The sequence below is a fragment of the Spodoptera frugiperda genome, chromosome 16 (assembly GCF_023101765.2).
Source record: "Spodoptera frugiperda isolate SF20-4 chromosome 16, AGI-APGP_CSIRO_Sfru_2.0, whole genome shotgun sequence".
In the NCBI taxonomy this organism is placed as follows: Eukaryota; Metazoa; Arthropoda; class Insecta; order Lepidoptera; family Noctuidae; genus Spodoptera; species Spodoptera frugiperda.
Window position 1 is genome coordinate 7541159 of NC_064227.1, and position 60948 is coordinate 7602106.

Consider the following 60948-nt stretch of genomic DNA (forward strand, 5'->3'; position numbering starts at 1 on the left):
CCTTCCTATGCATGTATGTATGTGGCAGTTCAAGGATAGCTCGGGATTTCTAGGAACTTACTATAAATGGATTATAATTATAATAAAATCAGTACACATCAACGTATCCAGTTTATCATGGTCTAGCTTTTTATTGTCTTTCTGCACGTTCAAAGGCCAGGTTATACCGGTTATACCGTTGATTTCCTTTGGGGTATGGGAATTATGTTTGTTTATTAATTAAATGGCGGTGTAATGTTTCTTAAGAGTGCCTAGTGATAGAGTTTTTGGATGATGGATGAATAATGATTTGTAGTGGAGACAATAGATTTCATTTGACAACTATACCCATGAATTACTAACTTATTTATACTAAATTAACTATACCAATTACCAATAAAAGGGAATTTCCTTTTTTCTTTCAACCTCTTGGAAATTTCGGAAAAACTTTTTATGTACTTTTTGACGTTCCTTAATGAATATACGTCCTAATTTTCACCCTTCTAAAATTATTATTATTAGAAAATCTAAAATTATATAATTAGAAATTTCGGCAGTGTTCTGTCTGACAGTCACTTAAATACTCAGTAAATTACTATTTTCCTAGCAGACGTTTTTTCAAATAACTTATTTTCCCACTTTGCTTGCAACGTTCACGGTAAACTATTAGACAATGAGCGTTGAGTTAATAGTTTCTCTTTAACCGTACGTAGAGCCTTTTGTAAAACTACTATACTTATGTCTGAGGATAATTTTGCATAATAATTTTAACGCTTCGAGTTCCGTAATCGAGTATTGACTGGTGAGAATCCGGTCTCTGGATCATAGAAATTGAGATAATATTATTGTGTTTGAGAATTTGGGAATAGGGATGGTGACGGTGTATGAAAATTAAAAATCTATTTAGTCCATCAGTTAGAAAATGAAGACATATTAGACTCATATTTTTTTAATTTTGTCATATAAGAGAAAAATACTTAGATAAAACGAATCGAAATTTAGAAGTGGGAGCAAATACGTCATATCTACGTAAAAAACGTAGGTACGTAGAAGAGACGTCATGCGATATATCAAATCATTAATGTATGTAAGTAAACCGTGATTATTTAGTGAATGTATGTCTAACGATAGTAATTATAAAAGTAATATTCTTAGTAGGTAACTGTTTGCTGTTGCAATTAAATCACTGATTTAATTATTGTGATAAATTTTTACAAAGCCTTTAAAAAATGTAGTAAATAGTATAAATTTTTAAGGTAGGTTAAACTTACCTGCATAGTTAAAGTGTACGGTACCTGTATGTAGTTCTAAATTAACCGCTGCCCTCATGAAAGTTAATGAGGCATTAGTTATGGTTAGTTCCCTAGTTATCTGATACTGAACCTATTGTAATAAAAGTTATTTATGTTTACCGTCGCTTGCAGTTCAGTGGATGCAATCGCGACAATAGTGATGATGACGGGGTATGACAATTAAAAATCTATTTAGTCCGTCAGTTGGGTAATGAAAAAATATTAGACACGTATTTTTTATTTTGCAATATAAGATAACAATACTTAAATAAACAAAAGAAACAAAGTTTAAGAGTGGGATCAAATACGTCATTTCTACGTATAAAACACACTTAGAAGTGATATCACGCGATATTCCGAAAATATTTAATTTTATTTCCGTAAGGAAATCACCACCTTTTATTATGTCTACCGACTTTAAATAAAAATTAATCATCCACCCTATTATTTGTAATTCCCTCATATCTTTTAATTTTAATATTCACGCTAGAACGTAAAAGTTGTAAAGGATTCTAGATTGAAAACTACCGCGAGTAGTGCAGGTCGCTTACTCATAAGATGGACAAATATCTTGGATAAGGTCGCAGAGAGCCACTGGATGCGGGATTAGGGATCCGACTCGAAAAGCAAGAGTATGAACGGGGTAGTTTTTAGTCAGTAAGATACAAGTTGGATGATTTTTCTCCTTCAAAAAAGAGAGCCGCTGGATGACTATCGCTTCCAGGGTGGATGTTATTGGGAGATGCTTACGTTCTGCAGGGAACGGGGATGACATGACGGTCATAACAATTATCTTTGCAGTCACACGACACCCATGGGAAGAGTAAAATAGTAGTAAACAAATACCTATATAATCTCTAATTGAATAATAGGCGTGAATGTCCATTCTGACTTTCTTAACCTACAACATGCGACTAGCAACATTGTAATGTCCTGCCGTCGTGTCCCACCCATTAACCTCACACACCTCAACTGCTGACATTTTGATAAAATAGTTCCAAGTGTAACTGTCACCCACGGACTGCAAATGTCATGTGAGTAAAATGTTACTAAACCATCCATCACAATCAATCTGAACTGAACTTCCCATCTCATTAAAAATGTCGGTAATTTAAAAACCAAATAACATTATTTTTTTTCAAATATTACCCCACACTAGTATTTTCCCCTGAATGGTGGATGCATTTACAAACATACAATATCCCATACACATGACACCCAGACCCGAAACACACAACTTTTGATCACACAAAGAAGTTCTGCGTGAATCCGCACCACCCGCCACCCACCACCATATCTGGTAATTGAACTCGAGACCTTAAACTACCACATGTACTTATATACGAAACATTTGATCAACGAGGTATTGATAACATTTTCTTAATAACTATTTTACATAATATTTTTAATAATGTTTTTATTTTCTTTTAACCTGATAAAATGACACGACTACTAACCTATTTTTAATATTGTTTTTATTTTCTTTTAACCTAATAAAATGACACAGTCATCGTTACCTATAGTTTATACCTACATGGGTCTCCCCTATTGAATCAGATCGCTTTGATCCAGTTACCAAGAAAGAATTGTTTGAATCATAAATACTACGAGGAAAATGTATCATTTCTCGACGTGGGGTTTTGCCTGACCTAAGCACCTTCAAAATCAAATAAATTATTTAAAAAATAAAGCGTGTCTAATCTCCAAAGAATTTAGAGGAATAATATTCATTTTCACACCGTGTTCTATATGGTACCTTTTTTTATATTTGATGGGTCGACGTTTGGCCACTACCTCACCTGATGGTAAGTGATGATGCGGCCTACGATGGAGCACGTCTGCCCATAAGCAACCTATTCACTAGGGCCTTGAAGACACCCATCAGGAAACACTGAAACGGTTCTAGAGAAACTTAACACTTTCATTCACTTCACATTCATGTGAAGTGAATAATTAAATAAACGCACTTTTTTACACCTTCTTTTTTTAAAGAGAAGCCTCTATCCAAATGCCCATCAGTTTCATCATTATCATCATTCGCCTATAAATGGCCACTGCTGACCAAAAGCATCACAGGGAGAAGGTTTGAATATTAATCACACCGCTTGCTCAATGTGGGTTGCCGATTTCAAACTTCTAATCAAAAATTATAAGCCCAGGTTTCCTCCCCATGTTTTCCTGCACCGTTAGTCAATGGTATCTAAATTATCTAAGAAATTGCATATATAACTCGGAAAAAGTCATATTGGTGCTTTGCCGTTGGTAGGTTTATATCCCATATGGGACGGCTCGGCTAAATACCAGCTGGATGCGCTCGAACACATTGAAAGGCGTGCCAAGAAGCTCATCAATGAAGATGCGCTTGTGGAGGCCCGGCTTCAAAGCCTTGAACACAGGCGCAAGGTCGCAAGCCATTCCGTTTTTTACCGGATACATTTCGAAGAGTGTGTGAGAAAATTGCACAACTTGATTCCTCCTAGTCCTTTCCATCATCGAACCACAAGACAATCGGCGAGGCGTCACCGTTTCATGGTGGATATCCCACCCACACGCACGAAGCGCTTCGCTTCAAGCTTCCTTGTGCGAACGGCTAGGGAGTGGAACTCCTTGCCGGAGTCTGTGTTTCCTGATGGGTATAACCTGGGTGTCTTTAAAGCCCGAGTGAATAGGTTGCTTATGGGCAGACGTGCTCCATCGTAGGCCGCATCATCACTTACCATCAGGCGAGATAGCGGCCAAACGTCGGCCCATTTAACATAAAAAAAAAATACGTTCATTCATGAGAAGCCTTAAGCCTCCGGGCCATCACGATATTTGACCATGAGGTTCAAAAGCAGCATTTATTTTTCAATACTATTATAAGTAATATTCATAAAACCTATATATTCACTATACTAAGTCCGGGAAAATACTTTTAATACCTACAGAATTCGAGCCCAAAATCGGCATTATCAACAATCATAACCACTGAAGAATACCTAATAAGACAATATCTAGATAAATGATTATGACTATGGAATTTTGTCACTAGCAGCGGACACCAAATAAAGTCATAGGAATATTAGCCAAATGACCATGAACCTATAGCCTATACATATAGGCACCGTGTGCATTGACATTCATACGAAAATGTGAGGCTATAATATATATTTATAAACTTACACACACCTACAATTATATGACCGTATCGCCCAATTTGGTCGTCCACGACATATATGACGTATTTGCTTCGAATATCTGGTTATAAAACATGATATGACATCATAATTTTTGTTCTAAAGGGGTAGACTGAGGTACTGCATGTCAACCACTGCCCATTAATTCTCTCTGCATACCATTTCTGGGATAAAAGGCGTGACGAAACGACGTGTAATGTTTGTGACACCAAGTGACATTTGTCTCCAGTCACCATCTCTACTTTTCCCCACTATTCCAGGTGTCGCAAAAGGAGATTAGGGCTCTTTGCGAGCGTTTCAATGAGGCATCTGACCACCCAGTAGAGCTGATGTCCGATCTACGGTCTGCCTAGCGGAACTACGGACTACCCAGCGGGTTACCCCTAGCAAGAGCCCAGTCAGTAAGAGTCTGACACTCCCTCTCGCCTCACTCAAGGTGGCAGAAGTCATTGGATGGTTTTTCCAAAAAAAGTATGTAAAAACTATGCCTGCACAATAATCTCTATAGTAAAGTTATAAAATTAAAAATACTTTGTACCTACCGTCTATTCTCAAGCACGAGTATCAGGCAAACTGATAAAAACATTGATTGGACTTTATACTTGCAGAAATTGAGGAAGTGATAAGCGTTACTGGCCAAAATTCAAGGTCGATCGATTCATAAAAATTCTATATTTTTTTAATCAAACTTCTTTGGCCTTGACCGCGTAATTTATACGCTGGCTTTACTATCGGATTATGGCTGCTTCTTTGGACGAGTAGTCCAAAAGGTGTTGACACATTGAATTACAAAAATAAATCTAAGAAACGATTATTTTTACAGAATTCTGGGAACATCTTAAAGATGATATTGGTTTCGATTATTTATAATTATCATTATCATCATGGGCCATTTTCATCCTCTAAGCACGCTATTGAACTGGAGATTACTAAAGCCGGTAATAAACTAGTAAGTTCTCCTCTACTTTTGAGGGTATTCATGAGAGGCGCTGCTGACTTACCATCAAGTGATTTGTCCGACCGGCTCATTTACCACCCCATCCTATAAAATACTTATTTATTAAAGGTAACTGCCATTCTCCTTCTCTAATAATATCTTCTAATTTATTTCGTTGCCGGATCCATGGCGGTCATTTATGTCTCTGGAAGTCTCTCAGTGTTCTGGTTTTTCATGATTGTATCTACTGTATATACTGGCTTACAGAAGTTGCAGTGGTTTTGGCAGGTTATAGCGGACTAGACCCATTAAAAAAAAAGGTGATTGCTACTCCGACCAGTACAAAATCTTTTTTTACCATCTACATACGTTACTCATTCAGATCACCGTTTTTTGTGCAATTAGTATATCTTTATTCAACGGCTTTACAATTCTAGTGTAAAAATTGAACTTTGTACGGTTATAAAAAGTAATATCAAAGTCCAACCAACATAAGAAGTGATTATGTTGGACTATGATAAACCGGAGATTGAGGAAGTAAAATTATAATATTTAAGTATTTTAGCAAAACTTTTTTTGATCAATGCTCGTGATATGACTCATCACCTTTGATAGAGAGGTATTATTAAAGACAGCTGAACCACACGGTTGAGTCAGTGGATGGATTAAAGGCTGCTAACCAATTCAGCACTGGTTTTATCCTTGTCTTAGCTTAAGGAGTATCGCCTAAAAGAGATCAAACTACCACAGATGGGGACAAGTAGAGCTGATGCCTGATCCGAAGCTACGGACTACCTAGCGGGTTTACACAGTACTTACCGAAGCTCCTGCACGAAAAGCATGTGTTTTTAGTCAGTAAGAGTCTGACACTCCTTCTCGCCTCGCCCAACGGGGGAGAAGTCAGCGCAGAAGAATAGTTTCCCCCCCCCCAAAATATATTTGGATTATTTTCCCCTTTCAAAAAAAAAAAGCTCAAGGAGTATGAAGGAGAATGAAGTTACGTATACTCGTTAAAAGTTCGTGATGAATACTGTTGTACTATGAACAAACAAAAGAGCATTTCTGCATCCTTCCATGAGATACTTAATTATAAAACTATTTACTTAGGTTCATTTTTAATCCAACCCGGATACTAAAATAACGAATTCTATAAATAATATCTAAATATTGCCAATAAATCGATGTAATTTTTTTTCCCTAACCCAACCTTGTATAGGAAGACGGATCTCTTCATTTTACGATACTTAAAACTAGATCAACGAGGCACTCGTAAACAGTCAATAAATCTAGAAGTCATGTTTTATAAAAACCATGTCAAAGAGAACAAATCCGGATTTCTTAAAACAAATTAACCGGATCTGCGTCTATTGACTAGATCACGAATATGTAAATACTATGCGTATCTACAACGCGCAAAAAATGTCCACCAAGTGCCGGTAAAATACATTAAAACAAACATATTGAGTTACAGAATAATAATGATTTTGTGACGGATTATGGTCATAGACGCCAATTGCAAGAGACTAGCCATTTACACAACTAAGTTCTTTTTTTATTGACATAAGCCGGTAAACGAGCAGGCGGATCACCTGATGGTAAGCAATCGCTGCCGCCCATAGACACCCGAAACACCAGCAGCGTTACAAGTGCGTTGCCGGCCTTAACCTTAAAGGTTCTTGAGGAATCGGGGATTAAGAAGATTAGGAAAGGGGGGTAATTGGGCCTCCGGTAACGTATCCTATCTTCGTGCTTTCGGTTCCCTCGAGCCGCGGAAAGCCTAGCGGGTTACCGGGGTTCCGGCACAAAGAGCAGGTGTAGGAACAGGGTGGTTTTAGTCAGTAAAACTCTGACACTCCCTCTTACTCAAGGCGGGAGAAGTCATGGAATGGTTTTCCCCCCTCAAAAAAAGAGGTGCAAACCACCGACTAAATGAAACCTAATGTTGAGAACAACTTAAGATGTAAATCACTTAAACCTATATTTAAACACAACTTGACAAAAAATATCTAAAAAAACCACATTGTCACCATAAATAAAAAGGTTGATAATATTTAAATGATCTCTCGGTACAGTCAGCCTAAATAACGAGTAGGGGGGAGGGGGGATACCTACATAAAAACAGCTGTTTGACAAACGAACGTTGAACTCAGTTTAAAGTCATCTGATCGCCCGTTTAGGGTCGTGCGGGCTCATTGTTTTGGACGTCACGATATTTTTATTTATATTTTTTAGTTAGATTTTGCGATGACAAATTATTTTACTTACTTTTTATTTTTCATTTCTCTTCATGACTTTCTTAGTGACTGCTCTAGTGTTGCGGGTGTCCATGGATGGCGCTGATTGCTTACCATCAGGTGACCCGTTTGCTCGTTTGCCCCTATGCCATAAAAATATAGATTAGACAGATTCTCAAAAGAATAAAATCCTATAATGATATTTCTTTGTGATAATTTCGTATCTTTATGATCATTATCGTGATTTTTACGTATAAAATGTACTAGAAGTGACGTTACGCGCTATTTCAAATCTATGTATATGTTACGGTAAGAGTGAATAATTGAAAATTATTAATAATTATCTACTATTATTAATAATTACCGAAACTCGAGGTAAAAGTGATAAATTAATCACATTTGTCGCTTATTATTAATAATTTTACCCTAGTAGTGATAAATGTAATAAGTGGCCAAGATGTTATTTTTATTTCAATTTAAAAGGCAATATATTGTACTTACACAACAAATATTTGTTGAATTCTATGATAATACTTTTAAATTTTTAATTTGATGCATTTATAGGTGCTACAGAAGATTTACAGGCAAACCAAATGTGATTATTGGTGATTGCTTTTAGGATTCGTGTTGATTTTGTTAATGAAACAATAATTGTTTAATTTTATTTTTGTTACAATTTTATGTACCACGATAGACTTTTTTGCATAAGTTTCATGGTAATTTGATTTTAAAAGAATTTTATTGTTAATTTTGTGATAAATGTGCCCTTTTTGGCGAGGTGAGAGGGATCTCCTGATTTTCGAGCCGGAGCTTCGGTAAACCCGGACAGTCCGCTTCTCCGGATCAGGCATCAGCCCTACTAGGCCCCATCTGTGGTGATCTGATGGCTCTTTGAGGCGCGCGCGGAACGCGACGCGCTGCATGCACGGTTCTAGTTCTGGTCAGGTGGCGAGCTACCCCTACTTGCCGTCCGCAGACCCGCACTTACGTGCAGAATATGTGAATTTGTTGTCCTTTCGGTTTAAAGCAAGTACAAGTAACCTTGTTTGTGTGATCTCTAATTAATATAATCGTAAGACGGTGATTAATATTATAAATAAATACAAGCTGGTCAAAAAACATAGGGTTTATATTTATTTTATTACTTTCACCAATATGTGTCGTGAATTATTAATAATCACTACTAAAAGTGATAAATTTCGATCGATTATTCACATTTACCAAAACGTGTGGTAATTATTAATAATTTAGCAAAATTATTAATAATTTTCAATTAATCAGATTTACCGTAACATATATACCTTCGAAAATATTGGTTTCAGTGAGAAAATAAAAAATATTTGTCTAATTGTAATATTTTAATATTCAAGATGCCTAAACAAAAATTTGTCATCTACCCTATTAGTTATAGCAATGTCAAATTATATGGTGACTTGAATCTACATTAAATCAAACGAAAAAAATAATAATGCATTCTTTGAATTACTAGCCAACACATAGACAAGACAATACCTTGAATAAAAAACAAAAAATAAATCACCGATTTGTATTAATTAACTAACCAAACTAGAACTAATTACCGTGAGACAATGGAACCAGTAGCTATCCGAGTCAAGTCACGCACGGCAAGTCACCTTGATCGAGTGAACGCGGCATATCCGCAATGGTGCCACGAAATAGAGCGGGACTACTCAATCTGCCCGTCTGCTTTGTTAAAATGGCGTAATTAATAATTTAAATGTCACGACTTTGGATGAAAAATGCTTAGGCAGTCGAACTTTTTCAAAAACAGACTTATTTATGTATTTTATAAAATTTTAGCTATGGTAGTCCCACTGCAGTGTATAGGCCTCCCTACCCTCCTTCCACTTGGGTGAGGCAAGAGAGAGTATCAGATTCTTACTGACAGAAAACCATCCTGTTCCTACTGGTTTTAAGCCGGAGCTCGGAGCCCCGGTAACCCGCTGGGCAGTCCGTAGCTCCGGGTCGGCAGTAGGACTTCGATACCTACCTATCTATGTAAGTGCTGATTATCATAAAAGTCCAGGGTTTTCAAGAATTTTTGGAATTCTTTATATTGGATCCTCGGAGTTAACACAGTTTTTGGCTTTACATCTTCTTTTAAGGGTCTGATAAGTTTTACTTATCAATTCAAAAGTTCGACAGCAGATACAGATACGTATCATTTATCTTTTTTTATTTTGTTTTTGTTTAACATTTCGAATAATAAGCCTGTTTAAATTTTTTCCTACCACTTACCTTTTTTTTTTTGCGGGGAAAAAATCAGCCAATGACTTCTCCCGCCATAGACGAGTCAACAAGGAATGTCAGACTCTTACTGACTAAAAACCACCGCGTTCCCACTCCTGATTAAGCCGGAGCCTCGGTAAACCCGCTAAGCAGTCCGCAGTTCCAGTAACCACATACCTACCACTAAAGCCTAATCTAATCGGACAAAAACCACAATCCATTTCCAACCGTGCCCCAATAAAAACAGGCTTCAAATTTTATTGTACCTACGACAAAAACGCGAAACAAATCCACACAAATCGGACCACTCACCAAATGTCAGATAAATGACTTTTTAAAAACGTACATTGACAATCATCATACATGTTTCATTGTTGAAATAAAACCCGTTCTTGAAACATTAATCTTTATTTTTAAGCGTATAGGGTTGGTTTTCAATTGTGGAAATTTTCCAAAATGGCCGCTGTCCACAATAACAGCTGTTGGCATTCACAGGACAGTCGTCCATATTTTATCGTTATGCCTGTACAAATTCTCACAATTACTTTCTTTTATCGAACTGTTTGTGTTGAAGTTTTGGATGTAAATTGTTTAGTAATAACATATTATACTGTTACGTGTTTTATAACTCCATACAAGAATGGATGTACAACAGAATTTACGCGCAAAAAGCTAATTAATTAATTAAGCTCAGAGAGGGTACCTAAAACTAACGTCACGCAATATTTCAAATTAATATATCGTCGAAAGTACTTGTTTACGTAAGAAAATAAAAAAATACGTGTGTAATGTTTTAAAATAACTTACAAGACGGAAATTCAAAAAAAAATTAGTCATGTACACTATTAATTCCTTCAACAAATACCATTTCAAAACACAAAAACTCAGAACATATGTAGCATAACCTTTTCAGAAACTTATTCAAAAACAACAACGCCCTTGGTTACAAATCCGCCACCTACCACACGAAAATGACAAACAAGACATTCTCAGTGTCACCTATCTAAGCCTAACATAATCTTAATATCAAAAACAGATCATTAGTACATTGATAAGCGATCTACAGTCAGCACTGAATGACATTACGACATTATAATGCTTTGCACGGCAGACACAGTGACAGTCAGTGAACGCATGTTTTACCTTGAAAATTGTACACTCAAATGCTTTAAGTTATTGTCTGTAAATGTAAGGATTACCTTAATCTTTTTTTTACATTTAATGGGTCGACGTTTGAACGCCATCTCGTCTGATGGTAAGTGATGATGCGGCCTACGATGGAGCACGTCTGCTCATAAGCAACCTATTCACTCGGGCCTTGAAGACACCCAGGTTAAACCCATCAGGAAACACAGACTCCGGCAAGGTGTGCCACCTCCCTAGCAGTTCGCACAAGGAAGCTTGAAGCGAAGCGCTTCGTGCGAGTTAGTTCGTGTTTTTTTTTGCAACACTTTGTGGAAACAACAATTTATTTATACGACAAAGGGTTGCTCCATTCAGGAATCGGACCCGCTACACATTGACAGGCAGCCGGATGTCCAGCCACCGCACCAAGTGTGCAGTCAAGTTACTGGTTCATAGGTCGAAAGTAGTGACTATTAAGAAGTGTGAGAGAAGTGTTTTGGGTCTTATCAACTCTATTTGTCATGTATCTATATCCAGCCACTTAGTGGATAGTGGATAGCACCAATCCACCTAGATGAAGTGCTCCCTACGCTATAGAGTGTCCTACGCTAAGTTTATTTAGGTCTCTACTCCTGTACCCCTAGTAAAAGTTTGTTTTAAGTAACGAAACCAGAGCGCGTTCGGCGCTCTGATTGGCCGGTGCGAATGAACCAACCAATCAGAACACCGAACGCGCTCTCGTTTCGTACTCTTGTAATTGTTTGATGAAGAAATCGACTAGTTTCACGCCATGCTATAGGCTCAAATTCATGAGCAACATTCTGCGACACACGATGCGGCGATTGTCGCGCTATTCCTGCGAGCAAACAATTGATTTTTATATATAGAAGATAGATAGATAGAAAATAGATTCCTCGTCCAATAGTAACGTGAATAAGCCGAAAAACATAATAATTAATTTAGTATGTCTCACGAAAGTTATAATATAAACAATGTAAATCTTAATTATACAGTTGAAATATCTAATTTATCAACAGTAGTAGCTAAAATAAACAACTAAAATGTCAAACTGCAGTGCGATGACAGTGCTAGTACTAATCCGACAGGCGTTGCCTTAGATTGCTTTTAATTTGACAGCCGATACTTTTAAAGCCTCTCTTGAGAATGCAACGAGGGAATATTTTGCAACTTAATTACTTGTTTTAGGATTAAATAATGAGACAGTTGAAGTCTTCGAATTTAACTTATAGAATCCTTATTGATGTTATCGAAGTGTGTTGTTTATTTATTATTTGTTTGTAACTCATATCAATCGGATTCTACAACTATTTGTGAAATAAAAAGTAGCCTATCACCCAAGTCAGTTTAAACGCTGTCGCTGTCTGTATACTAAATTTCATCAAAATCCGTTGACAGTAGTTTCAGCGTGATTGACGGCAAACTAAAGCAGTTACGCTTTAGAGTAAGAGTAGTAGAGTATTCATTAGAACAGAAAGTATGTATTGTAAATACTTTTGCAAGTTTGATATATGTTTTACTTATTGCTAGTTCGTAGCATTAAATCGTCTGACTGTACACAAATCCGTATTCCGTATAATGAATCAGGATATGAACGAATCAAACACTGTCTTATATCTTTTATTCATTTTTAAATACATTGTGTGGTGCAATCCATACTAATGCGATAATACCGTTATATTCTATGTTAGTCACAGGTGCAATGTCGATTCCCGGATTTAGACAAAGTTGTAATGAGTTTTTTTTTTATTCTAATGGCATATACTATTCTATAAATACACAATACCTATCTTTATCTAGAATGTAATCAATTTTTGAGTTCTTTTTATCAAAAAGGAAATAGATCGATCCAGACATTCTGAATTCCCGGAGCTGCGGACTGTCTAGCGGGTTACTGAGGCTTCGGATTGAAAAGCAAGAGTAGGTACGGGGTGATTTTTAGCCAGTAAAAGTCTGACACTCAATCTCGCCTCGCCAAAGGCGAGAGAAGTCATAGGATGATAATTTTTTCCCCATCAAAAAAAAAACAGAGATTTTGGATTAAGATTAGTTATTGAAATCTGCTATTCAAGGATTAATATTACGTGGCAGGACCTATCTGCTTTATTCACCCCAACTGGAATGAGCCAGCTCTACTGGGTAAGCACCATTCTCTCAAGAAATACCAACGTAAGATGGTGACGTAATATATCATCTGATAAGCTGTTTGATTACGTCATCATTTTTGGGGAGCCTTCCGAGAACTATGGCGCCGTTAAACGGTTTACTATATGGTTTGCAATAGCTATTGTGTTGCAGGTGAATTTAGATCTAATGGTCTTGAAGCAAACCTGTGTTGGTTATCTTGCAAAAAAAAGAACACACACACACAACACGCCTTTTATCCCCGAAAGGGTAGGAAGTAGTGCACATTACAAAAAAAAGTAATTAACTAAAAATAATGGTTTACTCACTTTAATGAAACCCTACTGGTTTTTTTTTATGGAATAAACCGGTAAACGAGCAGAAGGATCACCTGATGGTAAGCAATCGCCGCCGCCCATGGACACTTGAAACACCAGAGGCGTTACAAGTGCTTTGCCTTTTGGGGGTTAGAAATTTAAGGGTTGTTTAGGAATCGGGGATTGGGAAGATAGTTTTGAGTCACAGAGGAACTCTTCCTAATGACCACTGCGGACATGGTGACGTGGTGTAGCCTATTTAAACTGTAATTTTTTAGTTAATTTAGTATGTCTCACTATTGTCAATATAAAAATCCCAATCTTCCCAATCTCCGATTCCCGAACAACAACCCTTAAATACCTAACCCTGGTGGTAACGCCTGGTGTTTCAAGTGTCCATGGGCGGCGGTGATTGCTTACCATCAGGTGACACGTCTGCTCGTTTACCGGCGTGTTTCATAAAAAAAAAGCCAAAATCTTTTTACCCGCTGTATCTACCTATTCATTAGACCGTAAAAGCAAATTAACAAATTAAGTATTTACGTGTACCGTAAACGTGATTTACGTTATTACGGTGTTTAGGGGATGGCCCCCTAACAGGGGAGGTGTAGCTTTTCTTTTAACTTACGTATGTTGTAGTGGGAATGTTAAATTGGAGAAAAATCGGTCTGTCTTTTCAAGAGGATTTTGTCAACATGTTTTAAAATTAATTGCACAATCGCGAAGTGGATTATCTCACAGATATGTAAGCCAATAGTCATAAATCAAACACAAAATTATAATCTATCCTACAGAAAGAATTTTCGATCAAATAAAAACGTCATTAATACTTAACCCAATCCCAGAATCAAACCTGAAGTTCCTTGCTTGAAAGCACCACTTTTTTGTAGGGAGAATAGCATCCAATGACTTCTCTCGGCTTGGCCGAGGCGAGAGGGAATTTCAGACTCTTACCGACTAAAAACCACCCCGTTCTACTTCTACTTTTCAAACCGGAGCCTCAGTAATCCCGTTACGCCAGCTACTCTAAGGCAACGCCTATCAAGTAGTCCGCAGCTCCGGATCAGGCATCAGCCCTACTGGGCCCCATCTGTGGTGGTCTTTTTTTTTTTGAGGGTGGAAAATCATCCAATGACTTCTCCCGCCCCGGGCGAGGCGAGAGGGAGTGTCAGACTCTTACTGACTAAAACCACTCCGTTCCTACTCCTGCCTTTCGAGCCGGAGCCCCGATAAACCCGCTAGGTAACCCGCAGCTCCGGAACTGGCATCAGCCCTCCTGGATCTTATCTGTGGTGGTCTGATGGCTCCACCTAAGAGTCAGTCAAAGAACCACAATATTAATTTAAAAAAGTTATGGCCTACATGGCCATAACTTAACAACACAATAAAAAGTAGAACTTCAAACAATAACAATCAAAATTAACCGAAACAATAAAATAGAGTAACCAAAATATTGTAAAGGTCTTCATAATAAAACCACACCTAACAAAACACATTAGTGATAACCTGGGGCTCTGCTCACCCCCTATTACAAACGCTTAGTCATCTTCAACAGGAAAGAATTACACGGCTTTATAGCTTTTTGATTTGGTTCGACATTTGATGCCCGAATGAGGTAAAAGGTTTATAATACTTTTGTTTTTCTGTTTATTATTTGTGTAATATTTTTGTGGTGGAAAATCAAAGATATTTTGTTTTTCGTTATTGTTGAAAATATAAAACTCTTGACACTCACAGACTAGCAGAGCTAACATTGGTCGAGCTGCATCCTAAGTACGAGTTTGAGACTCTGATTGGCCGGCTCAAATGAATCAACCAATCTGAGCGCCGAACGCGCTCTCGTTTGTTAAATGTAAAACGTAAACTCAAACTAAGCCCCCAGATTGCTTACCATCAGGTGATCTGTCTACTCGTTTGCCTCCTATTCCAGAGAAAGTATAAGTTTTGTAATGTTACTGAAAATTTTCGCAATCAAATAGCTAGAAATTATTAAAGTCACTACTGAGAATTACTTAGAAATCATAATTGATTTTCTCAAATCAACAAATAATGTTTTCAAAAAAAAAGTAATTCGGTGAATCCTTATAAAATTTTAATCATTACATAGGAAATACAAATTAGTGAAGAACTTGATATTAAATTTCAGGTATTAACCAAATTCTTCGAAATAGGCATAAAAAACCTCCCTCAATCATAAGAGATTTAAGTGTGGGAGAGCCATGCTTCAGCACGAATGGACCGGCTCGACCGGAGTGATACCACGACCTCATAGAAAACCGACGTGAAACAACGCTTGCGTTGTGTTTCGTTGTGTGAGTGACCAATTCCTTCCTTCCCAATCTTCCCAATCCCCGATTCCCCAACAACCCTTAAATTCCTAAACCCTAAAAGGCCGGCAACGCACTTGTAACGCCTCTGGTGTTTCAAGTGTCCATGGGCGTCGGGGATTGCTTACCATCAGGTCTGCTCGTTTACCAGCGTGTTCCATAAAAAAATAAGAATATCAGATACCAAGACCACCATAGAATCACATAAATATATCAAAAATAAATTAAAAACACAAATCCATTCACACTTTCAAATAATTCCTGTCGATAGTAAATCTTGCAGCAGGCATCAATTCGCAACATCGCTTGGAAATCGAACCCGCACCGGAACTCGGCATGCTAAAGTCTAATCGTGGAAAAGCAGGTACATATCGTGGTTAAAATAGACACGCTTCCGTTGTGGCCTGGCGTGAGTCATACGCGGAAGCGATTTTAAAACTGTTGTTTAGTTTTAAGACAGTCAAATTAAGGTTACTAAAATATTGGCTGATTTGACATGCATTTTATATCGTTTATTAGATACTTATTGTAGATATCATTACGATTCAATTGTCAGTTTTATTTTATCAACAAAAATTATAGTTAATGTTTTTGTAAATTGAAAGTATGAGTGCTACAATTATTTTTTTTAATTTATTATTTAACAATTTTTTGGCGACTTTTGGAAACCTTTAAAAGGCGCATCTAGCATTTTGGGGAAAAAGATTAAGGAGTGTGGGATTTTTACCACCCGGTGAAGGTCACCTTCAGCACCGATAAAGGGTGTGAAAGTGAGAAATTGCTACCTATACCACATTCAAATCAATTGTCCGCTCAAAGTTTTCTTCATTACATTACTTTCAGAAATTGACTAACTACTAAATAACAATTAACCTTCCTATATCACGCCTATTTATTAAGCAGAAATATTCAAGCAAAATGTAATTTCTAAACACATCTTTATTTTCTTACAACCAATCCCAATCCATATTTTAAAACAACACAACCACAAAATTCTTAAAAGCACATCATTTCAAAAAGCCAGCCAATATAACTTTAAACGAAACAAAAACTAATAAAATAACTTCAACAGCAATAAATAAAAGCTACCTAGCTACATAGTAGCTCGTGCGTCAATACTCCCACCCTGTATACCATCATGGCAGGGCTGCACCCACGAGACTAGGTGTGGCGCTGTAACGTAATTGATTAGCTCTAGGGCTCCCATTGTTAGGTTTACCTAGTATTATCGTTGGGGACAATGGTTTTGTACAAAGGAGAATTTATTTAGTTTAATTGTTGTATTTTAATGTTTAAATCGGTGTATCATTTGAATTAGAATAGAAGAATGTGTATTTATGAGATTGTTATCTAATAATTTTGAATATAAAGAAAGGTAGTGTTTGTGAATATATGCTTTGGATTAAATTGTGAAAATTAACTCGCTTGTGGATATTATTATCTGACTAATAAGACACAGATGTGTTCTAAAATTATGACCAGTTAATGAAAAAAGAACAGCAGCGTTCTTTCAAAATTTCAGCAGTCAGTATAGATACATAATTATTATATCAATAATGATAAAGATGATGGAAAAGTTTTAAAAATAAATAAGGACGATTTAATTATACTGCTAGTTCTGTTACATTTTATAACTCAATTTAAACTCACATTGAAACTAAATATGACTTTATTATAACTACGAATTTTTAAGGGAACTGTGAGTAAAGTTCCCTCCGAAAAGGAGGATCCTCAAACCAGGCGAGGTGATCATGTCTGGCGAGTTTTCTGCCCAACTGTTGTTCGTTGGGATTTGCTATTCATGTTTATTCGCATCAAAACTTCATAAGTGTGATGTAGGATTTATAATATCATCCCTTGATTTGCTCATCGATCGGCTATGTACGACTTCTGTCATCTATCACTTGTAATGTGTCGCTACAAATTAAATAATTGAAACCTTTTTATTTTCAAAAATACATACATACATACATAACCTCACGCCTGTCTCCCATGGGGGTAGTAATTGCTATGATTCTTACACACCTCTTTTTCCAAAAAATACCCAATTAAAAACATTTTAACCTCACTAGAACCCACTCACCATCAATTTCCCCTCACCACGTACCAACCACACATCTTCACCTTCAAACCCGCTACCGCTCATCACAAACACCGCGCCCGACTCCACCCAACAGCCGTAGTAAGGTGCGGCGTGCATACAACGTTACTAATGGATTGCCTTTGTGCTGTTTATCATTGTTAGTGGGACCTGATCGTGACTTGTGACGTCATTCAATAGTAAATCATATCATACTGAAAGTTTTCAGGTGATGTATGAAATATATAAATACTATGTATAATATGATATGGCTGCCGTGCAAGGTGTAGCGGGTTCGTTACAAATAGGTATTTAATAACTTATCTATAAGATCCACAAATTGTTTTTTTCGTGTCTGGGTGTCATGTGTATGTGAGCTTGTATGTTTGTAAACGCACCCACGATACAGGAGAAAATCTTAGCTTGGGACAACGTTTTTTAAAAACGAAGGGGGATTTTGTAGAAATTTTCTGGGTTTGAATTTGTTGGTAGCGGTTATAATGTTTAAGTAGATGTGTGCAGGCAGATATTTAATTGTATTACTGAAATATTATAGAAAAATGTTTGTCAAATAACTTAGGAATCCTCAACAGTTTCAAGCATCGGAAATAGTATTAATATTAAACACTACTTTGTTGTATAAGGGATGTGCAATTGTTGCCGTTTGTTGAGAGGGGAAAATCATCCAAAGACTTCTCCCGCCTTGAGCAAGACGAGAGGAAGTGTGTCAGACTCTCACTGGCTAAAAACCACCCGATTCCTACTCCTGATTTTCGAGCCGGAGCCATGGTAAGTACTATGTACATAATATATTATAATGTTAGAATGGTGGGCAAAATCTAAAAGTTATGTATTAGTTGTATAGCGAATAGTCTGGTATTGATCAAAAAGGTAGTTTTGAGTTGTTATTTGTTTAAATAAGTTGCACTTAAGCTTTGACTTTTAGTTAGTAAGAGTCTGACACTCCCTCTCACCTCGCCCAAGGCGGAAGAAGTTACTGGATGATTTTTCCACCTTGAAAACAAAAGCTACGACAAAATTACCTAAATTGTAACTAAAAGAAGAACGAAACAACAAACAAAGGAATACCGCAGTTGCAAATAAATAAAAAGCATATCAATCACCACAATAAATATTACATTAGCAGAAAAATATAGCGCCTATACCCCATAAACTGGTACACAAGCCAACTTCAATCTACCTACTTAAATCTAAACCATATTTTCACACTTTCAATCAGAATCGATGACGTCATAACATTTTATAGTCGACAATCGCATGCGACGGTTGCCTAGCAACGGGATAACAAGTCTTCATTATCCATGATACAAAGCAGTTCACCAAAATATTTCCATGTAAGAACACGCGTTTTGAAAATACAAAAATCGGATTAGAACAAAAAATCATTCCGATTAATCGGTTTTAGTATCGATTCGTTTTTAAATCGGTTCGTTAATCGATTTGGGAATCGGTTTGAAAGTGAGAGCGGTGTTGTTCATGACCTTCTGATGTATCGATTGAATTTTCTTTGAAAGGTAAGAGTTAGGCTTTGTATTAGTAATTAATTTTGTTATGTAACCTAGATTTAGTGTTTAGAACGTCCTATGGAATATTTGGCTTGTGTTGTATAATATCAAAATAGCATTTCGCCTGTTCACAAAATTTAATGCGTAGACAAAGGTGAGGTTTCAAATTAGGATGCAACTTTTCACCAATGAGGTATATTGTGTTCAAAAATGTCATGGTGGCCATAGGGTGCGGGTTTGATACCGGCCAACGGCAAGTACCAAAGTGACTTTTTCCGAGTTATAATTATGTACTTTCTAAGATTATTTAGACACCACTGACAAACGGTGAAGAAGAACATCTTGAGGAAACCTGGGCTTATAATTTAGAATTATAAGTTTGGAATTGCCAACCCGCGTTGAGCAAGTGTGGTGATAAATAAATGCTCAAACCTAGACATATTGCTGAACATTAGACAAGATTTCAGACATTGGGTTAGATTTCAAACTGTACTTTGAGGACTGTTTCCGATTATTTTGTACAATATTTATTATCAAGTCATTCTTCTTTAGTAGAAATTTTCAATTTCTCTTATTCATTACCACTGTCTCCTGCGGAAATTGGAAGGGAACCTAAATTTAATTTCGAAAACCTTCGAATTCATTCCGATTTGACTTTAGCAATGTATTCCATTAATCTATTACATTTTAATATTTCCAAAAACTAACAAAATGTAACATGTCCCACACAGAATACATAGTAGAATTTTATTCCAGACACCGTCCTACAACGAGAATTAAAAAATAAAAATGACAATTGCATAACCCTTTGCCTGACTCAAGTAACAAACCTATGACCATTGCACTTGTAGTCACTTTACCAATGAGAGCAGTTAACAGGCAAAGTCAAAAACTGACACTTTGGAACGAACACCTAGCTTCACTGACAGACAGACTGATGGACAATTCAATTTGACGTTTCAAAAGTGCTTTTTTTGAAGGGGGAAAATTATCCAATGACTTCCATCGCCTTGAGTGAGGCAGGCCTCTACTGGGCCCCATCTTTGGTGGTCTGCCTCTTTCGCGACGCGCCGTAAAAGTGCGTAATTTTAGGATTAATTGAAGACTTAGGACTTTGTGAAATATTGTATACAGTATTCTCCAGAAAACAAAATAGGTACAAAGTTCGACTATTCGCAGAAAATACTTCGCCAAAAAATAGGTAACCTTTAAAAATATGCTTAGTAACTGTTCAAAATTAGCAGTGTAGAGTAAATCTCTGTACATAACCCAGTATGATAAGACAAAGTACAAATTGATGATACCTTCCCCGAGACACATTAATTAACACGCGATAACGTGTGTAATGAAACTTTGATCACTTGCGCATGAGTCACTGGTGACAGTCGGATTATGTGGGACTGATAAGTTTGTGATAAATATTCGCATAATATTGGACGATGGGTGCATTGAACGATTTTGAAATTAATTTTCATGTATTTTCCTTAAAGGAAAATCACACTCAAATAAAGACTAATGAATTTCGGTGAGTGTGCGGAGGAATTACATAACTTGATTCCCCCTAGTCCTTTCCATCATCGAACCATAAGACAATCGGCGAAGCGCCATCGCTTCTTGGTAGAATCCCAACTACTTGCACGAAGTGCTTCGCTTCAGGCATCCTTGTGGAAACTGCTAGGAAATGGAACTCTTTGCCGGAGTCTGTGATTCCTAAAAAATACGACTTGGAACAGGTTGCTTATAGTAGATGTGCTCCATCGTCGGCCACGTCATCGCTTACCACCAGGCGAGATAACCAAACCCATCCTATCAACTATAAAAAAAAAAACTAAAACAAGCCTACTAAGATTTTCCAAAAATTAAAAAAACTGATTCCTTCAAACCTTAAAAAACAGCGAACTCCTTTTTTAAAGGCCGGCAACGCACTTGTGACTCCTCTGGTGTTACGGGTGTCCATGGGCGGCGCTGATCGCTTACCATCAGGTGACAAGTCTGCTCGTTTGCGCCTTACCCACCACAAAAATCAAAATCTCCTTACACAGTAGTCGCACTTACTTAAAATACAACCGCGACATGTGTTCGGAAATCCAATAAATATGAAATGCGCACGAGTGGCCCAGCAGGAAACGTACACCGCAAACTAGTAATGTTATTACGTGTAACTCATAAAACAAAGATGGCTGCCCGAACATATTCGTTTACGATGCGCATGCGTCTAAACCTGTAAGGTTTATTCGCTTTAATTTATAAATATTTTTAGTTGATGTCTTTCGTCTTGTACATTAAAATGGTGACATTGCTTTAGGGTCAATCATTGCCTGGGTAAAAATTCATTAGCTTATTGGATATTTGAAAATCTTCAATCCAGTAGTGTCATAGGCTGATCAGTACTTACCCCTTATTATCTACATATTTTTATGGGATAGTACCCCCTAAGGGTAAGCCATCAGCGCCCATGGACACCTAAAATACCAAAGGACTTATATAAGTGCGTTGCCGGTCTTTTGGGAGTTAGGAATTGAAGAATTGGGAAGGAGTATCTGGTAACTTCACTCATACGCCAAAACAGAGCGAAAATTTCAAAAACCTTTGAAGGGAGGGAATTGTATTACCTCCACGAGAATCAAAGCCTAGTCACCCATTTACTTAATATTTGTAATTTCGACTGTTTCTGCTTGATTTGACCTTTCTCTGATCTGTTTTGAACGTACCAAACTTCCATACGCAAACCAACAAAATATCACAACTACTATACAAACAGGATATAAACAAACAAATGAACATATATATTACAGTATAATATTTTGTTTTATTTACCTCTATATATGACGGGAAGATCTTCACGCTCGATCGGGTTTACGAGGCAGACAGAAATACAAACGGACACTGATCTGTTTTACATGGGTCGTCTTGTCATCAATGTTGCTAGTATGTGTTGAGAAACTGTACAAATTATGTTTCTCATACTTCGTCTATGGTGTCTAGACGGATATCTGTAGATAGATATCTCAGAAAATAAAATACAGGAAAATTCTGTGGTTATGTATTTTTGAAAACACATTATAAAGTAAGATATAACTGCCCCATCTCAGTAAAATATCAGAAAAATCTTAGAAATATTCTATTCCTTATTCAATAATTAATTGCTGTACCACAGCCCCTAACAGTTCACCACTGGACTATATAATTGGTCACCTCTTCATACCAGGGGTTTGTGATAATCTCCATGCTTGGCGTATGGGTTGGAGACAGCAATTTAAAAGATCAGATTTATCAAACAGCTTTGCTGCCCCGGAGACTACGGAGCAGGTCTACTAGGAGGACCCGGTGCCCCTTATAGGTGTTGAGGGCTACCGGGGTGGTTGTAGTGAGGTAAAAATCCCACACTCCCTGGTCTTTTATCCCCAAAAAACTATGCGTCTTTTGAAGGTCAAATGTGGTTAACCATAATCAACTATAATACCAGAAGGAGAGAAGAGAAGAATACTAATAACAGAAGAGGTAATGACAACTGCACTGTAACTGCAAATATTTACGCCAATCTATTTCCAATCTTGATGAGCAGCTCCTCATTAGAACCGTTCTGATGCCGTCATGTCGAGGGTATCGTCAGGTCAATAATTGCAGCACATCAATAGTGACCGCTATCGGTGGGAGATAAGATATCGCTAAATGAATTAAACTGACCGCGTGGGTGGACCGGTCTTGTTTAACCTTACATTATGATAGTTCACATTTATAGTTGTAAAAGTTTTCAGAAGACTTTATTTCAGGTTTGAAACTGACATTGTCACTAACACTATCATTAGAATTTGAGACAGGATATTTTCCCATAGGAAACTCATAGACAAAATAAACATGGTAAATATCCCGGAGAAAAGATTTCATTCTTATAATAAAAGGGTGAACAAAAACACGGGGCTTACATCTAACTTCACAAAAACTGGCGTTGGTACCATTTTTGTAGAGTGGAACACATCCATTGATGAATAAATATATCTCCTTCTTCTTCTTCCACGCTGAATGATTTCTTGCCACCTAAATATATCTAATGGTTTGATTGATATCATCAGTATAACTAGTGAGCGGCTTTTACCCTTAGTACGAGTTTGTTTTACGTTTAACGAAATCAAAACGAGACCGTGTTCGGCGCTCTGATTGGTTCTCTTTCTTGTTTCGTTTTCGTTTAACGTAAAGTAAACTCGTACTAAGGGTCATGTATAACTGTTTTAGGACCGTGGTCACCAATCGAACACTTTACTTAGTATATCTACCGTCTATCCTTCAAACGATGTAACCTATCTTTTACCATTTGCACTGACACTGCATCAAGAAAATCGAACCAACAAACTTCTATACTTGTCAGAAAACGTCGGCAAATCTTATTCGTGTGTCCCTAGAATAGAATTTACATGGGAATGAGCCATTACTCCTCCATTAGAACTATGCAAATGGTCCCCTTTGAGTGACGTCACGGTTTATACAAATATGGATATAAATGATAGCGAGTTCCCTGAAGGGGGGAATGCACGGAGCGTAAATATGGGTTACGGGCTAGATGCATGAAATTATGGAGTTATTATTACTATGCCGTTTTAAATAGTTTAATAGTTACCTACCTATTATGATTGAAACCTTAATGACTGAAGGAGTAAGGGTTCGGAGTTACCTTTGAAAATTTGGCTACTTTTGAAGTTACATTATAGTCAGACAATTTATCACATTTCTTTTATAATTATTTTTTTATCTTTATCAAGAAAATAATCGAATTTATCAAGTTTGACTATGGAAAACGAAATCTTGCAGATCGAGGAAAGAGTTATTAGGCTTTTGATTTCTAGGTACTACAAACAAATGTAAAGTCTAGAAGTTATTGGGAAAGCCCTATGTTCAACAGTGGACGTTTGTGGGCTGATATTGTGATGATGATGAAGTACCTACGAGGAGTATAACTAAAATAACTTAAGCAAATATGAATATAACATGAATTTAAGAAAATATGTAAATTTTATTTTTTAGTTGTTTTTTTTTTCTTTTTTTTCCCCTTTTGAATTATTGTGCACGCACTACCCATTCCCAGATCATATGATAAATTCCATCCAAAGGTTGTCTGGAAGAAATCGCCGTGTGTGATAAGACCGCCCATTGTACTTTAATTACTATTAATTACAATGTAAATGTGTTTTATGAATGTGTGCAATGAAGTATAAATAAATAAATAACTTTTGACTGCACGGTTGGAGCGGTGGCTAGGCAACAGCTGTCGTACAACGTGTAGCGGGTTCGATTCCCGCACGGAGCAACTCCTTGTGTGATCCACAAATTGTTGTTTCGGGTCAAATGGATGTCTCGTGCATGTGAAATTGTATGTTTGTAAACGCACCCATGACACGGAAGAAAAACCTGGAGTAGGGCAACGTTTTATTAAGAAAGAAACAAAATATACTCTATCTACCCCCTACTCGTAAATAACAAGCGTGATACAATATCATTATTATCCAACAATTCATAATCATAAATTCTATATCCATTTTATAAACGTGCTTTAATCAAATTAATACAATATGGATCCAATTATTTTCAAAAGCAATCACAAATTGACCTGCGCGACACGATCAATGGAGGCTCCTTATTTATTATAATAATATTTTTAACTACAGTCGGATAAAAAGAAATTGATTGTTTGTTTGTTTGTTTGCATTGAGCTAGCTTCAAAAATGAAGGATTTGATTTGAAAAGTTTACAATCTTATGATTTGAATTACGGTTCAATATGGTAGTTTTCATCTTTACCACTTATAGGTTGATGATGATGCTACCATCATAAGTAAGTGGCCACTGCCGACCAAAACCTCTCCTCACACGGAGAAGATTTGAGTATTAATCACCATACTTGCTCATTGCGGGTTGACGATTTCAAACTTATAACTAGAAACTGTAAACCTTGGTTTCTTCATGATGTTATCCGTCATCGTTTGTCAGTGGTTTGTCACATCACATGTAACTCGGAAAAAGTCACATTGGTACTTGCCGTTGGTAGGTTCCGAACTCGCACTCTCATGCATGAGAAGCGGGGCTTTTAGACCTTCGGGCCACTACGACATGGTATTATTCATCTCTATATTACTATAGAATTCAGTCTCCGAGCTATTACTGAAAAACTCTAATAATACTTTGATCAACCGGGGAATTAAGACCCGTCACAGTTGCGACTACTCGATAGTCAGTCTTCTTCACTCCACGCGGGTAAAGCCGTAGGTGGAAAGCTAGTAAATAATAATATTATTTGTTTACTGAAATACTCCTGAATTACAGTAGGGTGTAGTTATGTGCTGAAGTCACGGAATGCTGAATATAAACGCAAGCACTCTGGTAATGTGACATGAAACCTCACCTCTACTAAATATAGGTTTATGGATGATCATTTCTAAGTAATAAAACTAAGTTTGTTTGTTTGTTTGTAATGAATTTAGTGTGTGTACTCGTAAACTGGTGTATCGATTTTGATGTAATAATAACAAGAAAATAGATAGATTGTGATTTGTCAAAACTTTAATTTTAATCTTATCTGTATATTTAATAACTTGAATGACTATACAGAAAACCATAGCCAAAAAGATTAAGTCTACCTAAACATGGTTCCGGGTTCGAGGGCCGGATATGTAAAATTTTACTTCAGTTTTGTTCTCAAAACACTCAGCAGTAATCTGCTGAGTGTTTTGAGAACAAATATCATATTAATGAAGCACGTCCTTTGTAGAACTGCTTAGTCCTATTACAAAAAATTATTGGATGAAAAACTACAAGAAGTATAGAAAGACTGGTGCTAATATGGATTTTTGCCACCCAGACCCTGAACATCATACACCATGGATGACCGCACGGTGGACCTGATCTTCAGCGGCTCTCTGAAGTCGCTGCCACCTGTCAGCTCCAAGATCGTGAGGATATTCACCAGTTCCACCTTCACAGGTAAGTGAATCTCTTTTTTTACTTTTGTGGTGATACATCGACTGGGCAACCGGCTTTTTTATGGGAGAAACATCATTCAATGACTTCTCCCGCCTTGGGCGAGGCGAGAGGGAATGTCAGACTCTTAATGACTAAAAACCACCCTGTTCCTATCCCTGCCCTTTGAGCCGGAGCCTCAGTAAACCTACTAGGTAGTCCGCAGCTCCGAACCAAGCATCAGCCCTACCGGGCCTTATCTGTGGTAGTCTGATGGCTCTTTGTAACGTGCGCAGAACATAACCGACTGCGGGTTCAATTTCTAGTTCAACTTTTTGTGCAATCCACAATTAATTGTTTCGAGTCTGGGTGTTATTTATGAACTGGTATGTTTGTAAACGCGTCCACTATACAGGAGAAATATCTAGTATGGGGCAACGTTTATAAAAAATTACAGATTATTAGCTCAATTTAAATAGAGGGCAAATCAATTGACTCACTCGATAGTGGGCATAATGCCAAACTCTGTGGTGTTACTCAAAATTAAGAACTTACTACTTTTTTGGACCTGGAAATGAGGAGTTTTGGTCAGGGAGTGATTCTTGCAATTATCTGAAATTTTAAGTAATTTTTAAACGAGCAGCATCTCCTGATGGTAAGCAATCGCCGCCGCCCATAGACATCCGAAACACACCAGTGCGTTGCCGGCCTTTTGGGGATAAGGAATCAAAGAGTTGTTAGGGAATTAGGGATCGGGAAGTTTGGGAAGGGGGTAAGTTTTTGGAAATAAACATTTATTATTATTATATTATTATAATTGGGCCTCTGGTAACCTCACTGGAACAACGAAACACAACGCAAACGTTGCTTCACGCCGGTTTTCAAAACATGGCTCTCCGACTTAAAATTATGCTTTCTCATGCAAGAGAAGCATGTCTCAAGACTAAAACCCCTAGCCACCACGACATAGACCACAATTTTAAAAATACTCTTCCTGTACAATAAAATTGTGAATGTACACAGTATTACGGTTGCACCAGTCCTAACTTGAGCTGGTTCTTATAAATAGCTGTTCTCAGTAACAAGTTTACTGTAAGGAGTTATTGCCCCGGTCGTCTGAATTATTTCAGGCATATTTACAGCGGCTAGCATTACAGGATGCTTTTCAAACTGTTTCAGTACTTTTGTAATATGGTTTTGGAGTGGTTGGGCAACCGGCTGCCACGAAACGTGTAGCGATTTCGATTCTCGCACGGACTAATTCTATGTGTGATCCACAAATTGTTGTCTCGACTTTGGGTGTCTTGTGTATGTGAACTTGTATGTCTATAAAGGCACCAACGAATTAAGAGAAAATCTTAGGGTGGGACAACGTTTTTTATATCGGATTTTTTACCAGTTTTTGATTTGGATAAAGTGCGTTTGTTAACCTCAAAACAAATATTATAATATTAAAAAAAATGTCTGTGGGTCGGTCAGTTCTCTAGTGAAGCTATTCGCTTGTTCCAAAGTGTAGATTACTATGCAGAAGAACGAGACGGTTCCCTTGTTTTATTCATAATTGAAATAACAACTGACTTAAGCTGGACTTCCATTCTGCACACGTATGTGTTCCTCTCCATCCATCTATCATCAAAATTACGACCCACGCTTGTATATTTCAAGGCTTTAAAGCACTAGGAAAGCTAAAAATAGGCTAGATTTGATAAACTTCAGTGCTTCGTGAGTGAATGCAATTTTAAACATGCTCTTTCATGTGGAGGGGGTCGTGTTGGCGCAGTAAGCTTTCATACCCCCCTTCCTTTTAGGGTGCTTTTCCACTAGAGATGTGCTATGCTACGTTGCTGTGGATGCATTTGATTTCCACCAATCATATTTGTTGGTACACATAGCTTAGCACTAGTGGACACGGACTCAGCTAAGCTATGTTTTTTATATGGAAAGATGCGTGCCATGGATGCGTGCTATGGATGTCTTACCCTTATCGATACATCGTATACTCGAGCTGCGCATCTTCCTCGCACAGCTACTTTGCGGCAGCGCATCTTCATAGCACACCTTACTCGCACAGTTACATAGCTTAGTGTCAGTGGAAACGGTCACATAGTTTCACAGCTTAGCTGTTACATCTTCGTGCTTCGTGCATAGCTAAATAGCACAACTCTGGTGGAAAAGCATCCTTAGGTATTCCAAAAATGATGTGTTATTCATTTGTATTGTAAGGTGAATAGGCTAACGTTATTTATAACAAAATATAGAAGTAGACTTGAACAAAATTGTTTAGTAGTATAAACCGGCTTCTGTCCGTGGTTTCGCCTGCATTCCCCTGGAATAAAAAGTAGCCTATATGTTATACCAGACCATAATCTATTCCTGTTCCAAATTTCATCACGAGTCCTTTAGCCGTTTTGTCGTGATTAAGTAACAAATATACACACAAACTTTCGCATTTATAATATTAGTAGAATGCAAAAGTTTGTGTGAATGCAATGATGTATATACTTATCACCTTAGGTATGTATGTATGTTACCGTTCCACGCAAAAACTACCAAAGTAGACTTCATGTTACCACTGAAAGAAAATAACGCATATTTATGGAACCCAGAAATCGAACCTAGATCTGAAACTTAGTTTATAAACACCAAGCCTGGCCATTAATTACTATGAACTCAGCTAGGTATATAATATATAGGTCAGTCACTCGACTCGACTATGTGGTATATTCATTTAACATAATCAAATCATACTACACCCAAATCAGTTTCCCTCAAATCCCATCAATGGATTTCATTTTCAAAAAAGAAAACTCGATATTAACTTTCCAAACTAATCTAGAAGATATAATTTATTTCATCGGGAGTTTCCGATACTTTGGCGATTCGTGTTCAGATGCAATTTTAAACACATCTGGGGGGAGAGGGGTGTTAAGGGGTACGGGGTATGGGGAGAGTTTCAAATGAACAACTTTTAATTAACGCCGAATCATCAGATAGACCAGTTTGTGATCGGTTTTCGTAAAATTTAATTTTACTTGACCTAGTTTTCGTGTGGTTTTAAAGATAAAAAAACTGCATTGATTTTGTTCGTGTACCTGAAGACTTTGAAGAGTTTTAAGTGAAGCGTTGTTTTTTTAAATTAAGTTTTGATAAGATTACCTTTTTGTTGTAAGTTCTGAGGCGTATGCTGAGAATAACTTGGACAGCAAAGCTCCCTAATGCAACGATCCTGGCCCAACTTCGTATAAAAACGGTTGTTCATAATAAATAAATATTTGTAGGTCAATTTACTTCTCAGTATATCAGCTACCTGCTCACAAAATTTAAACTTGTATAAAAAATAATATTTTAGTGTATGCATCGTGTGTATATTCATATTATTTAACGAATGAACGAGATCAGCAAAGTATTACATGCTATGCTTTTTTATTCGAATAGGATATTAGAAATATCTTTCTATTTCATATTGTATTGTCACGCTTTTTATCCCAGAAGGGGTAGGCAGAGATGCGTATTACGGCTTACTTGCTTTCTTACTATTTAATTGTCAGTAACGACACGAAATAGGATAAAAACTATTTGACAAAGAATTCACCCCTCACCACAACAGAAACAATAATTTTAATAACCTTCCTCGAACCTATAACCCCCGAAATAAGCAAATAAGCTTCAAACAGTTTCCAAATAGGTTTACAACGTTACGTACGTTTGTTCTGCTTCTGGAACAGCTGTACAATAGCCAGGTAGACACTAGGCACTACAAAGTACCAAAGTACCGCATTACCCCAGTCCACTTGTCACCAACACTCGACGAGTGGCGTGCGAAACTCGAAACTTGCACGCTACTGGTGTACTGTTGCTAAATACATGTTAGGGTGGAGTGAAAAAACCTTTTTCTTAATTTGAAGTTTCCTGTGTTTTCAAACATTGACCCATAGTAATAGAAATGTTCATGCAAAATTATAGCTTTCTAACTCAACATCTTGAGGTGGCGCATTAGGTATGAAATTTGAAAAAAATAACAAAAGTAGAGTTACAAGCAAATATTTATTTCTAACTATATTACCATACATTTAAATGAATTTAAACTTTAAACCACTAGAATAATAAAATACTATATGAAATTACCATAAAAATAAAATTTTGATGTCCAGTATCAGAGGTTCCAGTGTCTTCATTTTTGGCAAAAATACTGAGATTTAGTGTCAAAAATAGGTATTTCTTGCCTGGATTTTATTTTAGTACGGATGAAACCATTTCTATCATCGGGTCCACAAACAGATACCGAAGCCTCCGTTATACGTTTGACACACCTTTCTACTGCTTTAGTTGACTCGACTAATTATTATGATTTGATAGAATTGGCGAAAAAAAGATAACAAAACCTCCTCTAACAATGAAATACAGCGACTCGGAAATCACTACAATGATTGCACCTGGAGGTAAATTGTTTGAAATTGAGAAGTATCCTTGCCACACTCAAGCAGTAGAAAGGTGTGCTAAACGTATAGCAGAGGCTTCGGCATCTGTTTGTGGACCCGATATATTTTGCAGCAAACTCATCATATTATCGCTTCTTAAATTCATGACATCGCATAGATTGAGTTGTCATCTTATCTACAGAACCAATGTACATTTTGCGCTCATTTTGTTGACCTTTTAAGAAGTTTTCCTCAGCAGCAGGTGCTTTAGTCACACATTTGCTTACTTCTCGGGATAAATACTTACGTGGTGCGATATAAAAAAAAATGTGGAATATCTGCTTTTTGGCGCATTGCGTAACATTTTAAATATTTGTACTCTTGAAAGTACAAAATATAATAGGATAATTGTAGAGATAGATGCCTTATTCTATATCGCTTTACTATAGAAAGTCAAAGTCAAAATTATTTATTACAAATAGACCGGGAAGGCACTTTTGAACGCCAAAGGAAATATTACAATGTAAAGAAAACAAAATATCTGTCTGTCGGTCAGTCCTCTAGTTGCTCTATTTGCTCGTTCCAAAGTGTAGATTCGTATGGAGAAGAACGAGCAAGAAACTCCATAGGTATTTTACAATAGTTGGCTAAAAGCAATCATTTCACATATTTCTTCTAAGGATCCTTTCCATTATGCAACTCTAACATATTGTTTTTTATCTATAAGTAGTGTTTTATCACATCACAATATGTAAGTAACATAAATTATCAATTAATTTGATTCGATCGCCAAGTAAAGGACATCGCAAGTCTTTGTCCGTTTTAGGCATTTTTTAATAAAATTTACTTAACTTTGGCACTATTTTACAACTATATATTAAAGTTTTATAAGAAAATACTGAATTTGCATACGAGATAACACATAGTAGTAGTTAAAAACAATAAATTTGTAAGCAAAACATATAAGCACAACTCTATTTTGTGGGTAGTCTTATAAGTAAAAATATGAATTTTCTAGAAACTATTTCCTCGATGCGCCACCTGAAGATAATGTCGTAGAGCTTTGATTTTTTGTATAAACAAAGCTTTTACATATGGTCACCAATTAATAATACAGGACAAATGAATAGAGAAAAAAAATTTTTTTTGGTATGTTTCACTCCACCCTAATGCATGTGTTTTATTTTTGACAAAAGTGTTGAATTGTTGATTATTTTTTCTTTAATAAAATTAAACCCCACTGTAAGAGTTTCTCCTGTGTCGTGGGTGCGTTTATAAACATACAAGTTCACATACACATGACACAATCCCAAAACAACAATTTGTGGATTACACAATGAGTTGCTCCGTGCGAGAATTGAATCTGTTACATTGCACGGGAGCCGGTTACCCAGCCACTTCACCAGCTGTGGAGTTAGTGAATGGTTCCACTGTGTAACAACGGTGAAAAAGAAAAAAATTGTCGTTGCTTCTGCTTTTCTTAAAGATGTAACAGCTGATTAGGAAACTCCATCACCCTTGATAAGCAATTTCCGACAAACTTAAACCTGTTAAACTGCAATCTCCGATCTGCCAGATAAGAATGGAAATCACAGAATACGCTCAATCTTATGTTAAAGAGACTCATATAGTCCAGCATTGCGTCCAGTTATGACATTTACGAGAAGACAAATTTTACTCCACGCTATCACCGTTTTGGCTTCAAAACTACACCCCAAGTTAAATATTCCCGTCTAAACCCAACAAACCACAACTAAGACGGACGATTATTACTAATTCCGATCCAATAACAATCCACTCGCTTTCATCTACCTCAGATATCTCGAAACTCATCATCTTAAGTTCCAAGAATAATTAAATATGAATCTGGCGCGGTATCACTCCGGCGTTTGCGTGAAACTGGCCTAATTCCATAACGGGCTGCGTCAACCGACTGCATAGCACATAGCGACGGATCATTGAGTTGTAGTTTGGCTAGATAGTGTATATATGTATATAGGATTGGCAAAAAGTTTCAGTACATGAATTTCATTAGAACTTTTATGTATCTGATTATAAATGATCTCCAGAAAACTTCCTCTGCAAGCCAAAGGTCTCGTAATTTGGGTTTTCTTCTTCACCCAATCTTCTCTTTTCGTGGATATCTTAAAAGTTGACTTCACTTTAGAAAGAGATTATGTAGGCAGCAGCTCTCTCAATCGTTATTTCTTTTTTTAAACGTTGCCCTATGCTAGGATATTCTTCTCTGCGTCGTGGGTGCTTTTACAAACACAATTTCACATACACATGACACCCACATACGAAACAACAATTTGTGGATAATGAATCGAACCCTCCACACGTTGCACAGCAGCCAGTTGCCCAGCCACTGCGCCAATTACGATAAATGAAGAGAGAAGTAAACTATTAAGAGATGCATCTGATGAGATGAGAGTAAGACAGACAGACGTAGACGGTCTACATTAAAAAAACTTATATTTTTTTACAATTAATTTCAGTTTACGACATCCAGTTAATTTTTACATCTCGGTACTACTGCGGAACAAGCGGCTGCTCCAGCGCTACTAACTACGATTCGTGATTTTGTAAAACGTTTCAAACAATCGGCTCGTGGAGTACTCGTATTAACTTGTCACTGTTTACTCTTACTTTGTTAACTGGATGTTTCAATTTTTTATATCGTGGCCTGACTTTTTATACCCTGACTTTTTCCCTGTATTGTGGGTGCGTTTATGTGTATCGTCATGCTTTTTATCCCCGAAGGGGTAGGCAAAAGTGCACAATATGATACGTAATGCCACTGTACAATTTACACCATCTTTTCACCATTTATATTATAGATCCCATGTAATGGGAGATGAGCCTATTGCCATATACTAGACATAATTCGAGACTCCATGCAACTGAGAAGTTTTCAAAAACGGTAAAAAGTGCAATACTGGGGCTCTGGCTCGACCAAAAAGCAGGAGTAAGAAAGTGGTTTTTAGCCAGTAAGAGTCTGACACTCCTTCTCGACTCGTCCAGAACGGGAGAAGTCATAGGAAGACTTTTCCCCTATTAAAAAAAAATCTATATCCAAATATACATGGAAAGGAAAAGGATAGATAAAGAAAATTAAGTAGTATATTATGAGTCCCATCAAGTCCAATGCAATATAGTGCGAGTTCGCTCAGCAAGCCCATTGATTTCAAGTTTAGTATTAGCTGTAAACCAAATGTTCCCCTCGGGAGACCGACATGACATGATGTCATATTATGTTAATGATGTAGTAGGGGGAAGTTTTACAAGTAGCGACGTAGGAAAATCGTAGTCAAATGAAATATTATCGAACTATGAGTGAGAGGTAAACGGGGTCATTTTCATATTCAGTCCAGTGTTGGACTAATTAGGTTCCTTTATATAAAAGAAGTTTGCCAAAATCTTTACGAAAACAAAAAAAAAGCTTCTACTTGCGGCTTCGCCTGCATTTTCATGGGATAACAAGTACCCTTTGATTGATGGACACACATCCTAACAATCACACTTTCACGTTTATAGTATTACTTAGTGTGATTGATATATTAAATGCTCAATGCAAATCAATAGGCCCTCTTATAACACAAATGGTGAAAAATGTGCCGTAATGTGCACCTCTGACTACCCGTCCGGGGATAAAGAGGCGTGACTAGACATAATATTAATTTTACATATACGAATATCACACTTGTTTCCTTGAAGTGTCAAATAATTACAAAGGCGCCCTCTACCTAATCCTTCGATGTCTAAACATTTCATTTTTCAATTTCCAGATACGACAATGGAGAGAAATACATTGATGGCGAAATGCTACCCTCGCATCAAGGATTACTGCCGGGAGAAGCATGGACTGGAGTTTCAGGTAACAATATAAGGCTTATACCAATATCTAGATAGCTTTTGTCCGTGTTCTAACTGGCGTAGACATCTCATGGATTTTTTGTGTCAATAACTATCGTGAGACTAAATTAGTTGAACTATAAGAGTCAGTCAATCCGTCAGTGAAGCTAGGCGCTCTATTTCAAATTGTTGCTTCGAACTTTAAAAGAACGAGCTATGAAACTCCGTCGTGAGTTTGTTTAAAAAACATAATATTACGCCTGTATCCCATAGGTAGGCAGAGACAATGAAACACCAATTGCTACGATTCTTACACGCCTCTTTCGCTTCATCAACAGTCATCAGTCTTTTGATTCATGCTCCTTGGTTAAAGGTGTTATTTTATACCCAACTTACAGAAATATCATTTATCATTATCATTTTATGAGTCCCGATGTGACCTGTAAGCTTTTCTCAAAAAAATATTAAAGCTCAAATAGTGTTATTTTTCGTTCACATATTAGTCTGTAACTGACACGGAGCATTAAAAATTAATCCTGATCTGCTCCTTACCAAGAATAAAAGTTTTAAGCCAAACAGAAACAACATTATATTTTTTATTAAAATTCTAAGAACTTCACTGGAAGTTTGTACGAAAAAATAATCTATAGATTAAATATTGATGATTCCATAGAAAAATTGTCACCAAATGCTAAAGGTCGATTTATACTAGCGCAGAGTCGAAGCGCATCGAAGCGTCTATCCAAAACTGCACATAACAAATTCAACCTTAACTCCACAGCGTAACTGTCAATTTATACTAGCGCTTCGAAACGTTATTCGCGCGCAGACGCGCGAATTCCGAAGAATGCGCGCGCCTTTTTAAAGTAATGTGTGCGTTAATCTGTGGAGTTAAGGTTGAATTTGTTATGTTCAGTTTTGGAAAGACGCTTCGATGCGCTTCGACTCTGTGCTAGTATAAATTGACCCTAAAGCCTCGCTTCCACTAGTCACTCACTAGGTAACATTTCAAGTTTAGTATTAGCTGACACATTTGACATTTGACGCGCTGACACGCTGTAACATTGGACCCGCTACATGCTGTTCAACATGATTGTTAGCGTTGTTTGTGCAACACGACACGCGACATGTTGCTTGTTTTAGTGCAACATAATATTGTCGAGCATGAAAATGTTGTCAAGTGGAGTAAGTGTGAGAGAGCCATGCTTCGGCTCGAATGGGATGGCTCTCACAGAAAACCGACGTGAAACAACGCTTGCGTTGTGTTTTTGGCTCGAAAAGCAGAAGTAGGAACGGGATGGTTTTTAGTTAGTAAAAGTCTGACACTCCTCGTTTCGCCCAAGGCGGAAGAAGTCATTAGATGATGTTTCCCCGTCAAAAAAAGGTTGCCTGGAAGAGATCACTCTAAGCTATAAGGTCGCCCATTGTCCATTGGCTTAACAAAAGTTTGTTTAGCAAAAGATTTTGTGCAACTTTGTTGCGCGTAAAACGTTGCCTAGTGAACAACAAGCTTTATTTTTACAATCTTCTATGAAAATTGACGTTTTCCGAAGTATGGTAATCGGTTCTTAATACCGAATAAATATAAGGTTTCGAAGAAATCGTGTTTATATTTACGCGCGTCTCTAGTGGACACGAGTGTGACTAGCGCGAGTTCCTGGGTTCCGGGAATCATATCCCGTGTTGGGTAATGCTATGCGGTCTTTTGATTTTGAATATCAAAGATAAAAATATTATTGTATTTGTCTTTTAGTCAGCTCTTACGAAAGACGCGAGATGAGTGACGACAAAATAATTCTAACTGCCGTACTTAGAGATTTTTTTTAAACGTTGATTTACAGACATAAAATTTCACATACGCATTACATTTGTGGATGACACAAAGAGTTGCTGCGTGCGGAGATCGAACTCACTACACGTTCCACGGCATCCATTTGCCCAGCTGCCTCACCAACCGTGCAGACATTAAATGATTACTTAAACTTTTCCTTAGTAACGATTTTGTTCCAAAAACAATTGCTAAGGACTGGATTAAAGACTTTGAATACAGTCAGGTTATACAGCTAAACCACGTTCAAAATTGAAACTCTTCATACTACAACATATCGAAATATTTCTTCAAAGCTACCTACTATTGGTAGGGGTAGTTTTTATGTAAATAAAAGGAGTTGGGATGCAAACATGTCGGCGAGGGTAGGTCAAACCTTCTTGAACAAATTGAAAGGGATAGGTAGCCCTTTATGTAATATTTTATTTTTATACGAATATTTTTCCATTTGCAAAATGTATAAGATGTTTTGGTATTATAATTTACAGTTTACAAAGAACCTTTAATAAAATGGATAGGTTGGTAGGTATAGTAAATATGATATAACATATTATACGTTAAATTGAAGTAAAGTTTTCCTTTCACATTAATTCATTGAAGATTAAATAGAATTTTGCCTACTTTTAACCTACTTTTCTATCTAATGCATAGTATGAGGCAGAATTGTAAGAAATGATTATCTTTTTTTAAGAGGGGAAAATCATCTAATGACATCTCCTGTCTTGGGTGAAATGAGAGGGAGTGTCAGACTCTTCCTGTAGTCTGTATGTAGTCATATTATATATGTATACACATGAAAAATCAGGATTCATAAAGTTTACCGCTATATTTTTAGAGAATGTAACGTACGACTCTTCATGATTTACGGTCACCAGTAACCACTTGTCTATCTAATGAAACACGTAAATGTATAATCATCCTAACAACTTAACAACAAAGGGTAAAAAACTTGAATAAAACCATTATAAATAACGAGTTTAAAGAAATAAAACTACTATACATAATTCGTTTCGCACCTCGTTCAGAAAACTCCTGAAAATGCATTAAATATACATGAAAACTATGAATTATGTATGAAACAACCGATGGCAACCGACTCGCTCCCAATCGATACTCCACTCGATATATCGGACGCCGATTTTATAATCGATTAAAACCAATTATGCATATTTTAACGGTGTGAAAATTTGATTTATGGTTTTTCGATTTTGTATGTATTCGATTTTATTTAATTACTTTTTCGGTCGTACATAGATATGTGAATGTGGTATAAAATATATATATTTTTTATATAAAGCCGTTGTCCCACACTAAGATTTTCTCGTGTCGTGGGTGCGTTTATAAACATACAAGTTCACATACACATGACATCTAGACCCGAAACAACAATTATAGATCACACAAAAAGTTACTCCGTGCGGAAATTGAACCCGCTATAACCATGCAATCAATTTGTACCAAGTAACAGAATTTTATGAGAAAAGTTCAAAGAATCTACACATAAATCCTCAAATATTATCCCCAAAAGTCCGGCAACGCACTTGTAATTGCTCTAGTTTTACGGGACACCGATTGCTTACCATCAGGTGTCCGGTGACAAGCGACGCAAAACATAACTAGAATCAAGTCAAATGGCATTCAAAAAAGCACTAGTCCAACGACTGAATTGAAAAGTTCAATCAATGTACTTATGGGATTAACACTGACATTAGACAAATTAATGTTAATCCCATGCATTGACTTTTCTATGCACTAGACTAGCATTTACTCGTAAATACCATTTGTCTGGGAGAGCTGGTCATCATAATAGTTAGCAGAGCGTTAGAGTTTACTATTGGACCTGCTTCTTTTATGATAGCTTCAGCTTGACAGGCAGGCTGAAGATCGGAATGTACCTAAGTGTGGGAGGGCCATGCATCTCGAATCATCGGAGTGATACTACATCCTCACAGAAAACCGACGTGACACAACGCTTGCGCTGTGTGAGTTCCAATCTTACCAATCCCTGATTCCACAACAACCATTAAATTCCTAACCCCCAAAAGGCCGGCAACACACTTGTAACGCGTCTTGTGTTTCGAGTGTCAATGAGCGGCGGCGATTGCTTACCATTAGGTGATACGTCTGCTCGTTTACTGGCTTATACAGTAATTTCATTTCATTTCAATAATTTCTGTCTGAATTCTCTATGACAATAGTAAAGTTCACCTAATTCAATACGGTACACGTCGAAAACGTCGATATTGAAGCAATGCTATCAAACTTACCTCCAGGAACACCAGCCCCTCAGGGAAATCACTGCGGTATTGAATACCATTATTGTCATAACGCAAGTGGATTACTTAATATTAAAGTTATTTACTTATACATATTGCAGTCGTATATTTTGTTAATTTACTTAAGTAAGTAAAAGTTCAAACAGTTATGATGGAAAGGACAGAAAATATTGTACCTTTCTTTTTGGTGGTAAGCGATGATGCTACCTACTATGAAGCAAGTCTGCCCATAAGTAACCTATTCACTCGAGATTTGAAGACACCCAAGTTGTACCCTATAGAAAACATAGACTTTAGCAAAGCGTTCCACTACTTTGCTGTTCGCACTAGAAAACTTAAAGCGAAACGTTTCGTTCGGTATCTTCCATATAGCGATGATGTTATATTGTTTGTCTGATAGTCCGATGGTGAATACATGCATTCGTTGCGTCATTTGACCAATACGAGTGTTAAGACCGACGTCTTAACATGATTTTCAAGCTATACAAAGTAATATTGTGCTTTTCCGCCAACCAACTACATAGGTAATGCCTAAATAACTACTTGTAGTTAGTAGTAATACCAAGGTATAATATACAGGGTGTAACAAAATGCCCATATATATCAAGAAGCACTGAAAAATACAGGTTGAATAGAATGTCTACACAAAGGTTCAGCTTAAAATACGATAAAAAAAATTGTACGAAATACTCGGTGTCGCACGGTTCTTGATTTTAAATCATCATACAACAATCACAACACTACAGGGGTCACTCGCTAATTACGAAACATTTCTTCTGTAAATCTGATCGCCTAGTACCTGTATCTACCTAATTTTGATGTTCGGTTTCTGGAATTTTATGTATTGGAAAAATTCATAACTTCGTTCCATGAAAACATGAGTTTAAAAAACCCTTCCCGTATCGTTTGTTATGTTATCTAGAAACCGTGCACTTGATATGTGTACCCCCTTTTTGTTACACCGTGTATAGCTAATTATAACAAGTTTTCGAGTTATGCAAGTACAGGCCAGTATTTTATACTGAAAATGTATTTTCATTAGAGTTCAAGCCGCGTTCACAGCCCCGGTATCGATCCGCCACCAATACTATTTACTTCAAGGCCAAACTTCTAGTGTTCGCTCGCCATTATTTACAATTTGTAAACTTTGTTTTGTGTACGCAATATAACATTATAGCTTTTATTGAGAAGGTGGTAGGTAGAAATGTACCTAATTATGCCAGGTTTGTAGGAGTTAGTTAGTTAGGTTTACTTAAATTATAATGTTACTAGAGAGATTACCTAATTTAAGTTAATTATTTAGATAAAACAGTATATAATCGTAAACAATATGTACAACTAAAGAAATGAGGTGCACAACCCATTTACATTAGTTTCAATGATTAATGAACTTCAACTTCCACAATTAATTCTTAAACAGATAAAACAAGACTTCATTAATATAAACATCTTTAACACGTTGAACGCCGTGATGGTCACCGGCTACCGAGGTTAGCGGAGGATTTGCCTTCAACAGTGTTCTATTGGTAGTCAAAGACTTATAAATAGTGAAATATTTACATAATAATATTTGACCAACACAACTAGTAAGTACCAATTATGTAACTGAATTACATAATAACTAACTTCTGCTAACGGCTTTGGCGGATAAAAGTAGTAGAGTAGTAGTAGTAAAAGTAGCCTAGGTATGTGTTATTCCAGGCTATAATCTACCTCAGTTCCCAATTTCATCCGTTGAACTGTTTTGACGTGATTGAGTAACAAACATACACACAAACGTATACTTTCGCATTTATAATATTAAAGCTTCGCCCGCGTTCTAGTGGGATAAAAAGTAGTCGATGTGTTATTGCAGATCATAATCTTCTTCTGTTCCAAATTTCATCCAGCTTCCTTCAGCCGTTTTGACGTGATTGAGTTACAAACATAAACACATACATACTTATAAAATTTCGCCTTTATAATTTCTTGGTAATTAATAACACTAAGCTTCTGCCAGTGGCTTCACCCGCGATATCGTGGGATAAAAAGTATCCTATGTGTTATTACAGACCATAATCTACTTCTGTTCCAAATGTTATTCTGATTGCTTCAGCTGTATTGGAGTGATTGTGTAACAAACATACATACAAACTTTTGCATTTACAACATTAGTAAGATAGCCCTTCTAAAAGTTTCTAGTTAGTAGTCACTGTTTTAGCCCTTTTTTAAAAGGTTAGCCCTTTAAAAAAAGGACTAAAACATAAAGAACTAAACTCACTTTTGTCCAACAATTTGAACCGTCACAACACACAGCTCTTTCAAATCATCTATGGCTTCGAGTTTCGTAGTTCATTCCGAAAATAGCAGCCACAAACACAGGGTGTAGGAATTGTAAACATTTACAAAAAGCGAGCGAGGCTAGGCAGTTGCCACCCTCCTGCTATTTCGAGTGCGGGACGTAGCGGAAGGCGACCCACGTGCGCTCACAATACGCGCATGGCGTTTGTACTTATGCGTATAATTTTATGGCTGTGATTGGTAAATTGGTACGGGTTTGGAATTATGATTAGTATAAATAAAGCCCGCATGCTTATATTTTGTATTTTAATTTTAGGGTATCATATTTTCTTATGTCTTAAGTTTAACAGTAGATTAATTCTTTATTCTTTGGTGTATTATAATAAAATTGTTTGACCGTTCTAGTTCCTGCAGTAACCTTAAATAAATTTGCTAGCTTTTTTTATAAACGTTGCCCTAGACTAGAATTTTCTCCTGTGTCGTAGGTGCGTTTACAAATAAACAAATTAACATAGACTTGACACCAAACCCGAAACAACAATTTGTGAATCACCCACAACTAGTTGCTCCGTGCGGGAATCAAACCCGTTACACGTTTCACTGCAGCCAGTTGCCACCGCGCCAACCGTGCAGTCATTCATTGACTTGCATCTATGTTTTTACTCATAAACTGCTGAATCGATTTCGAAATATAGCATAGGTCGTGTTTCCTCTTCATCATAATCTTACATTCCATATAAAACCGATGAGTAACCACAATTTCTTCCTTTACTTCAGGTGGTGGACATGCGTTGGGGAGTTCGTGATGAAGCCACAGATGATCACATGACCACAGAACTCTGCATGAGAGAGATCAAGAATTGCCAGCGTCTTTCCATGGGACCTAACTTTGTGGTGTTCCTGGGACAAAAATATGGATACAGGTAGCTTTTTTTGAGGTGGAAATCATCGAATGACTTCTCCCGCTTTAGATGAGGCGAGAGGGAGTGTCAGACTTTTACTGACTAAAAACCACCCCGTTCCTACTCTTGCTTTTCGAGCTGGAGCCCCGGTAAACCGCTAACCTGGTAGGATCCTAGACTTTAATTTAGCCCTTCTTTAATATATTAGTTCTAGTCTAGAGTCCCTTCTATCGACAGTCTCATTCTTGTAAATCTAATCATCCGCTCTGTATTCTTCTTTCGTAAATCTGCTTTAATCCATCCAATCGATTATCTCGACTACTCGTTTGATAAATGGAAAAATAGACAGAAGCCAGTAAAGTTACAATACTAGGATGCACTATTTACTAATTGTAAGAAAAGGGCACGGATTCGAGTCCACGGAAAACAAACTATTAAAATATAAAAAGTGCACCAGTACCAGTTAGCTAAATATATATATAAACGAGTAGCGTGTAACTGCGTGTATAAGTTTATGTCTACTCAAATAATTTATTCAAATTTTATGACTGCCATGTCTGTTATAATTACATTAACAAACACCATAAAATGTTATTATTGCACCTCCGGGACAACAAATTGTTTGCTGTTGGGTAGATCGTGCATTCATTAGCTAGAATAGTGCTCTAATTTCATTCCAAATAAATATGGACGTAGCAGTTTTAAGTCCTTCATTTTTATTAAATAAAAAAAGCTACGCTAATCCTTTTATCCCCGAAGGGGTAGGCAGATGTGCACATTACGGCACGTAGTGCCGCTATGTACAATGTACACCTACTTTTCACCATTTGTATTATAAGTTCCATGTAATAGGGAGTAAGCCAATTGCTATATACTGGGTAGAATTCCAGACTCCGTGCTACTGCTGAGAAATTTTCGAAATACCGAAAAGCACCCAGTAATGCTTTGCCCGACCCGGAAATCGAATCCAAGTACGAGATCGGCGAGGCAGTCAACAAATATTTTTTTCTTTTTCAGACCAATTCCAACATACGTGTTGTCTTCAGAACTGCAACTGTTGAAGGATGAGTTGGTGGCAGGAGGAGTGGATGTCATCCTCCTGGATACGTGGTACAAGAAGGACTCGAACGCTGTACCTCCCGTGTCTGTGCTGCAACCCATCTCGTCTATATTGATTAATTTCAACAACAAGGTGAGGAGTTTTTTTATTTTTATAATAACTATCGTGACATATACTAAATTAACTAAAAAATGGTTTACACACGTACAATAATGGAGAAAAAGTCTACTAGTTTCGAGTCACAGAGGGACTTTATATCATGAGCAGCGTGTGCGACGTCGCGCAGCCAACTAGTAAAGAATGGTTTGAAATTGTGATTCTACTTCGATAATTGTGCTTTAAAATGTTATTTTACGGAAAAATTTTTGGTGAAATTCGTACCTTTGGAATTTCGTTGCATTGGTTTCAGGGTATAAGCCCTGAAACCCTTCCTTGAAGGCAGCATCGACTTTAACTTTTTATAGTCTTATGTGTGCAAATTACAGACGCTTCAATATTACTGATAATTCCGAAATTACAAAATAACTAACCAATTTTTTTTTAATATTTAAGAGAGTCCCGAAACTCCAAGCTGAAGATCAGGCAGTATGGTGGGATACTCTGGGGAAGATGCAGAAACTGTTTCGAAAGGCATCGTCACAATTGTACAATGCTGGGAAGATTGACAAGGACTGCATGCACAACTATTTCATGTCTGGTAAGCATCATATTAAACTAAGACTGCAGCAGAATTGGTTCCACTAAGACTCTGGCACTGAAATCATTATGATAAACCCATTTCCCTATTTACATTTCAATTTATATTCACAGTTAAAAAAATCACTTCTCCCAATAAAATTTCCTCCTTTTCGATAATCTAAACGTATGCCTTCGAGCAGACTAAACATACATTAAAGTCAAAGTCAAAATTATTTCATCATCAATCACTTTTGGACGTCAAAGCAAATAATAATATAATAATGTTAATATCATCTGTCTGTCAGTCAGTGCCTAGGAAGAAGAACGACCAAAAAACTTCATAGATTACTCTTTTTCAATCAGATTCACAATACAATTCTTGGTTACATGGTTGCATCATTCATCTCTTTCCATTCCAGTAACTGAACGCGAAGTCATCAACGGCGTGTTGAACGTGAAGAATACAAAGAACCACTGCCTGGCCTACGTCAGATACATCAACAACATCAACCTTCAGAACCTGAAGAAGGCCAGCAACTTCGTGGACATCATCAACAGGAGCTTGGATGCTGAGGCTTCCAAACTGCTGGCTGATCTCCGAGATGTTAGGCTTCCAAATAAGATTGAGACTACTAATATACAGAAGTAAGTTTAGGTTCTGATGAAGACTATTTAATATTAAATAATAAACGAAATCTAAGCGACTTGACTGTACGGTTGGCGCGGTGGCTGGCTAGCTGCCGCGCAACGTGTAGCGGGTTCGATTCCCGCACGGACCAACTTTTTATGTGATCCACAAATTGTTGTTTCGGGTCTGGGTGTCATGTGCATGTGAAATTGTATGTCTGTAAAACGTACCCACGACATAGGAGAAAATCCTAGTGTGGGGTAACGTAAAAAAAGTAATGGTGAAAACTAAAACTCAATAGCTTTCAATCTAATATTATTCAGCCTTTTTGTACAGTGGATATTTGGTGTCTACCTCACCTGTTGGTAAGTGATGATGTGGCCAACGATTGAGCATGTCTACCTATAAGAAAACTAATTACTCTGGACTCGAAGACACCCACGTCCTCATTGCGCATAGAGGTTCTAAAAAGTTTACTTAAACATATTGCCTAAAGTACTTTCATAGCATAGCATATTCTATCCTCTTTCAGATACACAGTGGAATGGATTGGTCGCGAAGGTTTGGACACGGAGACTCACAGCGAATACCTCGGCCACTTCATAGCGCACTTCTACAAGAACATTGTGAAACTGGTTGACAGGTAAAGTAACCTTTCATCATCATCATCAGCTCTTGAAAGTCTATTCCGGGACTATGGGTCTTTTCTACAATAGGTTAAAACTGCTCGCCTGTCAGGAATAGGTCGCACTTCAAAAGATTTAGGCATATCAGAGAGCGCTGCTGTCCGGTCTCTATCCAATGTGTAGTGTGTCTTAAATCCGCTGTTATGATACCCACGGTTGGAGGTAGGATGGTGAATGCATGCTGTTCCCTCATCACAGGACTTAAACCACAGAGAAATTTAATTATACCTAAGGTTAAAACACATGTTAATTCAGTAGTAAATAGGTTTCTTAGGAGACGGCAAAGCGCATGTAATGCCCCAAGTGTTCATAGGCCATGCCGCCATTTCTTGCCACCGTCGTAGTATTAAAAAAATGTCTGCACGATTGTTGCAGTTGCTGGGCAACCAGCTGCCGCGCAACGTGTAGCTGATTCGAGTCCTGCACGGAGCAACTCTTTATGTGATCTTCAAATTATTGTTTCGGATCTAGTTTCGTGTAATGGTTGTAAACTCACCCACGACACAGGAGAAAATCCAGTTGTTGACAACGTAGTAGTTGGAGGCAACGTAATTTTTATCAGAAAAAAGAATAAATTCCAAAACGTGCTTCATCGACATTATTAAAAATTGTTCTTCCCTCAAGTACTCGATTATTTTTGCAGTATGAAATTTATTCTCAAAGTAATTAACATGTAAATGATGGGAGGAGCGTTCAAAGCTAATCTGGTCATTTGCATTGCATACGTAAGTTGCAAACTATGTCGTTTAAACTAACCAGAAGTTAGTTGATTTGCAAATCAATTATTGCTGTTAAGGTTTCTTACCAAAACATGATGTCATCAGGTTTTCTAGTCATTTTCTATCTATCGTCACGCCTTTTATCCCTGAAAGGATAGTCATAGCATATTTTGGCACGTAATGCCACTATACAATGTACACTTACTTTTCACCGTTTGAGTTATAAGTCCCATGTAATGGGGGGTGAGCCTATTGACATACACTGGGCACTCTCCAGACTCCATGTTACTAAATACTGAGAAATTTTCGAAAAACCGATATTGTTAATCAACAGTTGCAAGTGAAAGTACATGCTCAAACTTCGATTCCGAATTATCAAAGTAACCTAGTACGGTAAAACGGGGTGAATAAACACAAGAATGAAGAGTCCCCTTGAATTCTATTCACTCCGTTTTACGATAGCAAACATTATAATTTTTAAATTCTAAGCAATAGGTAATTGCGTACTGGTCCAGACTCCATTGGAAACCATACAATCTAAAGGATACATGGTCACATATTCTACATCATCATCAATGTACAAAACTGCCTAGTACTTTGGAAAACTAACATTCCTGATGATTCTGAATTCCAGAGCCATGCGCAAAGAAGACAGCAGTGCCCAGGGTGTGATAGTGACGGAGATACTCCAGCATCTTCACGCGTGCAATAATTCCGTCAAAGTGTTCCATGGAAGAGAACCAGACCTTGACTTCATAGAGAACTACATGAAGAACGAGTCGGATAAACCACTTGTGCTGTATGGAGAAGGTGAGTGCTTGGAAGCTTTTAATAGAACTAAATTGTATAGTTATTGAGTGTGCTAGATATTGCACTAAAACATCTTCTAATCCCACACAGTCGGTAAATGAGCAAACGGATCACCTGATGGTAGTCAATCGCCGCCGGCCATGAACACCTGAAACACCAGAAGCGCAGAAATACCAGGAATTTAAGGGTTGTTGGAGAATCAGCATTTGGGAAGATTGGAGAAGGTGTAATTAGACCTCCGGTAACCTCGCCTAGGGCAATGAGAAGTCATTGAATGACGTCGGTTTCACTCCGGTCGAGCCGACCCAGCAAAAAAAAAACATGGCTCTCTAATCCTTGACACATTAATTGTGAAGTAAAAAAACTTATGTTGTCAGATATCTTGATGGACTCGACAAGATCACATAAGTTTTTCACCAGGTTACCAATAATGTCGCCAGTTAATATTTTAAGTCTCAGAGTAACGAAAAGCTGATACTCATCATATTTTTATCGTCAGGTGGTTGCGGCAAGACCAGTCTCCTAGCGAAGAGTGCAGCAATGTCTCTGGATACCTGGTTTGCTGATGTGAGACCTACCAACGTGATCAGATTCCTTGGAACAACTCCTGACTCCAGCGCTCTCACTCCAACCCTCATTTCAATCTGTCAGCAGGTACCTTCTATAGATATCACAAAAGAAGTTGAATCCAAAGCACCAAGCTTCATTGTTTCTATTTATAAGAATTATACTGCACGGATGGTTCGATTCATGGCACAGAGCAACTCTTTGGTGATCTACAAATTGTTGTTTCGTGTCTGGGTGGCATGTGTATGTGAACTTGTATGTTTGTAAACGCACCCACGACACACGAGAAAATTCTAGTGTGAAGCAACGTCTTCTTTTTCTCATTTATTTTTTGTGGTGTCTGCCACATTACAAGAGAAGTAAATGGTACCCTGGCCAACCATGCATAATAAAATTTCAGCTTCGTTTACTTGAGCGAGAGGAAATCTTCATTTGATTAAGTTTTAATATAATTGGTTTCAGATATCATACAACTTCGCTCTTCCCTTCGAGGGTATACCTGATGACCTGGTGCCTCTCACGGCTCACTTCAAGCATCTCCTGACGATGGCCACGCAGCAGCAGCCCCTGCTCCTCTTCTTGGACTCTGTAGACCAGCTCACGGGGATAGGCACTGAGAATAATAAGGTTTCTTGGCTACCAACCAGGTTACCAGCACATTGTAAGGTAAAGTGGTATATTGGGTTAATATATGTAGTATGTATATGCATCGTCACGCCTTTTATCCCCGAAGAGTTAGGCAGTGGAGCACATTACGGCATGTAATGCCAATGCCATACAATGTACACCCACTTACCATTTGTGCTATAAGTTCCATGTAATAAGGAGTGAGCCTATAGCCATATTATTATGCTGAGCACAATTCCAGACTCCGTTCTACTACTGAGAATTTTTCGAAAAACCGAAAAAGCCCAGTAATTCTTTGCCCAACCCAGGAATCGAACCCCATGACCGGCCATTCACACTTGCGAACCACTCGACGCAGTCAGTAATAATTTAATAATATTAAATATTTGACAGTCTCAAAAGAGTTAAATAAATATTGTTTTGTTAATATCGCTCTCCATTTTTCTCAATTGTCACCACCGTGGCGTGGGTGTCGTAGCTACATACTTTAACAAAAGATTTGTTGGTTTTCAGATAATAGTCACATGTGCCTGTGAAGAAGCTAACCCTGAGGTGTCCAAGGAGTATGACGTATTGCGACGCATGATTGACTCAGAAGAGAATTTTCTAGAAGTAAAAGCTTTAGGAGAAGACCTGGCGATGCAAGTTCTGAAGTAAGTAAATCTTAATAAATATGGGAGAGCCATGCTTCGGCTCGACCGGAGTGATACTACGGCCTCACAGAAAACTGACGTGAAACAACGCTTGCGTTGTGTTTCGTTGTGTGAGTGAGGTTACCGGAGGCCCAATTTCCTCGATTACCGGTGTGTTCCATAAAAAAAAATCTGAAATATAGTTATAACATTATCCTAACCTTAAGCTAATTTATTTCAGGCTGTGGATGGCATCAGCAGCCCGAGATTTGACCAACTACCAATGGCGTTTAGTATCAAACGCGATTGCATCCTGCTCTCTACCGATATTCGTGAAGCTCGTCTTTGCTGAGGTATATTTTTTTAAACGTTACCCCACACTAGAATTTTCTCCTGTGCCGTAGATTTAAGCGAGTTTACAATATAAGTTCACATTCACATGATAGCCAGAATTGCAAAAAATTGTGGATCACACAAAGACTTTTTCCGTGCGGAATGTTCTACGGTAGTCGATTGCCCAGCCACCACGCCAAGTCAAAATATGTTCCATAGTGTATATAGGACAAACCTGTAGCCGTACCACGGGCGTAACTCCAGACTAACAACTCTGACCATCTTTTTCAAAATCCTGATAGCAAATAATTTTTCTCCAGGTCTGCAGATGGAGAAGCTATACCAAGCCCCAGGATACACACTTAGCGTCCACTGTCATGGATTCCATTATGATGCTGTTCGAGAGAATTGAGAAGCAGGTAAACATAAATAAATCATAAAAGTCGATTTAAAATATTGCCATTTCGCGGTATCTTAAACATTGACTTGATCAATTGGTTGGAAGCAACCTGCAACCAACAGCGACCTACGACCTTCATTTAATCCTGTGTCCAGCTTATGTTTACCACTCTTAAAACACTAATTAAAGAATGGCATTAGAATTCAGTATTAACCTCTTGTCTGTCGGTACATGTCACGCAATAAAAATCACATTGTGTCTCGCGAAGATACTACTTACTACGGGTTGGTCTTTTTTAAAGTCAAAAGTCAAAAATTTTCAAATAGACCAGGAAGGCACTTTTGAACGTTAAAGCAAATATAATAATATTAAAAATGTCTGTCTGTCGGTCAGTCCTCTAGTTAAGCTATTTGCTTTTGTCTGCAGCACGGTCGTCTTCTCGTCTTCCACGCTCTAGCCTACATCACAGCAGCACGCAGTGGTCTTTCGGAAACCGAACTAGAAGACCTCATCTCCTTGGATGACAAAGTACTGGATGACGTATACCAGTACCATTTACCACCTGTCAGACGAATACCACCTCTATTGTGGACTAGGTAAGACCTCTTCTTAATTGACTGGATAATGGTCTAAATTAAATTGGTTCTTTAGGAGACAGGTTATAAGAGCAACCGCCAAGGATCGTAAGGTATGTAGTGACTTCAATTTGTGGATCAAGGAATGTATTATTTAAGTTTTTTTTTAACTTCTTCCAGGATCCGTAACGATCTTCCAAATTACCTGTCAGAGCGTGAGGCTGATGGTGTCTCCGTGATGAACTGGTACCACAGGCAGTTCCGTGACACAGCACGGGAGAGGTACTTCAAGAATATGAACATGGCCATGTACTTTCATTCTATGATTGCTGATTACTATTTGGGTAAGTGGTCTTTTCTACGTCTCTCTTACTCTTGTGGTGTTTTCAGTTTTTGCCAGTTATAGTAGGCTTTTTGAAAGACTTTCAAAGTAATACGCTCTTCTACCTTAACTTCGGTTCTTTTTTCAAATTGGTACTAACTACCATGTTTACGATTGATGTCCTAATTTTAAAATGCTTTTTGTCCTGCATAATGTCATGTACGTCTTATAATCTTGATTTGAGTTAAGTTTTTCTACCATAAAATTATGATAAAATTGGAAAGACTTCAACAACTTATATTAACTGTAAAAGGGGTATGTAATACACAATTTCAGGACCCTGGACTTGAAAAAAGACAATGACTTTTGAGTTAGTTTCAGCATTTCTTCTCAGAGTTTGGGGGATTATTTTTATGATAATTTTGAAACGTAGTTTTGTAGCCTATTTACAAAAATAAATTCATTGTTTCAGGAATATGGGGTGGTGGAATACCAAAGCCCTTCAAGTACACGGAGATACAGCGTCATCGCTTCAATCTCGCCGATAGAGAGGGTGTAGCAGATAGGAAGGTGCCACTGCAACCTCTGGTGTTCACCTCCGCTGATGGTGCCAACAAGAGATATAATTTGAGGAAGGTGAATACTAATGTTTTAATATAAAGAAGTTATAATGAACCACGGGTCATCAGTCAGTACAGCCACAGTGTCATACAAATATCTACAACTTTTGAGAGTGATCAGAGTGAAATTGACTATTTGGTGAATCATCATAAAAGTGGTTACTGCTTGATAAATAAAAAACCTAAAAGATCACTTAATTCTAAACAAGTTTTATAACTGTATTTTTTTCAGTTTGGTGAACTTCCATTCCACTTGGTCCGTTCGAAGCGGTTCACTGACTTATACGCTGAAGTACTGTTCAACTATGAGTGGCTCCATGCTAAACTGAACTGCTGTCCACTACAAGCTGTGCTAGCCGATTTTGAAGATGCTAAGCTGCATGTCAGTAAGGATGCTGTCAGGTAAATACATGTTCTATGTGTAATAAAATATTTGATAGTGAAAGAATGAAAATGTTAAAAAAGTAGTATCAGACGAATTATTAAGTATTGCATTTTTTTCTTAGGCTTCCTTTTAGACTCCGCTGCTACTGAGAATTCCAAAATCGAAAATCTATCTTTGAGCGCCTTGAAGATTGAACCCGAGACCGAATTTTAGCAATTTAAACCAACATTGACTGCACGGTTAGTGCAGTGGCTGAGCGACTGGCTGCCGCGCAACGTGTAGCGGGTTCGGTTCCCGCACGAAGTAACTCTTTGTGTGATCTACCAATTGTTTTTTCAAGTCGAAATCGTATTTTGTAAACGCACGAACGACACAGGAGAAAATCCTAGAGTGGGGCACTTTAAAAATTTTGAAATGAAATAGAACATCATTCACAAATCAAAATCGCGATGTGTCTGCCAGAAAAAAATAACATAATCATTTCTTTACGATTCCAGAGAACTGATGCTGGTAGCAGACGCCTTACGTCTAGGAGGTGCTATCCTCGGCACATACTCCGACATGTTGGCTCCGCAGCTGGTCGGCAGGCTCCTGCCAGAAGCTCCCCACAACCCTGCTATATCCTCGCTGCTGAAGCAATGTGTGCATAATGGGAAGACCCATTGTGCATTGTTACCTTCTCATCATTGTCTGCATACTCCTGGCGGACCTCTTAAGGTAGGTTTATTTTTAATCGAGCCGACGTATCACCTGATGGTAGGCAATCGCCGCCGCCCTTGGACACTTGAAACATCAAGGGCGTTACAAGTGCGTGGCCGGCCTTTATCCTTTACTAGCTACGGGAATTTCGCGTGGTTTCGTTTACCTGCTCTGGTCGGCTTTTTTCAGTCGTAGCGTGATTTTTTGTAAACTATAACCTCCGTCGATAAATGGATAGGATAAATGGTTACTCCAACACAAAAAAATTTATTCAAATCGATACAGTAGTTCAAGCATAAAGAAGTGATAGAGAAGTGAGTGACTTTCGTATATATATAATCTTTTACCCATTGCTCGACTACTATTGGTAATAGCGTAATGTTTTATAGCCTATAGCGTTCCTCGATGACTATTATATCTCTCTGTATTATTTCCAGTACTCCTTAGAAGGTCATCAGTTCGCGGTCTTCGCGTTCCGGCTGAGCTCTGACAAGCGCTACGTGGTCTCCATCTCCAGTAGGGTAATCTCCTGGGACCTGTCCACGTCAGACCTGGCCAGAGACCTGTGTCCTCAACTTGAAGGTATCATGCAGAACTTGGAGCTATCACCAGATAACAAATGGGCTGCTGCGTCTACTAATAATTCTGTGGTGAGTTTCCATCAATAAAAAGATGGACAGTATTGGTTTCGTGTTTGTAGGTGTTAATTTATTGGTGTTATATTTTATGTTTCAGTCAATGCTGTTGAATATGCTGACCAGTGAATACATCACTATTGAGAATCCTCTTGATGAAGGTAAGCAAGCAACAGATCTATTTAAAATAAGTTGCGACGATACAAACTATTGTATACAAGATATACTATGTACCGAGCACAGTTGTTATAACTCGAATAAAATTATCCAATAAACGGTTGCACCTTGTAGTATAAAAAATTCAAATTTTGAGCATCGATAAAAATATTATAGTAATACTTGGTATCACTTTACATGTCGTTTTACAGGATTATATTATTTTATATTACCTGATATTTTGTCACTTTTCTCACCAGGTGAGACTGTCCGAGGGGTCTTCGTTCTGAACCACCACATGTTCATCTATGGCCCTCGCTCCTGGGTGCAGTATACCATGAGGGGAGAACATGAGCAGACCCTACCGGCACCTGATACTGCGCCCTTTGATGATGTTACTTGGGAGATACTTTGTAAGTACCTATCTTTGAAGACCATTTTTGTCCAAATCCGTAACTCTTCTCCATAAGAGATGTTGGTCATAAGCTCTGTGGTTGGTTGACGGGTTCGCTTTTTAAATGGTTCGGGTTTATCAGGGCGCTGCTAGCCAGTCTTTGGCAATAAATAGCAGTCCTAAACAGCCAGTTTTTTTATTATCATCATCATCAATCATCCAATGCCTTCTCCCACCATGGACGAGACGAGAGGGAGACAGAATGTCAGATTCATAATGACTAAAAACCACCTCTTTCCCACTTTTGTTTTTCAAAGTCAAAGTCAAAGCATTCATTTCAATTATTCCTAAATTAGGCACTTTTGAAACATTTTATTGAATTGTCCGTCAGTCTGTCTGTCAGTGAAACTAGGCGCTCGTTCCAAAGTGTTGCTTCGAATGGAGAAGAACGAGCAAGAAACTCCATCGTTACTCTTTTCAAAAAATGTTTTTTACAATATTTCTGATACATGGAGCCAGAGCCCCGGCCTCCTGTGGGCAAACTCACTAGGTAGTCAGCAGCTCCGGGTCGGTAAAGACATAGCCCTATAATAGTATACAGGATCTGACTTCATGTCCATTTCTACACTTTCAGCAATGGACTTCCGCGACCTTGAAAACTTCTTCCTCGTAATGTGGAGTGGTGACCTGGACGAGGACCGGCTTCTACTGCAGTTCTGCAAGAATGGGGAGTGGATGCAGCCCCTGAGGTGCCGTGGTGCCCTCACCATGAATAAACACTGGACTAGAGTGTATTGCAGCGATCCGGAGAGAGGATACCAGGTGAAAAAGTATAATAAGTATTTTTATGGGGTTTAGGGGGGGGGGGTAGTTTTTATGGCATAAGCTGGTTAACGAGCAGATGGGACACCTGATGGTAAGCAATCGCCTCCGCCCATGGACATTATACTTTCATTGTATAGTTGACTCCACACCTTCGTACCTACAACAAAACTTCGAGTACTTCATCATCATCACCAATATCATTTTCATCAAACAGCCCCACGACGCTGACTGTTGAACATGGTGATCTCCAATTCCTTATTGGCAAAAAAATATTTCTAACGCGATCTAGATTCTTCAAAAATATTATTATAACCTATTCTTTAATTTCAGGTATCCATCTTTGAACTAAACGTAGAAGATAAATGTTGGAACAAAGTGGAAGAGATATTTCATCAAGAAACAGATACGGCTGAAGCGATGCTGCAACTAAAACGAGGCAAAAAGGATCGAATGTTGCTTGGTAAGTAAATGCACTATAGTTTTTTACGACGCCGAGGGTTAGCGAGCAGATTAATCATCTGATAGTTAATAAACAGCAACACGCATAACTGTAACACCAGAGAAGTTACTAATGCGTGGGCGGATTTTTAAGGCAGATGAAGAGCCCCGCCCAGATAGCAAATCACAACTGTTATTTCATGCTAGTTTTCTGTGAGACCATAATGCATGTCAGTTTTTATTGCAGCAGCATTTAATCAGTTAAAAACGAATACAACTATTAATCATTATCAAAATAACTTAAAGCTTCGGTTTCTATTAAGATTATTAATCTGAGGGTCATAGGATCTAATAACAATTTTTGTTCGATATCGCTATACCATAGAAATTTATCACTTTCAGCCACAACAACTTACAGTTTCGTTGTATGGGACTTTGATTGTAAGATACCGAGAGTAAAGCCTGAGCCAGAAGTTAAAGAAGATGAAAAAGAAGGAAATGAAGATGTAAGTAAAATTGGTATTAATTTTAAGAAACTATATTAGTAAACCCCTCGTTAAGGTACGCGTCCACAGGCCCGCATCGTACGCATTGCACGCAAAGGATTTTATTTTATCTTGTATAGAAACTCATACAACTGCGTCCACTGATCCGCATCGTACGGACCGCAACAGCAATGCCTACAAGCGATGCATACCGATAACGTCATACGGAATGCGTGCGATGCGTTAGATGCAGGCTTATGGAAGTTTACATTTAAACACTATTTCAAATACAATTGTTAATTCCTTAATTCTTGACACATATTTCCAGGAGGAGAAACCTGAGGAACCAGAAATAGACTACCGGGTGCATGGCATAGTCCTGAAGCTGCCTCACACCATTCGAAACATCTCTACGAAGATGACGCTCTCCAACTCCTTCATGATCAGCAATAATAATACTTATGCGGTTGCTGGAGTCAGGTAATTTATTGCAACGGCTGTAGATGTCAGTAAGATGATTTAGAAACCAAATGGTCTTGGTACAATGTAACTTATATTACAATTCAAGAGGTATCAATGAATGAGCATGGCCTGTGCAGACCTAAGATTGCATTCTTTATATACGCCCATTCTCAGGCAGCGAAAGAATAAGACAGGTAATATTTTTTTTTTTGGCAATCAGCAGCACTTAGGAATATCCCAAACATCAACAGAAGTGACAAGTGTTTTACCGTTTTTTAATCACAAGTGAATTATGCTTAAGTTTTACCTAACTAAATCAAACCAAACCCTCCATAAATCGTTCAAAGTCCTCATTCACTGGTTTACAGGAAAAATCTCTACGTCTGGAGTTTGGAAACAACAAAACTGATCAAGATCTTGGACGCTCACTTCGGAAGGATAGTCCAGCTCGAGCCTTTGACAGTAGGATCCTGGAACAATGTGATCACCTCCTCAATCGACAGAACTGTGAAGATATGGAACATTGACAACATATTTGAACAAGTCCATAAGATAGACCGACAGGAGTTACCCATAGATTCTATCAGGTTGGTCAAATCATAATATTTTGCCCTTAAGGAGTTAGTAACTAAAAATTACATAATATGTCGTCACGGTTTTTATCACTAAAGGGATAGGCAGAGGTGCACATCAATGTATTATATACTTCCCCTTTTCACAATTCATATTATAAGTCCCAAGTGACACATTTCCAGACTCCATGCTGCTACTGTTTTTTTTCGAAATCCAACAATTCTTTTCCCAACCCAGGAATCGAACCCAAAGAGTGATTCTAGACAAACGAGGAAGTCAGAAATTACACACTTATAAAAATCTTGTAATCTCTCTTTCAGTCTAGCCCGTGATAAATGCCTGGCAGTGACAGTAACTCGTAGTTGCTGGGGTCTCTGGGACACCAGCACTGGTAAACTCCTCGCCCAGCTGGCTGAGGCACCACTAGGAGCCATCGTCACTCATGCTGTCATCACCCCAAGCGGTGATAATGTAGTGACGGCTGAATCTGGAAACATCGTGATTTGGGATACGGTTGAGAAATTGGTAATTACTTACTTAATACAAATAAAATATGGCAGCTTTAAGCCAGAGATGGGGCCCAGTAGGGCTGATGCCTGATCCGGAGCTGCAGACTACCTAGCGGGTTTACCGGGGCTCCAGCTCGAAAAGCAAGAGTAGGAACGGGGTGGATTTTAGTCAGTAAGAGTCTAGAGTAAATGGGAGAAGTCATTGGATGATTTTCGATTTTCCTTCCTTAAAAAAGGTGTAACCAGACATAGGTCTTGATGCCTTTCCAATTTCACTAATTAATTATTCCTATTGTCAAAATATTGATAATGCAAACATTCCCTATACGCAGAAGACAGACAATAAAAGTGAACCAGACAATCAGGAGTTTGATGGAATAGATTCCAATCCTCAGCAGCTGAACATCATCAACGAGACAGTCTTAGTCAGTAACATAACATTTCTTTTGGCTTCCAGGCTATACACAAAGACGAACAGAAAGGCATCAAGCAAGTTCTGCTTCTCGAAGACGGCACTAAGTTCATCACAATCTCCATGCAAGCGTCTACAGACAACGTGGATAACGTTGCCATGGCTAATATCATTGCGAGGACTATCCCTGGTAAGTTGTTAATAAAAATTAAATAGGGATATGTGATCAACGAAGCGGATAGTTCAGTCGATTTCTTGAGATAGGAATGAATTAAAATGAAATACTCTTCTGGTGTGGTGTTCAATACCGACTGATGACGCGGTTATTTATTTGCTGAAGAATGTGGACATTCTACAAACATTGAAAAGCTGGGTACTCAATTAGCCTTGTAGCACGTAATGTACCAGATACAATATTCAGTGAGTACGGACGCGCGAGCCCGCTACGAGCCGTTCACGGAAGAAGCACAGCGAGCTAGCAGCCTGGTAGCCGAAAACGCTGCGGACCGTAGACCAGCCGTATCCACTATCATCTAGTATCTATCACTATCCATTATAGTATCTGGTACGTTACATGCTACACGGCTAAGTGAGTAGTACCCAGCTGAACACTACTGTGTACAATCTTAGTAAAACCTGAACACACAATCACAACTTAAATATCGTCAGGTAAAATGGTTTTCATCCCAACTTCCCCAATGGTGATTTCAGAGGGTGAAACCATCTACAATGCAGAATACGAGGTACGAGGAACCGGGTACAAAGCAGCAGTTGTATCTGCAGATGAGCATCACGTTGTGGCTCCTGGAGTCGATAAGTCTTCTAGAGAATGTCTGCATGTGTTCCATGCGAGAACTGGCGCGAGGCTGCATAGGTAAGGATGAAAATCTAGTTCCTGACTATTGTGTAGTTCCCAGTGGAGATTAACATTTGAGAGGATAAGAATAGATTGAGGATAATATCAGAGTTTCTATGAAATCTGGTCCCACCTTTCAATAGCTATGTGTGTTACATCATTGAATAGGTAATATTGAGCTAAATAAAAGTTACTATGGCGCCAAGTTCTAAATCTTAGTCCGTTTAGAGTTATTCTTTATTAAACATGGTAGTTCTATCAGTAGCCAAGTAATGATATTTTTATGCATCCTATGATGTAACACATATAGCTATTGGAAGGTGGGACCAGGATTTGCATCCTCCTTTAACAACGTTTGTGAAGAGGTAGTTATAATAGTACATAATAAAAACTAAAAATAAATGCATCTTTCAGGATCCCAATAAAGAACAGTGGTATCAAGGACATGCAATCCATAGTGGCACTACCACACAAACCGTTGTGGGTGGCGGTGGTGGGCAACGACAAGGCTGGCATTCTGGACATCAAGACTAAGAGGCATATACGGTAAGCAGCTTCTAGAATTAAAGAAAAATTGCAAGTGTCGATGGTGATATATTTTTGGATGAATGTGGAGTCAGAACAGCTGATTGCAGTATTATGCTCGGAGCAATCATATAAACATCTTATCTTCTACTTTAACTGCATAAATAGTGCGTGAGAATGGTCTTATCATATTTTTTTGAAGTTAATATTAGTTATAGTTCTATATTGATGTGGTGAGTACTGCTGTATATGAGTGCTGAATATGTACTGGCACTTTATACAATGATTTGAGTAAAGCTATGTAAAAGTGCTGATGACTCGTACAAGTTAATTGCAGTATAATGGTTGCAAACCAATTTCCTTCATGTTCGGAGCAATCCTGTAAACTCTATCTCATCTTCTACTTTAACTACCTAAATAGTGCGTGGAAATGGTCTTATCAGTGGCATTTTTGGAGCCTGTATCCTTATTTCTAATTGTTTTTGCCTCCTAGTAATAATTAGACCAATAATTTAAAGTCAAAGCCAAAGCATTTATTTGAATTAATCCTAAATTAGGCACTTTTGAAACGTCAAATTGAATTGTCCGTCAAGTCTGTCTGTCAGTGAAGCTAAGAGCTCGTTCCAAAGTGTAGCTTCGAATGGAGAAGAACGAGCAAGACACTTCATTAATTTGAAATGGATTTCTTATGTCTTCCAGATTCGTCCCCCGTTGGAACGGTGCCTGTACTCGCGATGGCAAAATAGGACTTTGTGCACCCTCCCGAGGAGGGTTGGACCTGATTGAGCTGAAGAGAGGAACGTCTGTCCAGCAGCTGATATACAGGGCGGCTGAAGGCGTCTTCTCCATCATCACCATGTTCAGTTCCACTGATCAGTACGTGTTCTACTACCACAGTGGGAGGAAGACTTTGAGGGTTTTTAGGTTTGTAGCGATTATACCTACACATTTTTGAGACCTGAATGCTATTTTTTGATAAGTTTAGCATTCAGAATCAATTTTTTTTTCTTATTTTTCTTATCCACTGAGAAGTGTCATCGTTATGTTGTCCTACAGTGCACTGTTGTGCAGTGTTGTGACACCTTAAAATGTTGTGCATTTAAATTAATTATTACATAAGTGTTTAGACATAAGTCCTAATGTAACAACTACTGGTTGTCCAAACAAATAAATAAATAAATTCAGAATTATGATGATCACTTCAAAACCATGTTGCGAGCCTTAAGTGAAATTAAGTAGATATTTTATTGGATCTTCATCTATCCTGCCTTATTAATACCGATTTAATATTATTATGTAAAATATGAATGTACCGCAGTTGTCGTTAGCTGATCAATCTTCCATTCATTCAGGACGGTAGACGGCCGCGCCATAGCAGAGTACAGAGCACCAGCAGAAGTGACAGGAGTGGCCAGCGCGCATGGAGGCACGGCGGTGGCCATAGCATCCCAAGACGGCTGCCTCACCATCCTGGACATTGTGGATCCGCATGAGTAGAGGGAAATGGTTGTGATTTACTTGGCTAGTGGTTTTGGTGGTAGCCCAGGTTTTTGGAATAGGGTAGCTACTTGATAATTTGGTTTTTGGTACTATTCTGTTTTACAGCGAATTTTCTAGTCGTTTTTGGACTTGAAAGAACAAAGTGTCTAATAATTCCCTTTTCTTAGCTAGTTTCTTTGGTGTAAATGTGTGGTTTAATCAAAATTTTCGTAACGTCTTGAAGAACTCACTGATTTTGGGTTAGGTACCCTGGGGTTCAGATTTCTTTTTAATTGGTGCTACTATTACCAGTTTTTTTTTTGTTATTTTATCATTAGAAGTTAAAATGGGACATTTACCATGTTTTACATTTTGATGAGAATGAGTTTCATGGCGCTTTCAACAGTGCCGAAATATTGGGAACTCACAAAAACTAATAAACAAAATATAGTACTAGTGACCATGTCAGTTTAAACATTTATATCAATGTTCTTTTATTAAATCAAATCAAACGTTAAATGTTCCTGTAGTACATTTCGGCCTTTTGGAGGGGGAAAATCGATCCGTTAAGACTCCTGGCTTGGGGTGAGAAAGGGCATCACAGGGTCTTACGGTGACTCAAACCACCCCGTTACTTCTCCTGCTTTGAGCCGGAGCCCCGGTAACCTGTTACGTTGTCCGCAGCTCCGGAGTTCCTATATAACTGGGCTAAAACCAAACCACGTGCTAAGTCGTTTGCTCTGTGATATGTAGAGATGTGAAGTAGATGGGAATGGGATCTCAGAAGGAATAAGGAGGTAGTGTTGAGAGGTTGTTAGTATACCTTGTATTAAAGCACGTAGTGTTTATGTAGGGTCACTTCAAATGTAGGTGTTGTAGTGGTAGAAACATGTAGTCGATTTTCAATGTGTGCGGCGTTTGTTCATAAGTGATCATTTATGCGTTAGAAACCCGAAAATGTGCGATAACCTTTCCTGAATAATTCATGACTTTTTTCATAGTTGATAATGTTTTTTAAGAAAATCGTTCTAATTATTTGAAAAACAATTCTGTCGCGTGGTTCTTCTTATTCAGTAGTTATCGGCGGCGATAGTATTTGTAATAGTAATTTGCCTATGGACCCTCGAAGAACCAGAGGTGAGAGGCACCACATGTGCATTGCCGGCCTTTTGTGGCTTAGGAATTTGATAATTGTTGGAGATTCAGGGATTGGGAAGATTGGGAAGAGAGGTTACCTCTCTCGCACAACGCAAGCGTTGTTTCACGTCGATTTTCTGTGATGCCGTGGTATCACTCCGGTTGTGCCGACCCATTCTTCCCAAAGCATGGCTCTTCCATACTTAATTCGTATAATATATGCTCCTCTGGCCTCCTATCTCATAAAAAATATTACATGAAATTAATACTTGGACAAACGCCGAAAAGTAATCAGTTTCAATGATCTTTGTAGTAGTTATATATTAAACGCTAGAACATAGAAGTATTGATGAATTCTTTATTTCATTATTGTAAGTTATATATATATATACGCTAGTCAAATGTTTCATTATAACAATGTATCTGCTTT

General features: G+C 37.9%; 1 protein-coding gene across 1 annotated transcript; it reads left to right on the forward strand.

The window, feature by feature from the left end:
• The first annotated feature begins 19212 nt into the window (after nucleotides 1-19212).
• On the forward strand, nucleotides 19213-59904 carry LOC118280806 (NACHT and WD repeat domain-containing protein 2). The gene is made up of 33 exons (XM_035601189.2): nucleotides 19213-19394; nucleotides 26235-26356; nucleotides 34539-34627; nucleotides 41767-41912; nucleotides 42909-43083; nucleotides 43504-43648; nucleotides 44049-44274; nucleotides 44790-44900; nucleotides 46297-46472; nucleotides 46972-47126; nucleotides 47502-47705; nucleotides 48180-48319; nucleotides 48540-48651; nucleotides 48952-49050; nucleotides 49458-49627; nucleotides 49787-49950; nucleotides 50401-50564; nucleotides 50781-50950; nucleotides 51431-51650; nucleotides 52070-52282; nucleotides 52368-52428; nucleotides 52684-52836; nucleotides 53452-53639; nucleotides 53973-54102; nucleotides 54483-54586; nucleotides 54894-55045; nucleotides 55396-55614; nucleotides 55921-56125; nucleotides 56567-56711; nucleotides 57233-57395; nucleotides 57792-57923; nucleotides 58602-58826; nucleotides 59255-59904. The coding sequence occupies exons 2-33, from the start codon at nucleotides 26254-26256 to the stop codon at nucleotides 59397-59399; spliced, it is 5004 nt and encodes a 1667-aa protein (XP_035457082.2). The 5' UTR covers nucleotides 19213-19394; nucleotides 26235-26253; the 3' UTR covers nucleotides 59400-59904.
• Nucleotides 59905-60948: the final 1044 nt, after the last annotated feature.

Coding starts and splice junctions, on each gene's coding strand:
- LOC118280806 (XM_035601189.2), top strand. CDS start 26,254: ATGGATGACCGCACGGTGGACCTGATCTTCAGCGGCTCTCTGAAGTCG. Junction 48,652..48,951: donor TGAAGCTCGTCTTTGCTGAG/GTATATTTTTTT, acceptor ATTTTTCTCCAG/GTCTGCAGATGGAGAAGCTA. Junction 52,429..52,683: donor TGAGAATCCTCTTGATGAAG/GTAAGCAAGCAA, acceptor TTTTCTCACCAG/GTGAGACTGTCCGAGGGGTC.